The sequence below is a fragment of the Rhinoraja longicauda genome, chromosome 18, assembly GCF_053455715.1.
Source record: "Rhinoraja longicauda isolate Sanriku21f chromosome 18, sRhiLon1.1, whole genome shotgun sequence".
NCBI lineage: Eukaryota > Metazoa > Chordata > Chondrichthyes > Rajiformes > Arhynchobatidae > Rhinoraja > Rhinoraja longicauda.
In genome coordinates, this window is record NC_135970.1 from 36,811,390 (window position 1) to 36,874,122 (window position 62,733).

The window sequence follows — 62,733 nt, forward strand, 5'->3', positions numbered from 1 at the left end:
GGTGAACCTCTTCTGCACCCTCTCCAAAGCCTCCACAGTCTTCTTGTAATCTGGCGACCGGAACTGCACACAATACTGCAAATGTGGCCTAACCAAAGTTTTATATAAAGCAATTAACTTTCTGACTTTTATATCAATGCTTCAACCGATGAAGACAAGTATACTATATGCCTTCATTACCACTTTTTCTACATCTGTTGCCAACTTCAGGAAGCCTTGGCATTTGGATCAACTATGTTTGACTTGCACATCTATTTTTCGCTATAATAAATACTACTTTCTACCAATAAGAATACATTATACCAAAGTATCCATAATGTGTTACACCTCGCCTATTCATCTTACAAAATTGCACTTAACAAAATATTTTTCAGGAACGCATGCATCTCTATTGTAAACTGAGGAATTACTGTAATTATATAAGCTATTTGTTCATCATCAGTGTTAGACAACTATCTTCTGGTTGAGAGCATTAAGTGATAAAATGACTGCAATTCAAATCATCTATCCGTGACAACTTGAGTTTATTCACCATTTTTAACAAGGCAAAACATCCCCAAATGCTTCACGAGGTGGTGATGGGGGGTGAATACAAAGCAGGAAGCGGGTGAACTGAGATTCAAGTAGTTGATTTTGATAGCTCACTGTGAATAAGCAAAGCAATTAAAAATAATAAAGGGAATTGGTGGGAAATTAACAACTTTCCCACCTTAATCTGCTAACTGCAACTTCTAATATCCAATGAAGTAATTGAAGCTGACTCCTAATTTTAAATCAGGAGTTAAGTGTATTACTAAAACTGCCAGGATCTAAATTTATATCTTGAGACGTACATTCATAGGTCAGATACCATTTTTTAAGATTGTTTGTAGATCAACCAGCAGGTTAACACAAAAATATATACTTGAATTTCTGAGAGTGTTGAGGTGACAATAGGTAAAGATTATGCTGGAGTAACTCAGCAGGTCAGGCAGCATCTCGGGAGAGAAGGAATGGGCAACGTTTCGGGCCGAGACCCTTCTTCAGACTGAGTTCTTCAGTTCAGTCTGAAGAAGGGTCTCGACCCGAAACGTCGCCCATTCCTTCTCTCCCGGGATGCTGCCTGACCTGCTGAGTTACTCCAGCATTTTTCTGAATAAATACCTTCGATTTGTACCAGCATCTGCAGTTATTTTCTTATAGGTAAAGATTATGGTCAGTTGAGATGTGGCATAAGCCAACAATATTGAAAAGTGTAAAGAAGGCAGTATTTACAATGGACTAGGTGTGGGTTTTGAAACTCATTATTGGTGCAGTCCTGATAGGGCATTGGAATTGCTGTTTGTTAGATTTAAATTGGACAAGCAGCAGCAAAGAAATTGAATTGATGAGATAAATTGCATCATTTCTGGCCATACCCATAAACATAGAACAGTACAACCAGGGACAGGTCCTTCAGCCATAATGTCTGTGCCGAACATGATGCCAAGTTAAAATAATCTCCTCTGCCAGTACATGATTCATAACCCTTCTTTTCCAGCATACACATCTGCTGATCCAAAAGCCTCTGAAATGCCACTATCATATCTGATTCCACTACCATCCCTGGCAGCACGCTCCAGACACTCACCACCCTCTAAAATCTTGACTTCCATATCTCCTTTAAACTTTGCCCCCCACATCTTAAAGCTGTGCCCTCTAGTCTTTGACATTTCCACCCTGGTAATAAGGTTCTGACGATCTACTCTATCTATCCCTCTCATCATTTTATACACTTCTAGCAGGTCTCCCCTCAAGCTTCCGACTCCCCAGAGAAAATAATCCAAGTTTGAAAGCCATCTTGAACTGTATTGTTTTCACAGACATTAGTTTAGTTGCCACCATCCTCTGCTAGTTTTTGAATACTGCCCTGCTGTCATATGAGGAATAGTAAAGCCATCTCTATTTGAGCCAAGAATCTATTTGACGCCATAGCCAAGGTATGTAGAAGGAGAGGCACAAAGCATGTTTGGGTTAATGTTTAGCTAAATTAGGATAAATAGATCTAAAAAGATAATTGGTATTGGGTTATTATTGTTATTTGGTATAATACCAAATATCATAGTATAATACCAAGAAACAATGAAATATGAACTGTTTTGCAGACAATCCAGGCAAATCACACATCAGTACCATGAAACCAAACAAGTTCCACAGGAAGTGCATTGAAAAAGATGCAGAATTTTGAACAAATTGCAGAGTATAGTGTAACAGCTACAGAGAAAATGTTGATAAAAAAAGTGCACGAGCCACAATGAGGTAGATTGGGAGATCAGGAATATATCCTGGCATTTGGGAGGTCCGTTCCAGTCTGGTATATGCTGGGTTGAAACTGTTCTTGAATCTGGTGGTACACGCTATCAAGGTTTGTATCTTCTGTCCAACAATGAAGAGATGCTTTAGGATGTTTTCTATGGTGCATCTGTAGAAAGGTTATGGGAAAGGTTGTTGTCTTGACACCTTGTTATTTTGCTCTTACGAGTAAATTTATTATTGGAGTAAAGGTTCTTAAAAATGTCATTCATCGCAGCTGGGTCATAAAACACTTTGTTTTCAAGCCAACTGATAATTTCAACGTATACTTGTGTGATTCACGCTAACAATAAGAGAGGGAAGAGTGAAAGGAAAGAAAGAAAAGAGATAAAGGAATTGGGGAAAAAGAGAAACTAGGAATTAATGATAGAGTGGAACTTCTTGGGTATTATTGTGTGAATTATATACCGTGGAACTTGAATCAGGAAATAGACCCAACAATTGCATAGCTTACACAAAATACTGGAGTAATCCAGTAGTTCAGGCAGCATTGCTGGAGAACATGGATAAGTGTTCTGATTCTGGTCGGGATCCTTTGAGTTCTGAGTTGATCCACCTCTGAGTTGCAGCCATCACTCTTTTGTCCAGTGATGTCCGAAAATAATGCCAGTTGATATGGCAGTGCTACAGAAATCTTTGATATATTTGACAATGTATCCCACATTAAATTGAGATTACAATGCATTCAATGATACAAAGTGTGAACACATGCAATTCAATTTTTTTTAAAGATTAAAAAAATAATCAGTTCAATTTTCAGTTGATGTTAAAATAATGGGCACCAGCTTGAAGGCATAGATAAGCAGACAATATTAATATTGTTCCAGGATACCTTGGGCGTGGTCTCATCTGGATTCACTCTAGCGACAGTACAATTCCTCCCACATGCTACAGCAGGCCAGCATTGCTTCAACAATTAACACAGGATAATGCAACATTACTGGCATCTCACAACCATTTAGCTGGTCAATATTTAGTCCTATTTACTGGTTTACATACACTTGACATGTGCTGAAAACTGAAAGTGCATACAGGAATATATTATCTCCATTTATATGGCACTACAATGCAGTGAAAGACCCTAAATCATCTCATAGAGTGGCAGTTCAAAGATGAAGGATTCCCTTAGTAGTTAGCAGCAAGAAATGGAAAAGTTATCTTGAAGATAATGTATTGCAGAACTCCTGGATTTATCTATATATCACCAATGTAATGCAGTCTATTAACAGCCCATATTTTGCTCAGAAGACACTTTTTCAAAAATGCTATCATTTCCATGCCTGTCTTGGCAGTGTGCATGTCAGTTTGTTTCACTATCAGGCAGATACTAATGTGTTCAGTCAACATGCAGACTTTGAATCTATGATATTGAATAATAATAGTGAAGAGAATATTGTAATGGTTAAGTTGTTGGATCTATGATCAAGAGTTGTGAGTTTGAATCCCACCATGATATCTGGTGTATATTGGCCTCCAGACTCACCAATGTGCTTGACTCCTAACTGCCTATTCAGTTCAGCAGCAATCAGGGATGGTCAATGAAGTTTTAGAATAAGCGAGATCGGTATCTCGGTAAATGCAAGGAATCATGGGATTTGTCAAAGGTCATTCGGGATAAACAAAGAGCGTTGCTAGTGAACTTAATGGCTAATGTACACTGAAGCAACGTTGATAAATGATTAAATGAAATGAAAGAAATTAAGAGTTGTATGAACTTCTGTATATTTACTACTTGAGTTCTGGATTTCCGTTCATATCAAATCTGGTTGAACATAAAGTTGAACTTCTGATCAAAATGATCTGCAAGTGCAACAACATCTCATTTACACACCAATGGAGGCAGTAAATTACATAATGCTGCACAGATGGTGAAAATATCATCAATATGCAGAACTAAAGTGATGGGTAAGGTGTTTCTCAGGATGTTAAACCATTTTAGATGACCTGTGGCCCGTTCAACATGAATGCGAACATTGGCAACCTTCTTGGTTTTGTGTACTTTTTCTCTGGTCATTTGCTGATAACCACCGCTGGGAGGGAGGGGGAATCTCTAAATAGGCTTGGCGAAACATCAAGTCTTCTTGAATGGGCAATCCTCTATCCGCCATTATGCAATCCCCAGGATCAACTAAGTTGAAAAATCCACTCTTCCTAACAATGTGTGTATCAGATGATCGCCCACCCCAAACTAAGAAAGTGATCATGCCATTTGGGGCAATTCCAACCAATAGTTTCAGTGTTGTGTTTCTTGTCAAAATCAATAAAAAAATTGTTATTAATCATCACAATCTCGCTCACTCACCAAAGCGGCTCTGCAAGTGACCAAGGGAAAGCCAATTAAACCATCAAAAACATCATAATTTTGTACAGATGAACCATAAATACACTTAGTTAATAGTTTTGAAAGCAGTATTTTCTTACCTCGAAGAAGCAAAACTGGAAAATACGTATGAAAGGCAGGTCTGTATATACACAGTATATACTCAGCTGGCGAAAATGTTTATCCTGAATGACCCATGTAATACGGAACTCGCTTATATAGAACAGTGCAATGCAAGAATAGGCTCTTTGGCCACAATACCTGTGCCGAACATGATGCCAGGACCAACTCTTATCTGCCTGCACATAATCCATATCCCTCCATATTCATATCTATCCAAAAGTCTCTCAAATGCCACTATCATATCTACCTCAACTACCACCCCTGGTAGCACATTCTGGACACTCACCACCCTCTGTGTAAAATAACTTGCCCTGTATATCTCCTTAAACTTTGGCCCTCCCAACTTAAAGCTATGACCTCTAGCATTTGATTTTTTCATCCTGGGAAAAAGGTTGTCTACCCAATCTATGCCTCTTATAATTGTATATATTTGATAGGTCTCCCTGCAACCTCACGTGTTCCAAAGAAAACAATCCAAGTCTGTCCAATCTGTCTCTGTAGCTAATACTCCCTAATCCAGGCATCATTCTGTCAACCTCCTCTGCACCCTTTCCAAATCCTGCACATCTTTTCTGTAATGGGGCAGCCACAACTGCACGCAATAATCCAAATACAGTTTTGGCAACATTCACATGCTGAAGTTTTTTTGAAAATCACAAATCGAAAAGTTGGCTGACTTATCCCTTCTCTTCAGCTTAAATAATTTATGTCCTCTCAATGAATAAATGCGTTGAGCATTTCATTGAGTCCTAAATTATGCAAATCCTTCTCTCTATCATATTCTGCAAATAACCTTTGACTTACATACCACCTTCTATTAAATACTGCCAGGAAAAGCTAATTACATTCATTAAAAAATGTCAAATCATTTATTCATAATTTTTCAAAGGTGGTAATTTTCCATGTGTTCTTATGGATAAATTAAATAACCAAACCCAGTAATTGACCTTGCTAAAATGGTGATGCTTGTTGTTCAGAGATAAATATCATAATGTGTTTATACTTACTGCAAAAATATAATGCAGTTGGAAAATAAACATAAGGAGGCAGCATAATTCATGTTTATTCTTTATGACATAATCAAGCTGAAATTATATGTTCATCTTGCTGGTAAAGCTGTGTGCACAACCATTTTAGTCTCAGCATATTACAGAATTCTTTCTACCTTTGGAGAATTATGAAAAATTGAAATACAATGAAAGGCCAATTCTTTTCATAATAACAGACAAGATGATAAAATCGCTAAACCTTTTTATTGTTCTCAAAGTGTACAAGGAAAAGCATGTTTATAAATATTATCCATTTTCAGTTGCCCAGCAGTGCTGAAGATTAGATAGAGAAAGACACAAAGTGCTGGAGTAACTCATCAGGAAGCATCGCTGGGGAACATGGATAGGTGATGTTTTGGGTCAACACCCTTCTTCGGGCTGAAAATCGGCTGCCATCTTGAGCAGTTGGCATTCAATTGCATTAGCTTTATTGAGTTCCCCAGCATTGCCATCCTGGGAATTGCCATTGATCAGAAACTCAAGTGGACCAGCTGGATAAGTATTATAGCTACACAGGCAGGTCAGAAACTGGGTATCCTGTGGCAACTGGCAAACACCTTACACCCAAAATTAGTCCACAAGACACAAGTCAGGACTGTGATGGATTATTGAACACTTGGCCGAAGGAGCACAGCTACAACAACACTTAAGACACGGCATCATCCAGAACAAAGCAGTCCTGCAACCACCCTAACAGCCAATGCCAAATTCTCTACCCAGAGTATATTCTGTGCCCCTGCTCCCCTTAGAGTTTCTTTCAGGTGTTGCTTAATATGGAGGAGCAATGATGATCAGTCCATTTCCTTGATTATTACTGACATGACGCAATGACTCTTCTATACGTGAAGACGACGTTACAAAAGAGGAAGTAGATAATAGTGGTGATAGTCATGAGCATACTATGGAACAGTTGATTTATAACTGTTTCACGAGAAAAAATTGCAGGGTCTGAGAATAAGGAAGTATAGCTTCGTCTTATGGTGCTTGAACAGAGCTAAACTAAACTGTCACACCACTATTTGTTATAGTTATTAACAATTTGGACGTAACTGTGGAAAATGTGATTAGTAAATTTGAAGATAACACAAAGGTTGTTGGTAGAGTTGATAGTGAACAGTCTTCGAATGCAGAGCAATACTGATCAGATGTTCAAAGAAATGGTAGACAAATTAAACGCTGAAAAATGAGAGGTTTCAAGAGGGCTCATGAAGTGAGAATATACAGACCGTGTGGTACTGAGGAAGTATTGAGGAACATAGGGACCTTGGCATATGTTCAAGGAATCTTGAAGACAGCAGCACAAATATGATGGTTAAGAAGTCATATGGATATATGCACAAAATGCTGGAGTAACTCAGCAGGTCAGGCAGCATCTCAGGAGAGAAGGAATGGGTGATGTTTCGGGTCGAGACCCTTTTTCAGACTGAAATGTCACCCATTCCTTCTCACCTGAGATGCTGCCTGACCTGCTGAGTTACTCCAGCATTTTGTGAATAAATACCTTCGATTTGTACCAGCATCTGCAGTTATTTTCCTACACTATATGGATATATGCCTTCATTAGCCAGGGCCTGGAAAGTAGGAGCAGGAGAATGAAACCAGACATAAATTGGAGGAACCGCACCTATTTCGTTTGGGCAGCTTACAAGTCATTTCAAGTAACCCTTGCATTTCCTCTCTCTCCGTCCCTCCTCCACCCAAGTCGCCGTGCCAGTTTCACTGTTTGTATCCCTTAATTATCGCGTCTTCCACAGCCAATAATAGACCATTGTGGGCTCCACCTTTGGTCATCGGTGCCGGCTCAGATTTGTTCTATACCTTTTCATACCTCTAGGTTCCCTCTCCCCTGACTCTGTAGAAAGGTCTCCATCCGAAACATCACCTATTCCTTTTCTCCAGAGATGCAGCCTGACCCGCTGAGTTACTCTAACATTTTGTATCTTTCTTCGAGGTTATTCTATAGTTATATAAAACGCGAGATAGATCACAGAGAAAGTACTGGATAATTTTGCTCTTTACGCTGTCAGAAGAACGTGATTACAATGGAGGGAGTGTAGAGGAGATTCACAGGGATGTTGCCAGGAATAGTTAATTTAGCTATTAGGAGGGACAGGTTGGGCTGAGTTTGAGGGGGAACCTGATAGAGTTGCACAAAATTAAGAGGGGCATAGACAATACAGAAAGAGAGAAACTTTTCCCTTTAGCAGGTGTCTGCAGCCAGAGGGCATGGATTTAATGGGTAGGAGATCTAAAGGGCATTTGAGGAAGTTTTATTTTTCAGCTGGAAACGCTAAGATATAGAAAGCCTTGCTGCAAGGCATAGTGAAGGCTGGTAGTGTCACAATATCTACAAAGGATTTAAAACAGCATTCGATATGCAATGGCATAGAACAGGAAGAACAGGCTGCTGGAATGTAGGTTTAATGTAGATAGGGACCTTTCGCCAGCACGGACCCAGTGGGATGAGGGGCCTGTTGACGTGCAGGAACATTTTCCAGCTAATGAGATGTGTCTGTCATGAAATGCACGTTGGCCATCTCAAATACCGGCACCCGTCATGCTGAGTGAATTATTACAGAAGTGAACCAAAGCCAAGGCTAACGAACAGGAATCAGCATTTGATTGCACAATTAAACGTCTTCCATTAAAGTTTACAGAGAACGAATCGGTGTCTGTTTAACTAACTTTAATACTCTCAACGGTATTTTGACAGGATGGTTGGTTAGCTGTGAAATTTAGAGAACAACGGTATGGTTTATTCACTTTTGCTAACATACACAGATGATTGACATTTGAAGAAGAATTATCGCTCCATCTCGAATCTTTTAATTACAGAGTAACAATTTGTCGTACTCAGATGTAAAGTGCACTGCTCCCGCTTTCTTACGACCCCGAAAATTATTTCTCATGCTTTTTATAGTTCCTATCTGTAAGCGGCTGGCCAAAATAATAAGAAAAATGAAAGCACCCACTTTAAATTGTTCCTTTCTGCTTTACGAACGAGACGAGTCCGATTGCACCTTAGTCACACTACTTAAATCAAGAAGGCACCTTCAAGAATCACAGCGCCATCCGTTTCCTTAATTTTAATTTAGTTAAAATTGAGCGGCACCGAAGAAAACAAGTTACTAAGCGCTACTAACATATTTAAAATACTATTTTCTCGATATTTTTCTCAAGGACAACTTTTCCGGGGGATCATCTGCTATTGACGTGTCTTGTCAGCGTTCACCAGGGACGTGTTACTTGAGCGATATGAAATGGAAGTGATGGAACTTAAATCTGTCCAAAATCTCCTTTTGCGGAATATTTATTTTGCAATTAAAACAAACGGGTCAACAGTCGCGCCCAAATTACATGCACATGGCAAAATATAAGTGAAAATATACACGAGTGAGCAATAGCAAGGATGTTGCAGGTTAACATGATTTTTAAACCGCAGGCAAATTTTTTTGCGCGCTCTTTCCCCCGCCAATTTTACTTTCGTGTCTGAAACTTGCCTGTGCTCTGGCATTGGCCAGGATGGGTTGTGTGGATGACCTGGTTGGCCGAGAAGTTTTGGAGGGGGCGGGATTGCGGCAAATGGCAGCGGCGGTACAAAGGACAAGTTCCCACTTCTCTCCAGAGCTGCAAATGAATGGAGCCCAGTGCCTGATTGTATTCTCTGCCTTAAAACGGGAAAACAGCTTACAGGGCCGTGTAATGACAACGGAAATCACAACAGTTCAATGGAGCTACTACAACTTGAGTAACTTGTATTCCTCATCCACGCAGCAGTGAGCGATTACAAGGAAAGCCTGCTCGGGTAAGTGTTTTTGCAAAAGTAAAAGAAAACCTACTTGCTGAATGTTGGGGGTTAGACTGTTATTAAGGGATGGATTGCTTCTGTGTCTATGGAGCAGGAATTGGTCTACAAGGTGAACATACGGATAGGGCGGTGTCGGTGTATGATCGCCGGCAGAGGAACAGGGAACTGCTGTGGCGCCCAAAACCATTGCTAATAGAGGTTTCAGCTTGAAAACTCAGTAAGCAAGGTTACAGAAGCAAATGAAGTGGGGTAGTCAGTGGATTCATGTAGAACAACCGGTGACTGTTCAGGGAAGAGCTCCTGGTGCGTTACCGGGTCAGGGTAAAGTTATCTCTACGGGGCCACCTTCCCCTGATCGGGAAGCATTTTTATTCACTAGCAGTAGATGCATAGATATGTCCCCAGGATTGGAGGAATGCCCATTCAAAGGAAGGGATTGGGGGTCCAAGCTGTGCTCCATTCCGCCCTCTGTTCAGAGCAAGCCTAGTGATCGGATACATCTCCCACCCCTACTACCGCGGGGTAGGGGAAAGTGTCACTGACGCTCTAGGTGGAGAGTCTTCCTCCCCCCTCCAACCAAAAAAAAAGCTTTCGCCAGAGTCCGATGTCCCCCAGGGTCAGGACCTACCCTTTCCAAACTCCCGCCACCCCATCCGAAATCTTCCTTTAGGGCAAGGATTCCCCCCACCCCCCCCCCAAGCTCAAGGACAGGGTCATTCCTTCCTTCTACCCTCCAGGGTCAGGATCTGTAACCCCCCCGCTCAATATCTCTCTACAGGATCAGGGCCTCCTCCACCGCTCTCCCCCAGGCCAGACCCTTTAACCCCCTCACCCTTCCTTCCCAATCTCTGACCTCCAGAACCAGACGCAACTCCTCAAAGTCAGACCTTGTACTCTAGATCAAGCCTGGGATCTGATCTTCTCCTCCCATTCCAACAAGGTTTCCCCCTACATCCAAGCATCTCACCTACACCCTCATCTCCTCCAATTTCCCCCAACAAAACCAGTTTCCTTACACCCCCATTTCCCCTCCTCCCATTCGCCCCACAGCAGCATCACCCAAACCCCCTTAACCATCAATGTTCCCACAAATCCTCTGGACCATCAATATTCCCCCTCTGCCCCAATGCCTGCAACATTCCCCCACCACCATTCATCACCCATTCACCCTGACCCGTATACCCCCTTCACTCCCTACCCTCCATCCTTATACCCCCACTCCCACCATCCTTATACCCCATTCCCCCCCGACACCCCTTATACCCCCTTCCATTCACCCTTATACCCCCTTCCCCCACCCATTCACCCTTATACCACCTTCCCCCCCACTCCCCGCCCATTCAGCCTGAAGGGTCTCGACTTGAAATGTCACCCATTCCTTCTCTCCAAAGATGCTGCGTGTCCTGCTAGGTTACTCCAGCTTTTTGTATCCACCCATGTAATCCCTTTCCCACACACCCCTCCCACTCCCCCTTATACCCCCTTCTCCCATCCCCTTCACTCCCCCGAGACCTCCTTCCCCCCACTCCCTTCCTATTCCCCCTGACCCCCTCCCCCCACTCCCACCCCCCCCAAGCCTCCCCTCCCATTCCCCCCACTCACCCTCCCCATCATTCCCCCGTCCCCTTTCCCTCCCCCCCCCACTCTCCTCCCATTCCCCTCACTCTCCCTCCCATCACTCTTCCTCCTCCCCTCTCATTCCCCCTTCCCCTACTCCCCCTTCCCCCCACTCCCTCCCATTCCCCCTTCACTCCCCTCCCATTCTCCCTGAGACCCCCTTCCCCCCTTCCTTCCACTCCCCTCCCATTCCCCCTCCACTCCCCTCCCATTCCCCCTCCATTCTCCCTGAGACCCCCTTCCTTCCACTCCCTCCTATCCCCCCACTCCCCTCCCATTCCCCTTTCCCACTCCCCCACTTTCCTTCCATTCCCCCCACTCCCCTCCCATTCCCCACTCCCCTCCCCCCTTCCCCCCACTCTCCTCCCATTCCCCCACTCTCCTCCCATTCCCCCCACTCCCCTCTCATTCCCCCTGAGACCCCCTTCCCCCCACTCCCCTCCCATTCCCCTTTCCCACTCCCCTCCCATTCCCCCACTCTCCTCCCATTCCCCCCACTCCCCTCTCATTCCCCCTGAGACCCCCTTCCCCCCACTCTCCTCCCATTCCCCCTGAGACCCCCTTCCCCCCACTCTCCTCCCATTCCCCGAGACCCTCCCCCCCGGGGGCAACCACCCCCCGCGCGCTCCGCCTTCAAACCCAACGGGCGCGGGGCTCGTGAGGTGGAGCCCGCGCGGGAAAAACCTTCCAACCGTCAGCCCGCCAACCGCTCGCCCGCCCGCCCGCCACCGGGACACTTCCTCCTCCCTCAGTACCGGGATACAACTGTTCACTCTCTTATCACCCGGAGAATAAAACAATAACCCACCATCGCTGCCCGAGACGGGACGGGACGAGAAGAGGAGACGACCCGACCAGACCAGGACTCGATCTCCATCTCCCCCCTCCCTCAAAACTATAAACCGACTGACCGGGCGTGCCATTTCCTCGCGGGTTAAAATCCTCGCAGGTACTTTGATGGCGAGACCGCCAACTCGGTGCGAGTTCCCCGAACGAGCGCGGGAGCTTTTCGTTTTACGCGCCAATTTTTTTTTTAAAAAGGGCCGGAGCTTTTATTTTCTTCTCCATCACCCTCCCACCTTCTTCCTCTGGGCCGCAACGCAACTTGCTGGACCGGGCGACAACGCAACTTGCTGGGCCGGGCGACAAGATCCCGCCTCCCCACCCCGCCGATTGGCTCCTGCCACTCACCGTTTGGCCCGTTGCCCGAGTGACAGGGTCGAGATTGGCTGACAGGTCTGCCTGTCACGCCCCTCCCTCTCGAGGGGCGGGGTCGAAGTCGGGTTTGCCCGCGGTTCACCTGCTCCGTCAGTCCGGCCCCAGCGGCCGGAGGAGGTGGAGGGGGAGTTATGTCGCCCTGCTCTCGCACTTGGGGGGTGAGACTGATCAGAGGATCTGAGAAATCTCCCCTAATCTTACCACGTTGTCACCTTCCACATCGCTAACATTGAACCATTCCACATTTTCTTAGCTCCATCTGCTTTGATCTGTCGTCTTCACACCTTACCCTTCCATATCTCTAGACCCTCTCCCCTGACTCTCAGTCTGAAGAAGGGTCTCGACCAGAAACGTCACCCATTCCTTCTATTCAGAGATGCTGCCTGTTTGGCTGAGTTATTCCAGCATTTTGGTCCCGTCCCCCCCTATTCTTTTTCTCCTCAACATTCTCCTCAACATGGAGATAGTTACCCACTTTACAGCGTATTTTAGAAATTGGCCTAATCCACCAGAATTTGGCTCTCCAAGCCATTGCTGCCCATGATTTAGCTTGATTGGGATTTCCCACCAGTTCAACTAGAACAACATTTCAAATGTACACAATTGTCTAAAAAAGAGTTCGGACTATCAAAACTTGATGTCTTCTCAAGCACCATACTGCAAGTCTTTTTATCTTTATATATTTCATAACAATACAAAATTTACCTGCATTTTTCTTCACAGTCATTTTTATTCAATCGTATCTTCTATTGGTCTTTTTAGATCTCTTTTTAAAATTTAAAATATATAGAATTTAGATATGTATTTGATATGGTAGGGGATGCTTGTCGATGCATTCTGCTTTCCCAATTCTATGTCCAGTGTTTGATTTTCAGGTAAGCAAGATGACAACCTATTGTTTAAAGATGCAAAATTTGAGTGAAAGTTTGAATACGGCTGACAGGAATGTAAAACGTGAAGACGATGTAGATTTTGACCAAAAAGTGAGTTTCTTGCAGTTGTTGTATAATGGTTCAATTCTTGTTTTGCAAAGGTATTCGGTCTTGCTGGTACTACGTGCACTTTAGCTGCCTTCTGTCATGGTGAGAGATGATGATCACACGAGGCAAGAGTTAAAGTGACAGATAGAAGAACTGGTTTATCTGAGTCTGACATTGCACAGTCGGCCAAGACTTGATCTGCGGAGCTGTATATACCTCGTAAAGTGACTCATTTTTTACCTGACCTCTCGTTCTATATTTGTAGAGTGTGAATACGATACGATAGAACTTTATTTATCCCAGGATGGAAATTGAACTGCCAACAGCCATATAACACAAAATACATGGAACATGAAATTAAAGTGATGAGTGGAAAGGATTGGGGATGTGCAAAGATTGGGGGGGGGGGGTCAGTCTATCCGACAATACACAATAGGTGCAGAAGTAGGGGTCACAGTTTAAGGATAAGGGGGAAGTCTTTTAGGACCGAGATGAGAACGTTTTTTTTCACATAGAGAGTGGTGAATCTGTGGAATTCTCTGCCACAGAAGGTAGTTGAGGCCAGTTCATTGGCTATATTTAAGAGGGAGTTAGATGTGGCCCTTGTGGCTAAAGGGATCAGGGGGTATGGAGAGAAGGCAGGTACGGGATACTGAGTTGGATGATCAGCCATGATCATATTGAATGGCGGTGCAGGCTCGAATGGCCTACTCCTGCACCTATTTATTTTTTTAAATTAAAAAGTAGGTCATTCGGCCCTTCGAGCAAGCACCACCATTCAATGTGATCATGGCTGATCATTCTCAATCAGTACCCCGTTCCTGCCTTCTCCCTATACCCCCTGACTCCGCTCTTAAGAGCTCTATCTAGCTCTCTCTTGAAAGCATTCAGAGAATTGGCCTCCACTGCCTTCTGAGGCAGGGAATTCCACAGATTTACAACTCTGACTGAAAAGGTTTTCCTCATCTCTGTTCTAAATGGCCTACCCCTTATTCTTAAACTGTGGCCCCTGGTTCTGGACTCCCCCAACATTGGGAACATGTTTCCTGCCTCTAACGTGTCCAACCCCTTAATAATCTTATATGTTTCAATATGATCCCCTTTCATCCTAAATTCCAGTGTATATAAGCCTAGTCGCTCCAGTCTTTCAACATATGACAGTCCCGCCATTCCGGGTATTAACCTAGTAAACCTACACTGCACGCCCTCAATAGCAAGAATATCCTTCCTCAAATTTGGAGACCAAAACTGCACACAGTACTCCAGGTGCGGTCTCACTAGGGCCATGTACAACTGCAGATGGACCTCTTTGCTCCTATACTCAACTCCTTTTGTTATGAAGGCCAAAATTCCATTGGCTTTCTTCACTGCCTGCTGTACCTGCATGCTTCCTTTCAGTGACTGATGCACTAGGACACCCAGATCTCGTTGAACGTCCCCTTTTCCTAACTTGACACCATTCAGATAATAATCTGCCTTCCTACTCTTACCACCAAAGTGGATAACTTCACACTTATCCACATTAAACTGCGTCTGCCATGCATCCGCCCACTCACGCAGCCTGTCCAAGTCACCCTGCAACCTCATAGCATCTTCCTCACAGTTCACACTGCCCCCCAGCTTTGTGTCATCTGCAAATTTGCTAATGTTACTTTTAATCCCTTCATCCAAGGCATTAATAGATAGACGGGGGAGGAGTTGTACATTTTGATCGCCACGGGGAAGAAGAATCTCCTGTGGCATTCTGTCCTGCATCTTGGTGGAACCAGTGTGTCGCTGAAGGTACTCCTCAGGTTGACCAGTGTGTCGTGGAAGGGCTGAGCTGTATTGTCCAAGATGCTCCACTGTTTGAGGAGCATTCTCTTCTCTAAGACCACCTCATATGAATCCAACTCCGCCCCCAGGACGGAGCCAGCCTTCTTGATGAGTTTGCTGATCCTATTGGCGTCCGCGGCCTTCGCCCTGCTGCCCCAGCACATGACAGTGAAGAAGATGGCACTGGCTACCACTGATTGGTAGAACATCTGCAGCATCTTACTGCAGATGTTGAAGGAGCGGAGCCTTCTCAAAAAGTACAGTTGGCTCTGTCCCTTCTTGTACAGGGCCTCAGCGTTCCTGGACCAATCCAGTTTACTGTCCAGGTATACTCCAAGGTATTTGTACTCCCTGGTAAACTGCACATCCACACCATTGATGGAAACGGGGGACAGGGGTGTTCCTCTCCTCCTAAAATCTACCACTAACTCCTTAGTCTTGGCTGTAACAGCATGGGTTTCCAATATATGCTCTGGTTTTCTCCCAAAGACTGGCACGTTGGTCAGTTAACTGGCTACTATAAATTGCCTTCAATGCAAATGTGAGTGTTGTAATTTGGGAGAAGTTGATGGGTGAATAAAATAAGATTAGTGTAAATGGTTACTTGATAGTCAGCACAGACTTGGTGTGCCTATGAATGAATCTGAATCTGAATTACCTTTATTGTCATTCAAAATGAATTGAACGAAAATCATTTGCCATGCAGCCACAACAGTACAGAGTAAAAGATACAAGACACACAATTTTAACACAAACATCCATCAGTGACTCCTCCAGACACCCCTTCACTGTGATGGAAGGCAAGAAAATTTCTTCTCTCTTCCCCCATGCTTCTCCCACGGACAGATAGTTCGTCTTCTGCCGAGGTGACCGAGGCTCCCGACTCGCGCAGCCCCCGCAAGGAGATGGAAGGCCCCGTGGCCGAGCCGCTCCGGGCGATGGAAAGTCCCGCGGCCGAGCCGCGCCGGGCGATGGAAAGTCCCGCGCCGGGCGATTGGAAAGTCCCGCGGCCGAGCCGCGGCGGGCGATGGAAGGCCCTGCGGTCGCGCCGGGCCACGGCCCTGCAAGCGGGTCGATCAAGCCCTCCGACGGGGTGGTGGAAGCCGCCACGGCTGGAGCCTGTCGCCAGCCAGGGACCTGCGAGTTCCCGATGTTGCAGTCCACAGGGCCCATGGCCGAGCCTCCGGAGGTAAAGCTGCAGCCTCCGAAAGTCGGCCAGCTCCGAGATGGTAAGTCCTGGCCCTGCGACTGGAGCCCTCAGGATCTATTCCAGCTGGAGGCCGCCCACTCCACGGTGTTAGACCACAGCGCCACGGAGATACGACTCGGAAAAGGGTCGCATCTCCGTCGAGGAAGAGATTTTTTAAAAAGAAAGGTTCCCCCCCCACATATACACAACTAAAAATAGACAACTACACACCTAACACTAACACATAGACAAAAAAAGACAAACAGACTGCCGGCGAGCCGCAGCCGCATGGCGGCGTAGCCATCTTCGTGCTCTTTGACAAATATCCCTATAACGTTGCATGGGTGAACCTGTGCCTTGGATTTGGTGGTGCCAAACGTACTAAACATTTTGTTTTAAAGGTTTTAAGATCGAACACTTTTTGGCAAATCTCATTTTGTTAAACATAGTAGATAGGTATGAATCAAGGCCACATTATGATACAATTAAATCAATGCAATGTAAAGAAACAACAAATGGCCCTGTATTTTGTCTTTCAAAACAGGAAAATACATTTTTGGAACCACATAAAAAAGCAACAAAAACTCCGCTGAAGCAACAATCCTCTACCTCGCATTCAGTATTGGGAGGCATCAGGCCAGACATGGGTGCCATGACCACTCCAACAAAGCTTCATGAAATCCCTGTTGGAGAGCCATGGACCCCCACTGCTAATTTGAAAATGTTAATCAGTGCTGCTAGTCCCGAGATTAGGAGCAGGGAAAAGGAGAGGGAATTGCTTGAGGACGAAGACCATACTTCAGAGGCAGTTGAGAATTTACAGGTACCATGACATAAAAAAATTTAAAGTACTATCATCACCAGATCTTAATGTGAACAAAATAAGGCAAAATATCTTGTGAATTTCAGAATCCGTTATCTGGAGAAGAATTTCATCCGAGTCGCAAAGAGAAGAGCCTCGGCTTGTTGTGCTATAGGTTCTTGGCACGGTATCCTGACTATCCAAATCCTGCAGTGAACAATGACATTTGCTTAGATGAAGTTGCAGCAGAACTGAGTAAGTTCACATGTGCATTAAAAAAAAGCATTCTTGTAGCACAGAGTACATGATCTTAAGAGGGGGGGACGGACTTTGATAAGAAAAAAAGATTGTTTGAATAAAATGCACTATCAAGTTTTTGATCAAGCCTGATGCAGGGTCTCAACCCAAAGTGTCAACTTTCCCATTGCCTCCACAGACACTGCTTGATCCACTGAGTTCTTCTAGCAGTTTGTTTCTGCTTCAAACTTACCATACTTCTGTTGCTGTGTTCGTGTTTTATTCAAGTTTCCTTTCTGCAGCATGATTATTTTGAGCCAGAAAATGGCATAGACTAACCATCAACCAGATCGTTTGGGTATTATGCAACACAATGACTTGATTAGATTCTTGATTAATGAATAACCAATACTCCTGGGAGTTGCTCAAAATAATATCACTTTGGTATTGTAACAGAATCATGTGTCTTGAGAGGAGGGACGGGGGGAGAAATATTACCAAAAAACTCATCAGAGGGGAGTTCAGAAGCTGAGAAAATTGAGTCAAACTGAACAGTAAGAAATAATTGTTTGTGAACCATTTTAATGTAAACCCGTAATGTAGATGGATCAAAATATAAATTGTCTCAAAATGATACACCTATTTTATTAACAGAATTTAACTTCCACCTTCAATAGATGTTGAACGTCGGCGTATTTATGATATTGTAAATGTTCTGGAAAGCTTGCATATGGTCAGTCGCCTTGCCAAGAACCGATACACATGGCATGGTCGTCATAACCTCGCTCACACGCTGGGAACTTTGAAAAATGTTGGCGAAGATCAAAAATATGCAGAACAAATGTTGCACATTAAGAAGAAAGGATATGAACTGCATGAGGCTTATGTAAAAGAGCCACTTCGTGAACAAAATTCAGATAGCACAAGTGAAATGAAGCAGAAAGAGATGTACTTTGTGGAACTACCTGGAATGGAGTTTAGAGCAGGTATTTATGTATTCTGGATTATTAATCTGTTTGCAACAAAATAATTAAGTTAGAATTATACAGCATGGTAACAAGCCATTTGGCCCAACTTATCCATGTCGACCAAGATGGCTATTTCCTGAGTTTGACCCATATCCCAATGAACATTTTCTATCCATGTATCTGTTCCAATGTCTTTTAAATATTGCTATTGTACCTTCCTCGTTACAAATGATTGTATATATTATTCCTCTGAAACCCCTCCAGTAACTTTCCCATCGCAGATGTTGGGTTTACTGCTCTATGGTTCCCAGGCTTTTCTTTGCAGTCCTCCTTAAACGAGCATAATGTCAGCCACCCTCCAGTTTTCCAGCTCCTCGCCTCTTGCTAACGATGATACATGGACCGATGAGCCAAAACATTATGACCACTGACAGGTGAAGTGAATAACATTGATTATCTTGTTACCATGGCACCTGTCAAGGGGTGGAATGTATTAGGCAGCAAGTGAACAGTCAGTTCTTGAAGTTGATATGTTGGATGCAGGAGAAAAGACCTCACCAACTTTGACAAGGGCCAAATTGTTATGGCCAGACAACTGGGTCAGAGCAACTCTGTGGGGTGTTCCCGGTCAGCAGTGGTGAGTACCTACCGACAGTGGTCCGAGGAGGGACAAACCACAAACCAACGACAGGGTGTTGGGCGCCCAAGGCTCATCGATGTGTGAGAGCAACGAAGGCTATCCCGTCTGGTCCGGACCGACTAGGTCTACTGTGGCACAAATCACAGAAAATTTTAATGGTGGTCACAGGAGGAATGTGTCACAATACACAGTGCATCACACCCTGCTGCATATGGGGCTGCGTAGCCGCAGATTGGTCAGAGTGCCCATGATGACCCCTGTCCACCGTCAAAAGCGCCTACATTGGGCACGCGAGCGTCACAACTGGACCTTGGAGCAGTGGAAGAAGGTCACCTGGTCCGATGAGTCCCGTTTTCTTTTAGATCACGTGGATGGCCATGTACGTGTGTGCCGTTTACCTGGGGAAGTGATGGCACCAGGATGCACTGTGGGAAGACGACAAGCCAGTGGAGGGAGTGATGCTCTGGGCAATGTTCTGCTGGGAAACCCTGGGTCTGGCCATTCATGTGGATGTCAATTTGACACGTGTCACCTACCTAAACATCGTTGCAGACCAGGTTCACTCCTTCATGGCAATGGTATTCCCTGATGGCAGTGGCCTCTTTCAGCAGAATAACGCGCCCTGCCACACTGCACACATTGTTCGGAAATGGTTTGAGGAATGGTGTTGCCCTGGCCTCTAAATTCTCCAGATCTCAATCCGATTGAGCACCTGTGGGATATGCTGGATCGACAAGTCTGATCAACGGCGGCTCCACCTCGCAACTTACAGGACTTGAAGGGTCTGCTGCTGATGTTTTGGTGCCAGATATCACAGGACACCTTCAGGGGTCTTGTAGAGTCCATGCGTCGGTGCAGTTTTGGCGGCACACGGAGGACCAACAGCATATTAGGCAGGTGGTCATAATGTTTTGGCTCATCGGTGTATCTCTCAAGCAGGGAGAAATATCCCCAATATCCTCTCTAGCTTCCCACAGTGCACTTGGATATATCTAACCAGGCTCTAGAGATTTGTCTATCTTCACACGTTTTAAGACATCTGGCACACCTCTGACTGTGATGCGTTCTATCACCAAGACATCCCCATTAACTTTTCTGGGTTCCCTAGTTTTCATGTTGTTATCCATAGTAAAAACAGGAGAAACATTGAGGGCCTTGTCCATGTCCTGCCGTTCCACGCATAGACATCCATTTTGATCTATGAGGGTCCCTACTCTTTCCCAAGTTACTTTTTTCCCCTTAATATATTTATAAAATCTCTGGCCTCTCCTTGATTTTCTCTGTCAAAACTATATCATGTTCCCTTCTGTCCACCTGATTTTATTCTTAAGTATACTCCTCCATCTACTATACTCTGAGAATCCATTTTGATCCCGATAGTCTGTACCCGACCCATGCCTCATCACTTCTGACCAAATTCTTGTCATCCAGGATTCCTTGCTCCTGCCAGCCTTGCCCCTCATTCTAATGAACTCTTGCGATCTCATTTTAACCCCCCACCCCAGACACACACACAATGGCAGACATCCCTTTGCTCGCAACTAACCTATTCCAAGCAAAATCCTGTCTAATACTGTCAAAATTTGCCTCGCCCCAATTTAGAACTTGTTGACCGGGTCTGTGCTTTCCCATAACTATCTTAAAACTACCGCAAATTCAGCACTGCGCCACTATGCCAACCAAATGTATTGACCTAGAATATGGGTGCCAATCTTGAAGTGTAACTTGCATTCTACAATATAATGGCTTTTTCAAAGCAAAGCCCCTTTTTTCAACCTTTTGGAAACGTTGTTTTCCTACAGTTGTTATCTCCTTTCTAAGATGTATTTTGTAATGTTCTTTTGCAACATGGTTGTTGTGGCAAGTTCTAATCTAGAAACTGGCCTATGTGGCATTATTAAGAGTAGTTCAAATAAAGATCCTTTTTGCACTTATTTTAGTACAGGACTTTTCACTGGCAGGGGAGTGAGTAACCACAGGACAACAATTGGAGATAATTGGACAAAGGAGCGATAAGAATTTATGTGGTATCAGAGATTGATTTAGAATACTTTGCCTCAGATGGTGGAAAATCTTGATGCAATGTTCAAAAGAGTAGTGGATATTGCAAGGCTTCAGGGGAGCAGCAGTAATTAGATAACTCGGGCAAAGTGGCCTTGCCTATGTAATTAAACTTTTGCATTGTAATGGGGATTACATGAAAAATTACGAAATGGTATCATAGATGACTAGAATCTGCTTACAATGATTCAGAAATGAGATACCAAGTCAAGATTGTAGAATTATGGGATATATGCATTTATGCAGAATAAGGTTTTATCAATTTTGCCATTTTTAATTATTATTGTTCCATTTGCAGCCTCAGTAAATGGTTGGAAGGACAAATCCCTGAGAGTGATGAGTCAGAAATTTGTCATGTTGTTCCTGGTATCAAAACCCCGAGTGGTCAGTCTTGACACTGCTGCAAAAATCCTAATTGGTGATGACCAGAAGGTGGATTTGGATCATAGCAAATTTAAGAGTAAGTATATAATCAATAATTTAAAAGATTATGCAGTTACTATAACAAATTAGCAAAAGCTAACCATTAAAACCTTTACAAATATAAGTATAAATTCTTCACCTGTTGGTCTTTTAATTTCCGTGTTTAAATTTTAGAGAATATACAGGACCAAAACAAACCATTCAGTCCAACCAGTCCATGCTGGTATTTATCTTCCATCTATCTCCAGATCTAACTCAGCATAATATTGTATTCCATTTCTAATTACCTTTTGAATGTTATAAGATATGAGACTATTTATATGACTGATTGTTGTGCAGTGTTCTGACATTTAGGCTAATGGTTTCTTGATGTATATCTGTGTTGTAAATTTTCTCTCACTCGGAAACTTGGAAAAAGTGTTTGAGAGGGAATGTATGATAATATACTAAGGATATTCTTTTGCATATGAGTAGCTGCCTTCAGAGGCAAAATTGCCACATCCTTGAGTGGCTGAAGAGACCATTATTTCAGCTCAACTAACTGCAATTTTTTCCTTAGAAAGGGCTCCTTTTTCCTGGATCCACAGATGATGCTTAGGTGTTATTTATAATCCACATGCATAACCATTGCTGTTCTTTCTAAATGCCACTGTTTCCTCTCCAAGGCCTTACAATTTTGATTGATGCTATTATTTGACTACTGTTTTCCCTATTCGCTGTTTAAATTACTTGGCCTGTTTATTCTCTTCCCTAACAAGAATATGATTAAACGAGTCAACAACATATCTTGTAATTTAACAATGCGACAATGTTGCTCATTACAAAGTGAGATAAATTGTTTATTCATTGTTTTGTTTTTACAGACCAAATCACAATGAACAGATTTTTATGTACTTCATGGTCCATGACCCATTATTATCGTTTCAATGCTTGCGATAGCTTTGTGATCACATCTCCTATCTATGTATAGGTCTTTCCTTTGTTCTGAGATCTTTCAAATAATCTCCTGCTTAATGTTGGGAGGCAGGTATTGAATGCTTTGTATTCATTGATTATGTGGATAAAAGCCAAAGACAATAAGTGTAGATAGAATCAGGGTTCCATCCTTGAAACTTTTAGGAATTTCTGAAATAAACAGTTTCACCATATGGTAATGAGTTCATCTTTTACCTCACAGCTAAAATAAGACGACTCTATGATATAGCCAATGTCCTCACCAGCCTTGAACTGATAAAGAAAGTGCACATAACAGAGGTGAGAGGACGGAAGCCAGCGTTTAAATGGATAGGACCAGAGGCATTTCCAGATCTAAATGGTACTCGGATGTTTTGATAACGATTGTGCATTTTTCTCATTCTTGAAACTTTCGGAAAAAAAATTCTGCATAAAATCAGTTGATTTCACAATTAAGGAATTAGCCTTTGATTAATATTGAAACTACTATTGCAGATGTAAAGCCTGTTACACTGACTACCTCAGCTGAAAACAATACTTCATTACCTAAGATTTCAAAAGAAACCTTTGCCAAGAATCTTTTCCCTGCCTCTACCACCAAGCAAAGTTTCACTCGACATGCTTCTTTAAACCACTTAATGCCAAACATGGATAATGATCAGAGGAGGATCAACTCTGCACCCAGCAGTCCCACTGGAAAAGTCTACGGTACATATTTCAGAATAACTAATTTAATCCATAATTGTACAGGAATATATTTTTAAATTCTTAAATGTGATTCCGATTAGGAGTCAATAGGTTTGTCACTACCGGCTCTGTCGGTTTGCTAACAATCATTATTGTAAAATGATTAAGCAAGACCAAATTAAAACTAGCTAACTTCATGAAAAAAGCCACTGCAGCTCAATTACTGATTATTCGCAACCAAATTTGTTTCTAAAATTTTACTGAATACTAACATTCATGTTTTGATGAATCAGCATTGGTTTGCTTTCTCTGAAAATAATTATATATGTGGATAGATGGTTCATCTAATTGAACTAAGTTTGTGACTTGCATTTTTGAGAACCATGTTTTCCCATTTTTCATGTTTAAAGTACAGCACAATTGCATTATTCTACTTAGCAAAAATATTGGTTATTAATATTTAGATGCATAGTGCTCAGGATTTCTTGTCCAAGTACCAATCTTTTTTGTGTGTGACTGTTAATGGTGCTTTTTTTAACAGTGGAAGATTAGTTTAAGTAAAATATTTTTTGTTGACAGAAAAGCAACCTTTCCGATAATGTTATAATGGGTCACTTTCTCTTATTCCACAACATTGTTTCTAGCAAAACCATGATGTTAAGCATATTGTCATTGTACTGTACCTTAAAAGAATTTGCAAATTGCTAAATATTTTTTTCTTACTTAAAGGTAATTGGGAAAAACCTGGAATATATCCCAGTAAAATGGACCAACTTGCCACAATCTGTAAACTACAGTTGGAGGCACAATCCAAGTGAGTTCATTATCCCCAAATAGATATTCAAATTCTCCATACAAAGAACATTGTACTCAGTTTTAAATGTCTCACATAAATTTGTAAACAATTTTAATTTAAATTGTGGACATTTTTAAATCACTAAAGGTGTTTTCAGTGAAACAGAATTAAGTTTTTATTTTTCTTCCCCCTCAGCAAGAACGCCGCTCAATCCACGACCTCGCCAACAAAACCATCATCATCGCAAGAGAAGACAAAACCTGATAAGCCCCCTGGACTAGTAGATCTAACTCTATGTTCTGGAGTTAATTCTGCATTCCCTCAGGTTAAACCTACATTTCAGCCTCTCGGAGCCTTTCCTTTGATGCACAGACAGTATTCTTCGGTCTTACCCGTGATGATACCTCAATGCCACTCTGGTGGATCTTACACAATTTATTTCCAACCTCCACCGCCAAGGAACATGACCACATCTTCTGGCTTCACGGTATCCCTTGCCACTGACAATCAAATTTCAAGTCCAAATGATTCAAAGCCAAGAATGCATGCCAGTAAAAGGACTGCTGAGATGTGTACAACTGCATCAGCCACAGATTACAAGGACCAAAGTAGCAAAGCAGCCAAACATGATACTGTCCCTGACCAGTGCCTGAAACAACCTACCACACACGACCTTAGCGAAGTTTGGAATTTAAAACATTTCAAGGAAGCACCTATTAAAGAGAGCCAGCCGGCAAAGGAAACTGTTTCATTGACGGTAAATGAATGAAAATCTCATAAATATCATTATCTCGAATGGTATAAAAACAGAAAACACAGCTTACTCAGCCGATCAGGCACTATAGAGAGAAACAAGATTAACGCTTGGGTCAATCACACTTGGTCTGAACTTTGAAAAATGAGACAAGAAGTTTGTTTTTAGTTGCAGAGGGGAAGCTGGATAGAAACTACAAATAGATTGCTGGAAACCAAGCTTGTTAGGGCTGACACAATTGCTTTCAATGCATTGTCCACAGATCTTAACTGCCCTGCTGAGAATGCCCAGTATTTACTGTTTTCATCTCAAATTTCTCGCATTTTTGTGTGTGTTTCAACAATTCTAATGGATTGTTTGTGCTTTGTTTTGAAGTTACTGAAAATAATGGTGATCGTTTAACTGTTTGGTTCTATCTGTTGTATGGTATTTCTCCAAAAACATACTATTACATGACGTAACTAAATTACAGCATCCATTCTCTGCCTGTGCTGCGATTTCTAGGTAGTATTGAGACATGTAAAATAATCTCAAGATATGTAGGATGGGTGACTTAGTATGAGTTTAGTTTACTGCCACTTGTACCGAGGTACAGTGAAAAGTTTTTGTTGCGTGCTAACCAGTCAGTAGAAAGACAATACGTGATTACAATCGAGCCGTCCAGTGTACAGATACACGATGAAGGGAATAGCGTGAATAATGTTTAGTGCAATATAAAGTCCGATCAAAGATAGTCCAGGGATTCCCGATGAGGTAGATAGTTGCTCAGGAATGCTCTCTAGTTGTTGGTTGGATGATTCAGTTGCCTGATAACATTTGTAATTGTTCTGCATAATTGGTCACAAGTATGCCTGAGTGAACAGTTAAAAATGTAACAGTATTTGGCAGAGGATATCCCTCCACATCAACCAAAGAGTTTGTGTGAATAATGGTCATTTGTATATGGTATCAGAGGCATTATGCAATCACCATAACCAAGCCCAGTTCTTTTTCTTACTTTCCCATCACACATTCCATGATTATGACCTGTACATGATTTTAATTTGAATCAAATATAACTCTTCATTTATATATTAGAAATAATGAACTGATTTGGTTTGGTTGTTCCAGGGACTTGGTTCCTGCCAATTATGAAAATCTTCTCTGTACCAGACAATGTGAGTTATTTGGCATCCCGTAAAAGGCAAACGAAGACTATTATCTGTAGTTTAGAGGATTAAGCTTCCCATATACAGAAGCTTGCTGACCATACGAAGGCGGTTGGTGTCGCAAATGTCATATTCCTATAAAATTGTTTGATTTGGTTTTATTTTTCAATAAGTTTAACTTAGATTTTTGCTTTGCAGAATCTTGGATTGTCATTTGGTAGGCAGATAAAAGTAAAACAAGATGAAATTTGCTATAAATAATGACCACGTGCTATTTTAAGACATTTGATCTCTCAATAGTTCGGCCAAACTATTATGTAATTAAAAGTTATTGTAGTAAAACAGTACAGAAGCAGACCATTCAGCAAACCAAGTCTTCGCCAGCTCTCAAGTACTTATCTACACCAATCCCATTTACAAGCATTTACTTCATGGCCTGCTGCACCTTGGTGATTCAACTGCTTGTCCACATCAGAATACTAAAACTCTCATTTGTTTGTTTGTTCCTGAGCTACAGCCAAAACGGTACACGATAGTGCGACAATTTTAGGCCCACCTTACTCACCGTCGTCCTTTTGGTGTTAATGGAAGAAGTTTCATTGAAATTGGTGTTATATTTTTTAAGTTATTCACATTTTTAAGTTTAAATCTATCTCCTAGGGAGGGAGGGGAGGGAGGATAAGGGGGGTTGAGGGGTATGGATTGGGGGAAGGGGGGGGAGGGGATGGGGGGAGGAGAGGGCTGCACCAATGCAGGAGAGGTTTGGGCCAACAGGTCCACTTGATCCAGTGTTTCTTAAATGTTGTAAGAGTACCTGCTTCCACTCTCTTCTTGGGCAATATGTTCCAGATTGGAACCAATCTCATGTATTCACCCCTAAACTGTTTATCCCTTATCCTAAACCTATGCCTCTAGTATCTGAGGGAAGTTGGCAAATTCTGGGTCTAAAATTAGCTTGGTGAAGGAGACAGAAGGGGGGGGGGGGGAAGCTAAAGGATTGTTTTTGTGATTGGAAACGTGTGATCAATGGTGTGCCACTGATATTAGTCCAGGTACCCTTTGTCATGTATATTAATCATTTGGGTATGAATGTAGGAGGTATGATTTGTACGTTTATAGGTGAAACAAAAATTGTTGGTGTCATTGAGAAGTGTCTTGGGTTGCAGGAAGATATTGATCAGTTGGTAAAAATGGGCTGAATGATGACAGATGGAATGTAATTCTTATAAGAGCAAGATGATGTACTTTGGGAGAACTAATAAGCTGAGGACATTGTGGTAGGTCCCAAGGCCCTATTGGGGAACTGGAGGGACCTGGTGATACAAGTCCAAGTATCCCAGAACAGGTAGATAGGGCTGGGAAAGATGCAAAGTGTTGGATTAACTCAGCGGGTCAGTCTGCATTGCTGGGGAATGTGGATGGGTGACATTTTGGGTTGAGACCCTCCTGACAAATGTCACCTATCTATGTCCTCCAGAGATACTACCTGACCCAGCACTCTGTTTTTTGTTTGTAAACTAGCGTCTGCAGTTCCTTGTGTCTAAATCAGGCCATGAGGAAGCCCTGCAGAAAACAAGCTTTAATTAGTCTGGGGATCAATTATAAGGACAGGGAAGTGGTGGTACAGCTTGATCACAAATGTGTGCAGTTCTGGTCACCACTCTGGGAAGGACATGATTGTACTGGAGAGAGTGCAGAGGAAATTCATCAGGAGGTTGCCTGGAGTGAACCACTTTTAGTGTGAGAAGAGACTGGATGGGCTGTGTCTCCCCCATCTCCACCTCCTGAAGCGGAGGAGGCTGAGAGGGGCAGCTAACAGAAGTATACAATAGTATATGGACACAGATGGGCTGGAGGTAGGAAGCTTTTCCACATAACAGGTGTCAAAAACTTGAGGACCGAGTTTTAAGGGAAAATAAATTTAGAGATCTGGGGCTGATTTTTATTTTCACCAGATTGTGGTTGGAATCTGAAACACACTGGTGGTTGGGTTTATGTAGAAGCAGGTACTTGCTACATTCCAAAATTATCTGAAGGGGCACTTGACATAGAAGGCCACAGACTAAGTACTGGTTCTGGGATTTGTGTAGATGGGTAATTAATGGTTGGCATATACATGGGTGGTTGAAGGGTGTGTTGTATAACTCCAGGCCCTGATGACTACATTCTGCCTTTTAATCTGCTTCCTCTGTTATTATTTTGGCTGTGATCAGATTTCTACGAATATTGTGGTAGATGACCTTTATTAATGTATTTAGCAGTTTATATGATAACCTAACAGCAGATTTGTTATTCACACATGATTAATTTATGCTCTTCTGTTATCCAGTGCCATAAAATTAAAAGCTTGTCTCAAAGAACACCTCCTTCGTTCTGGTATTAACTGCAAACACAAATTGCCTCATTTGGAGTAAACGGTTCCTGTTCTGATTACAACAACAAATTACAACAACATTGTAAATTATTCATTACAATGAGATCCAATGTGATTTGCAAAACAACACATTGTTAAATTCAATACTAAGTCTGGAAGATGGTAATCTCGGGTAACACACTTTCTCTGTTTATATTAGAACTGATCTCCTCTGATAATGATAAAGATTGACATATTCCCCTTTATTTTTCCTTAAAGGATCATTCAGCTAATAAAGATAATCTTTTTGAGATTCATCAAGCAAGGCTGAAGGCTTGCAGAGCTTTGATGGCAACCAGGGCATCACCAAGGGCCCTCCATCTTGACCCAGAGTTCATCAATGCCCCAGAGGACAAGACTCTTGGTTTGGAAAAACTCGAACACAGTCTTGAATGTTTCCTTGCGAATGAAGAGCAGTGTCGGATTGTTTTATCAGAAGGACAAACCACGGTCAAAAGTGTTCCAGTGGCTATTGCGTTTCCTACCCATCTTCGTTCAGTGCCTGAGGTAGGTTCTGGGCTTTGTAATATGGTCAATGTGATTAACAGAATAAGCCGAGAGCCTACAACTGAAATTGCTGCTTTTTGTTGCTGCTTCTGGGATTAATTCTAACGTCAAAAGAATCTGTTCCTTTTAGCACATAATATGCCTTTTCATTTGTCTTGATTGTCATAGTTGATTTTGTTTTATTTTGCCTCAGACTGTAATGTCATCAGGATATCTCATCCCATTGCCACAGCAATCATCTTACAGTAATTCAAGTGACAGATCTCCTGAAATGAAAGACAATTCTGTGGCCTCACCAGAACATCAGCTTTATCATTCTCCATTATCAGGTATCCACAGAAAACCACTCTTCTCGAATCTGTATAACATCTTCCTTTGAGGGAAGAGATGCTATAGCAGTCCTTGCAATTTAAAAACTTCAACTAATTTCTGAAATCCTCATCACATCTCTTGCTCTTCAGGTCTGATAATTCTGTTTGATTTTGTGGCTTTAATCCTTTCTCACTTTGATTATCATCGTTCACTCAATTTTGTTTTGCTCTCTTCACATCTACTCTCTTGAATGTCTGCTTAGTGTCACTTCTTTGACACTGTCTAAAGATGAAAATGCATATGCTGCATAGTGCAGTGTTTGCTAATTCCAGTATCGTCGATATCTGTCAGATTAAATTGCATTGCATGGTCTAAGAAAAATGTACAGGGTACATTCTTTTGCTGCTGCTTGGGCCTTTAAAGTGCAGTTATTATCTGGTTAAAATCTTGACTATATTACAATGGCTTAAAACATATTAATTCTAGCTTTGGCAATAAGCATTTAAAATGCTCTTTTTCTTCTCTAGGCATTACACCAATAATGACTTCGGATTTCTCTCCAGCTAATTTACCTGCCACTCATATCACCCCTTTGAAAGTGCCTTATGCCGTGGCTGTTCCTTCTTCAGTAGCCTCCCTTCCTGTCGTGAGCCAAGCTAACATATCGTCATTTGCTTCTTCAAGTCATCGTTTCCAGAGTCACAGCCCCAGCCCGGGAATCTTGAATTTCACTCTGCAGAATCTCGGTTTAATCAATCCAGGAATGCACTTTTCAGTGAGTCAGGGACCGCCAATGATGACTGCCTCGCCAGAGCAAGCTGGTTCCCTCGCATCACGCACAAATCTTCAACAAGGAAAGATGATCTTTGTTAAACCTCATCACCAGCCTATAGCATTGTTTAGTTTACCACAGGTGAGCTGTCATTCCAATGCACAAAGCTACAGCTAATATATTAAAATAAATTTAACGTTTCTTTTGATTCAAGTGGTAGCCTGCCAAAGCGTTCAGATTTTCTTAAGAAAACCTTATTAAAACACCATTTATCGATAAATAATTATTCAATTTCTTACTTATGAGGTAAGGCTTCACTTGAAATTGTCAGTAGGGTGACAATAGATCCATTGTATGAATAGAGATGGGTTGATGATGGAATCGGAAAAGAGATAAGCAGAATGCTTTGTGCTTGAGAAATTGTGTTCAACAAGTTTGAGTTTTTTTAAGAAATGACCAAGAATATTGGCGGAGGCAGTGCAGTAGACATTATCTACATGCACTTTAGCAAGGTGTTTGACAAGGGACAGCACAGTGACCTGGTCTGGAAGGTTAGATCACATGGATCCAGGTCGAGCTGACCAACTGGAAAATTGGCTTGAAGAGAGGAGATGTTGGTATAGTGTTGAAGAGGACATGGGGTGCCACAGGGTTCGATGCTGGGCCTTTTATTTTGGGTCCTTTCGAGGTTACGGACACCCAACATCTGTATAGCTTGCCCATCCATCAGAATTTACTGGCTGCTGTGGAGATGCAGGCATCTTTTGCAAGTGGAAACTCAATGTTGCAATATCATTGCATCTTGCAGTGAAATCTGGGCGAGTAGAAAGCCCCGGTTTAACTACACTTTGCTCTTGGTTGGTCTATGTTTTTACTTTAATATATTGATGGGCTGCCGCATTTCTGACTTACAAACTGTTCAGTTTATGAGCAGTTCTCGAGAGCAGAACCCTGTCAACCTGGGGAGAAGCATTGGCTGTGTTAACGATTTGGATGTGAAGGGAACTGGCAAGGTTAGTAGATTTGTGAATCACACTAAGTGCTGGTATGGTAGACAGTGAAGAGGGTTAGCTCAGATTATAATGGGATCTTGATCAACTGGCTCGTTTGTCTGAGGAATGGCAGATTGTGTTCAATTTGGATAAATGTGAGGTATTGCATTTGGTAAGACAAACTAGGGCAGAATGTACAGTAATTGGTAAGGCTCTGGGGAGTGTTGTAAATCAGAGGTAGGCAGGTTCCCTAAAATTGGTGACATCGATACAGAATGGTGAAGAAAGTATTTTGCAAACTTACCTTCATTGGCAAGGGTATTGAGTGCAGAGGTTGGGATATCATGCTACAGCTGTGCAAGACGTTGGTGAGACCACACTTGAGTATTTTGCGCAGTTGACTACCCTGCTGGAGGCTTGATGTTGTTAAACAAAAGGATGCAAAAAAGGATTTGAAGATGTTACTGAATTAGGAAGGTTTGAATTACAAGGAGTGGCTGGGTAGACTGTCAATAGACAATAGACAATCGTTTTACCCACGGGTGTAGGATACTGAGGTGTGACCTTAGAGGTTTATAAAAGCATGCATGGCAGAGATGGGGTGAATAGTCACTTACCCATGGTAGGGAAGTCTAAAACTAGAGGGCATCATTTACAAATTCAATGTTAGCATTTATGTCAAGAGGACTGGAATACATAAACAGAGATGTAATGCTGAGACTATGTCTGGTCAGGCCACATTTGGAGTACTGTGAGCAAATCTGAGGAAGGATGTGCTGGCTCTGGAGAGGATCCAGAGGAGGTTTACAAGAATGATTCCAGGAATGAGTGGGTTAGTATAAGGTGAGCATTTGATAGCACTGAGCCTGTACTCACTGGAGTTTAGAAGGGGGGACCTAATTGAAACTTACAGAATAATGAAAGGCATAGATAACGTGGATGTGGAAAGGATGTTGTAAACCGACATCTGCAGTTGCTTGTTTGTACATGAATAGGAAAGATTTGGAAGTACATGAGCCAGGCACAGACATGTGATCAACTTGGTTGGGAGACTGCTGTAATTTAATTAATAAAGCAATTCCAAACTCTTTAATAAAACTTAATAATAAAGAATCTCTCGATTCTGCAGCCTGGTGTGCCAGCCACTGCTGAAGATGCTCAATCCATCAGTCGGGAGAACTTTTTCCGTACTCCAGGGCGTCCATCATCAGCTTCTATCCTGTCGTCATTATCTACTGTTGTCTCTAATGGCAGCAGCAATAGCCCTCAAGGAAGTGTGCATCTTCCTCAACGGAAGCTCAAAGTCTGCACTGAAGATTTCCAATGACTTTGAAGCATTTGCCATATTCAAAACGGTCTGAAATTCTCACTGCATTACTAGGTTCAGAAAAAAATCTGAGTAGATTCTAAATGTGTAACGCATAATTTGCGTTTAATTCTTTTTTTATACATGTGTTACCTGGCAGTGCATATTGCTCTAAAAAATTGTATTTGAAGAAAAGTTTACATTGTACCAATGTGACTGTTAACAATGGCCATAGTTAACAAAACTGGTCTTCTGCCTAAGCAGAATAAAACCACAGTGATAGAGTAATATGTTTAAACATGGCATAACAATTACAAGGAACATTCACTTTGCACACAAGACATGAAAGACATACTAGGATGAATACTATCCTACCTTGAAATTGGCCGATTGTGCCAGTATCTAAGTGGCATAACCATTTGCACACATGAGCTGCAAACTTAGTGGATTCCATGAACGTCAACCATTGGGCATGTTATTTGGTAGAGGTGTATAAATAGTACTGAACCTCCTCCATTGAGAACACTAGCCGTTCATTGTTACTACACAACGCTGTCAGTAGAAAACAAGACGACACAGAACATCTATTTGGAGGAGAAAAAATTGTATGGCTGTATTTGACAAAATGTGATCATAGGAGAAAAGACACAAGTACTGTAACCTGTACATAGCGCTATATTTATATTACATTGAAGCATTAATTTTAAATGGAATTAAATTTCAAATTGGTATACTTATTCAATTGTCTCTTGTAAAACCAGTCTAAGCAGGTACTGTGAACTGTAGTTTGTAATGATTTCTTGTCGCTAAAACAATTAAATCTTAAAATGTAGAACTCCAAGAAGATGGCAAGTAATCTTTGTGTTAGTTCAATCAAGATTCTGTCTTAATTATTTGAAATTTATTTATATTCATGTATGCTGTTCTGTATTGTGGCAGTTTCAGAATAAATCTGTACAGTTTTTAATAACTTCTACACAATAAGTGATTCTTGCTATTGGTCTAATTTTAACAAGAATTTAAAGGATGAAGCATGTGCCAATTTTTTTTAAATTGCCAGCAAAACTATGCGGCAAATGTTTTTTGAGACTGCAGTTCAACGTAATTGCTATCAAATGGTAAAGAATCACAAAACAAACCTGACCTTTTTGTCAAATCAAGAGATGTGTTAATAATGATATTTAAATGGAGTTATATGAATTCCAAGCCGTGTTATCCTTTGCATCACAAACTTCCTCATTTATTCTCAGCTGAAGAAGTGTCTTTACATGGTTTGAATCTCACACAGAAGTGATAAATAGATTTGAATCAGATCACATAATTATTAATCAAGGCAGGTCCCCCATGAAGGGACTGGATTATAAACAGTCTCATTGTCTACTCACCCAGCAAACAGGCCTGCTTCCTTTATTGTCATTACTTTTTTGCATATCTTTCATTTGTTCTATATCTCTCTACATCACCATCTATCTCTTGTTTCCCTTTCCCGTGACTCTCAGCCTGAAGAAGGGTCTCGACCTGAAACGTCATCTATTCCTTTTCTCCAGAGACGCTGCCTGACCTGCTGAAACTAGACATATGATCCTCTCCCCTGACTCTCAGTCTGAAGAAACACTGTACAGACTGTGCCCATAATCTGGATGGAACCCGGGTCTCTGGCACTGTAAGGCAGCAACTCTACTGCTGTACCACTGTACCGTCATAATTTCTCTGTTTGATTTCAGTGCCATCGGACAGTAGTCATTAAGGCACGCTCCCTTGTTTTTCTTTGGTGCCAGCATAGTGTTCATTTTGAAGCAGGTGACGACCTCAGAACGGAGTCGGGAGGTTAAAGATGTCCACAAATACTCATGTTCGCTGGCCCACACAGTTTTCTGAGGACACAACTGGGGACTCGATCTGTTCCAATTGCCTTCGTCAGCTTCACTCTCAGAAAGGCCGATCTGACACTTGCAACAGTGACTGTTGTTAGTTGCTGCGGTTTTACAGCAATACATTGAAACTTCAACACACAAAAAAAATCACTCTGGACAATTCATGTCAGAACAACTCGATGGACCCTGAAACTTAAAATAGATTTAACAATGTCCCTCAATGAATCCTAAGGGAAATGGAGGACTTCACAAATCACTTTCCAAAAATAACCATGCCCTCAGCCTGCACTTATTTTCTGTTTGTAGGTCACTTCTATCTTTTACTTGGCTCATTTATAATTTCTGACACATGGATTCATCCTGGGCTTTGTCAGGGGCTATTTTAAATTCAAAGTTTGTCACATCACAGGATGTCTGACCCAGAGACCTCCCAGTCAGTCCGAGCGAAGATATTTAAAGTGGACCGTGTCACCTACGTGGGAAAACGCCAGACGATACAATTACTCCAGCAGTGCTCACGGGGACTAGATCCTGTTCCGATTCCGGTAAGGTAAATCAATGCTATTGCTGGGTCAATTTTCTCAAGAGTTAATGGTAATGACTAATTTGATCTAAACTTCTTTTTATCATAGTTTGGTTTAGTTTATTATTGTCAAGTGTACCGAAGTAAGAATTTCAGTGTTTTATCGGGGACATATGACAATAAAACACTCTTGACTCTTGAGAAGCTTTTTTTGTTGCTATCCAGTCAGTGGAAAGACCATACAATCACATTTTACAATCAAGCCGTGTACAGATGCAGGATAGTTATAACGTCTAGTGCAAGATAAAGTCCAGTAAAGAATGATTAATGATAGTCCCGAGAGTCTCCAATGAGGTAGGTGGTAGGTCAGAACCGCTCTTTAGTTGGTGATAGGATGGTTCAGTTGTCTGATAACAGCTGGGAAGAAATTGTCCCAGAATTGAATCTGGAGGTCTGTGTTTTCAAACTTCTGTACCTCGCTTGATGGGAGAAGGGAGAGCGATCGGGGTGAGACTGGTCCTTGATTATACAGGTGGTCTTGCCAAGGCAGCCTGAAGTGTACCGCTTTACCTCCTGTGGAATGAACGAGCTCCTAGTTCTACAACTTGGAGTCCAATGCTTTAATTACCTATTGTTCTGTTGCGCAAAACTTTTTTTTAATTGAAAATCAGTCACAGCAACTCATTGTTCATTCTGAACTTTGACTAATCACTGGTTGTTGACATACATTAACTTTGACAGCGTGTAATTCAAAACCAGATTGTTCTGAAATTGGCAGTAGCTGCCAGTCAAGAATTATGCTGCCAATTTGCGCCCAGATCTCAAATACCTTCCCTCAATTAGCACTTTTTACTCTTGTTTTTTTTCTTTGGTATTGTGTGACCCTGGGAGAGAACGGAGATTGCAAACAGTTTCATTTTGTGGGACAATTTTGTGTGCTTTCTCTGAGGACGTGGAAGTAGTTGATGCGTTAAAGTGCAATGACAACATTTAAAAGACATTTGGACAGGTGCATGGATAAGAAAGGTTTATTGGGATATGGGACAAACGCAGGCAGCTGGGACTAGCTTAGTCGCATGGTATCTTGGTCGGCATGGATGAGTTGGGCCAAAGGGCCTGTTTCCATAATGTAAGACTCCATAACTCTGACGTACAGAGAGACTTTAACATGCACACCCCCTAGCAAGGAGAAGTAGACTTTGCCCACCAAGTGCACGCCGACAAGCAATTACTCCATACACTATCCTACACACACTCGGGACAATTTTACCACTTAGCAATACCAATGAACCTACAAACTTGTGCATCTGGGATGTGGGAGGAAACCGGAGAAAACCCACGTGGTCACAGAGAGAACATACAGACTCTGTAAAGACAGCTCCCGTAGTCCGGATCAAACCCGGGTCTCTGATGCTGTTGGGCAGCAACTCTACTGTTGTGCTGCCCATAAGCTAAAGCAAACGGTGAACTTAATTGGGAAAAGCCATTCAATGGCTTTGTTGGTGAATATTTCTTTACATGGCTGAAACTTAGCCAGTGTTCCTCCTCCTCTAGATTATATTAAAGCAATGCCTGATGAAGGAAGTTGTTTGTAATTGGAAACGTAAACGAATCAAGTTTTGTTGTGATGCCTCCGATCCTGGATAGTTTTCCAACAGTCACCATCGGTACTTGCATGAATAAAAATAATTTCAGCGGGGTTCTAAAAGGCACACAGTACCGCTCGAGTTGCAAACAAAGGGACGTTTTAAGAGGGGAGAGTTGAGAAACTATTATTACTGAAACGTGAGTGGAATTTTTAAAGGAAAGAAGAAAAAAATTAACTAGTCAAATTTTTTTTCTTTCCTTTAAAAATTCTCGCGTTTCAGGAATAATAGTTTCTCACCTCTCCCCTAAGTTTCAAGTATTATGATGCTGACTACTATAGAAGGGTGGAGGACAAATGGCAGAGTTATATGGTGCCCATTAGAAAAAGCTACTTATAATCTGAGAGATAAATATGATTTCTTTTTGAAACTTTGGAACCCATTCACTTTAAAACTAGGATTAAGAATTGGAAATATTTAATTTCAGGATTGTTTTGATACCCCTAAAAAGAATTTAATAAGAAATTAGCCAGAAGTGTTTCCTTCTTGTCTCCAGGTTCCCTCTTTCTTCTTTCTTTCTTTCTTTCCTTTTTAAATTTTTTTATTTCTTTATCTTTCTTCTTCTTTCTTCTTCTCCTTTTTTAATTTTTTTCTAATTGGGGGAGGGGGGTTGTGGGTGGGGAGATAATACAGAACAATACAGGTATAATCGAATTTAAATGTATAATCGAATTTATAATGTAGGTACCATCGCGTACTATGAGTTCATACATGTATTTGTTTTGTTAAAATTTAAATTAAATTTAAATTTAAAAAAAAGTATTATGATGCTGACTACTATAGAAGGGTGGAGGACAAATGGCAGAGTTATATGGTGCCCTTTTGCAATGTCCATTTTTGTCCACATTAAGGCACCTTCAAACGGTATAAAGTAACCAAATCCACATGGTGCTGGTGAGTTGAACAAGAAGATCAGACCCTGAATCTGAGTATAAAATTATGAGGCACAGATAGGATAGATAGTCTGAACCTTTTTTTCCCTAAGGCAGCACAGTGGCACGACCACAGAGTTGCTGCCTTACAGCACCAGAGACCCGGGTTCGATCCTGACTATGGATGCTGTGTACGGAGTTTGAAATATTCTCCCTGTGACATCGTGGGTATTCCCCAGGTGCTCTGGTTTCCTCCTACATTCCAAAGACACGCAGGTTTGTAGGTTAAGTGGCTTCTGTAAATTGCCCCGAGTGTGTACGATGCAAAGCTGGGATAACGTACAACTAGTGTAATGGTGATCGTTGGTCGGCATGGACTGTGGCCGAAGGGCCTGTTTCCACACTGCATCTTGAAACTAAACTAAATATCAAAGACTCGAGGGCATAGCTTTAAGGTGAAGTGGGGCAAGGTTTAAAGGGGATGTGCTGGGCGAGTATTTTTACTCAGAGGCTGGCGAGTGGCGAGTGCCGAGAACGCACTGCGGCGGGTGGTGGTGGAAGCAGATACGATAGTGGCATTCAATAGACAATAGGTGCAGGAGGAGGCCATTCGGCCCTTCGAGCCAGCGCCGCCATTCAATGTGATCATGGCTGATCATTCAGGAGGCTTCGAGCTAGACACATGAGTATGCAGGGAATGGAGAGATATGTATCATGTGTAGGCAGAGGAGATTAGTTGAACTTGGCTTCGTGTTCGACACCGACATTGTGGGCCAAACAACCTGTACCTGGGCTGCACTGTTCCATGTTCTACTGGGTCAACTAAGAACAAGATGCCCGGCTAGATTATGTATCCTGGCAACATCCACTAGTTATGCAAAGGGGATCATTGGAGCCAAGTAAGACTGGCAAAGCCGTAGGACTGCAGTTCAACAATGTCTCTCGTGAGTGAGACATAAATTTGATTTTCGCCAAGATGTAATTAGCTGCAGAGGATATACGACTAGGTGTAGTTCAGTTGATCTCACTAATTTGTTTGCATCAAGTTGCACTGCAGGCTCAGTGTTATTACACTGAAGCTCCGAGCTATGTACGAACCTTGGGTCAATCCACGCGAGTGACCCCACATGTAGGAAGGAACTGCAGATGCTGGTTTACACTGAAGATAGAAACAAAAAGCTGGAGTAACGCAGCGGGTCTGGCAGCATCTCTGGAGAAGAAGAATAGGTGACGTTTCGGGTCGAGACCTTTCTTCAAACCACATATGTACAGTTCCAATAAGTGTTACAAATTAAAGGAACTTTGATTATTTGATTTTGTTGCCTGGGTTACCTTAACCCTTGCAGCCTCACAGCCATAAGACATAGGAGTAGAATTAGGCCATTCGGCCCATTGAGTCTGCTCCACCATTCAATCATGCCCGATCTATTTTTTTTTATTCTCAACCCCATTCTCCTGCCTTCTCCCTGTAACCTTTGACACCCTTACTAATCAAGAACCCATCAATCTTCACTATAAATATACCCAATGACTTGGCCTCCACAGCTGTCTGTGGCAAAGAATTCCACAGATTCACCACCTTCTGACTAATGAAATTCCTACTCATCTCCATTCTAATGGTACTTCATTTTATTCTGAGGCTGAGGCCGCTGATCCTAGACTCTCCCACCAGTGGAAACATCCTCTCCACATCCACTCTATCCAGGCCATTCATTATAAGGTAGGTTTCAATGAGATCCCTCCCTCATCCTTCTAAACTCCAGTGAGAACAGGGCCACAGCTTTCAAACGCTCCTCATACGTTAACCCAATCGTCCCTGGACAACCTTCTCTGGACACTCCTCTCCAATGCCAGCACATCAGATGTGGGGCCCAAAGCAACGTTAAATCATTCCTGTGCAAGATTGACTGCTTGGATAACGTGTAGAGGTGCTAGAAATGGGTGATATTTTAAATATTACTTATCGACTCTGAGCGTTTTAAGAAAGTGTAAATGGTTGGCAACTTTCTCAACCCCCATCTGAATCCGACAACGCGCTAACAAAATTTAGAAATGAGGAACGGCAGAAGCTGTTTTACAAAAAAAGACACAGATGAGACTGACAGAGGGCCCCGACCCAAAATGTCACCTTTTCATGTCCTCTTGAGATGCTTCCTGACCTGCTGAGTTACTCCTGCACGCTGCGTCTTTTTACTTCACTTACTTCCATTCTTGCTATGGAGGGCGTGCAGCGTAGGTTCACTAGGTTAATTCCCGGAATGGCGGGACTGTCGTATGTTGAAAGGCTGGAGCGATTGGGCTTGTATACACTGGAATTTAGAAGGATGAGGGGGGATCTTATTGAAACATATAAGGTAATTAGGGGATTGGACACATTAGAGGCAGGAAACATGTTCCCAATGTTGGGGGAGTCCAGAACAAGGGGCCACAGTTTAAGAATAAGGGGTAGGCCATTTAGAACGGAGATGAGGAAGAACTTTTTCAGTCAGAGAGTGGTGAAGGTGTGGAATTCTCTGCCTCAGAAGGCAGTGGAGGCCAGTTCGTTGGATGCTTTCAAGAGAGAGCTGGATAGAGCTCTTAAGGATAGCGGAGTGAGGGGGTATGGGGAGAAGGCAGGAACGGGGTACTGATTGAGAGTGATCAGCCATGATCGCATTGAATGGCGGTGCTGGCTCGAAGGGCTGAATGGCCTACTCCTGCACCTATTGTCTATTGTCTATTGTATTGTAAAATCCGCTCCAAAGTTGTACAGGTGTGGAGCTTAATTGGCTTCGGTAAAATTGTAAATCGTCCTTCGTGTGTGTAGGATAGTGTATTGTGCGGGGATCGCTGGTCGGCGCGGACTCAGTGGCCTGAAGGGTCTGTTTCTGCGCTGTATCTCTAAACTAAACTAAACTAATAATTTCTGTTTCAGAAGTTGTACATCTCATGTTCTTATTTCCCTTTGATTTTTTGTTCTTGTAAATGATCCATCCCTCTGTACTCAATCAAGAAAAAAAATCTTTTTATTCAACTTAAATTAAAGCTCATTTTATTGCAGCAGTTTCAGACTTTGAAAATGTTTCTGGAAATTGACTGCAACATTTAAGAGGCATTCGGACAGATACTTAAATAGAGGCACAACAAACTGCAGATGCTGGTTTACAAAAAAACGACCAAAAGTGCTGGAGTAACTGCAGGTCAGGCAGCACCTCTGGAGAACATGAATAGGTGACGTTTTGGGTCGGGACACTTCTTTAGACTTAAATAGGGCAAGGCATGGAGGAATTACAGTCCTAATGTGGATTACAGTCCTAGTATAGATGGGCTGAAAGGTCTGTCTGGACATGGTGGGCCTGATTCTTTATCGTACAACTCTATGACTCCATGGAGACCCAAGCCTGTAGTTAAAACCTCAATAGGTCATGGCCTCAGAATTAAAGGACGTTCCTGTTGGAAGGAGATGAGGACAAATTTGTTTGGTCAGAGGGTGGTGAATCTGTGGAATTCATTGCCACAAAAGGCTGTGGAGGCCAAATCAATGCATATGTATAAGGCAGAGATAATAGACAATAGACAATAGGTGCAGGAGTAGGCCATTCAGCCATTCGAGCCAGCACCGCCATTTAATGCGATCATGGCTGATCACTCTCAATCAGTACCCCGTTCCTGCCTTCTCCCCATACCCCCTCACTCCGCTATCCTTAAGAGCTCTATCCAGCTCTCTCTTGAAAGCATCCAACGAACTGGCCTCCACTGCCTTCTGAGGCAGAGAATTCCACACCTTCACCACTCTCTGACTGAAAAAGTTCTTCCTCATCTCCGTTCTAAATGGCCTACCCCTTATTCTTAAACTGTGGCCCCTTGTTCTGGACTCCCCCAACATTGAGAACATGTTTCCTGCCTCTAATGTGTCCAATCCCCTAATTATCTTATATGTTTCAATAGATAGATAGATTCTTGATTAGTACAGGTGTCAGGGGTTATGGGGACAAGGCAGGAGAATGGGGTTAGGAGCGAGGGAGAGATAGATCAGCCATGATTGAAAGGTGGAGTAGAATTGATGGGCCAAATGGCCTAATTCTACTCCTATCACTTATGAACTTATATATTCCTCTTTGCTGTATTCCTTCATTAACAGCTTGCAGCCAGCAAATGTTGAAACTCTATGCACAACATTGGTATTCAGGGAAAGTTCTTGAATCCTGAAGTGCCTTCCAGCTCTTTGAAGTTTGCACTTGGCACCTTGAATAAATTAAGAACTGCAGTTATTTCCTTGACAGAGCCAAATGGAAAAATACATTTGCAGAAGAAATATTTAGGGGATTGAAGTACCGCAATTAAATTTGAGAAGGCCAGATTATAAATAGGGAAAGGAACATATTTTTGCAGCCTGGTATATTTATAACGGGAGAATAATTTTGTCATCAGGGCTATTTATTACCCTCAGTGTACCTTTATTTACAATGTGTTTCATCATTTATCATCAGATTGTCTTCTTGTTAAGTCGGGGATGCTATTTTACATGTGTTGGAACTGGATAGACACAAAAAGCTGGAGTAACTCAGCGGGACAGGCGCCTATTTTGCATTCTTTTCTAAGCTACCAAGATCCAGTATTGTCATGAGCACTGCGGATAATGTATCTGGTTTGAGGTTTTAGGATGAAATTTATACTCCTGATGCGCTCCTCTTTACTGGAAAGAATGCTTGTCACATGAGCTGGAAATTATCTTAGCTGTTATATGCCTTGGGCCAAATCCTATTGAAGTGCTTGCTGTTTCGGTTTACCGGTTGGGGGGCGGGGGGGGGGGGGTCCTGTGCTGGGACAGTGCCTGTGCCTTTGGAAGCCGCTACATCCTTAGAAGGCTTAGGAAGTTCGGCATGTCCCCTCCACCTCTCATCAACTTCTACAGGTGCACCAAAGAAAGCTTTTTATCGGGATGCATCACAGCTTGGTTTGGGTACAGCTCCATCCAAGACCGCAAGAAATTGCAGCGAATTGTGGACGCAAACCAACCTGCCTCCCATTGACTCCACTTATACCTCGCACTACCTCGGCAAGGCCAGCAGCATAATCAAGGACCAGTCGCACCCTGGCCACTCCCTCTTCTCCCCTCTCCCATCAAAAGGCAAAGAAGTGTGAAAACACTCACCTCCAGATTCAGGGACAGTTTCTTCCCAGCTGTTATCAGGCAACTGAATCATCCTACCACAACCAGAGAGCAGTGCTGTGCTGGTGACCCTCGGACTATCCTTGATCGGACTTTGCTGGCTTTAGCTGGCTATTCCCTTATCAACTCCGAACTTTTTAAGAAAATGTAAATGGCTGGCAGCTTTCTCAAAATCCACCTGAATCAAACAACTCACTAACAAACTAAACTCCATTGTAAACATGTACTGTCTTTCCGCTGAAGATGGACACAAAAAGCTGGAGTAACTCAGCGGGTCAGGCAGCATCTCTGGAGAGAAGGAATGGGCGACGTTTCAGGTCGAGACCCTTGTCTTTCCGTTGACTGGATAGCACACAAAAAGAGCTTTTCACTGTACCTCGGTACACGTGACAGTAAACTAAAGTGGAAGCATATATAAACATTTATATACAGAATGCTGCAGTAACTCAGAAGGGTTACTGAAGAACTGAAGAAGGGTCTCGACCCGAAACGTCACCCATTCCTTCTCTCCCGAGATGCTGCCTGACCTGCTGAGTTACTCCAGCATTTTGTGAATAAATACCTTCGATTTGTACCAGCATCTGCAGTTATTTTCTTATACTAAGCATTTATATAGGTGCATGGATAGAATAGGTTTAGAGGGATATGGGCCAAATGCAGGCAGGTGGGATGGGTTTCGATGGGGCGTGTTGGTCAGCATAGGCAGGTTGGGCTGAAGGGCCTGTTTCTGTAATGTGTGACTCTATGGAAGGAGTGACTCATTTATGTGTAACATAATCAGCATCAGTTCCACAGCAGCCTTCTGAGGCCGAGTGTTTTCGGGGGAAAAACGTCATTCGCACCGTGTCACTGGGGCTTTTGACCCAGCTATTCCTGATCCCTTATCAAGGTATTCCAGATATCGCCCTTTCTTCTTTCACTGATAGCGCAGGGGGATCGGGCATGATGACAGACTCAATCCCACCAGCCCGGCTGTCAATGCTATCTTATCGCCGCTATGAGATATCGACTTTCTTTTCTCCGTGAAAGAAAGCAGCAGCTGTGCCCCTGAAAATTAATGTTCCCTAAAGGATCGCAGCGTTTTAGAGGTAAAACAATCAAACCCATCGTACAAAATCCCAGACTGTGTTATTGGCTTAAAACAGATCTTTTGCTAAGGTTAACAATAGACAATAGGTGCAGGAGTAGGCCATTCGGCCCTTCGAGCCAGCACCGCCATTCAATGTGATCATGGCTGATCATTCTCAATCAGTACCCCGTTCCTGCCTTCTCCCCATACCCCCTGACTCCGCTATCATTAAGAGCTCTATCTAGCTCTCTCTTGAATGCATCCAGAGAATTGGCCTCCACAGGCAGAGAATTCCACAGATTTACAACTCTATGACTGAAAAGGTTTTCCCTCATCTCCGTTCTAAATGGCCCACCCTTTATTCTTAAACTGTGGCCCCTGGTTCTGGACTCCCCAACATTGGGAACATGTTTCCTGCCTCTAATGTGTCCAATCCCTTAATAATCTTATATGTTTCAATAAGATCTCCTCTCATCCTTCTAAATTCCAGTGTCTACAAGCCCAGTTGCTCCAGTCTTTCAACAGTCCCGCCATTCCGGGAATTAACTTAGTGAACCTTCGCTGCACTCCCTCAATAGCAAGAATGTCCTTCCTCAAATTTGGAGACCAAAGCTGCACACAGTTCTCCAGGTGTAGTCTCACTCGGGCCCTGTACAACTGCAGAAGGACCTCCTTGCTCCTATACTCAACTCCTCTTGTCATAAAGGCCAACATGCCATTAGCTTTTTTCACTGCCTGCTGTACCAGCATGCTAACTTTAAGAGTTAGCTAACAATGCTAACTCTAAGCTAACAGTTTAGCTTAGAGATACAGCACAAAAACAGTCTCTGCGATCCACCGAGACCGCATTGATCAGCGATCACCCCGTACACTAACACTATCCTACACACACTAGGGACAATTTACAATTTTCACCAAAGCCAAATTAACCTACAAACCTGTACGTCTTTGGAGTGTGGGAGGAAACCGGAGCACCCGGAGAAAACCCACACAGGTCACGGGGAGAACGTGCAAACTCCACACAGACAGCACCCATGGTCACGATTGATCCCGGGTCTCTGGCGTGGTAGGCTGCAACTCTACCGCTGCGCCACCGTGCCGCTCTGATGGCTTTTTATGGTTCACGACTTAATTCTCAACCAAATCCGTTTTGAAAATAAGCAATATGTTTAAGACGCAGATAGACACAAAGTGCTGGAGTAACTCAGCGGGTCAGACAGCATCTCTGGAGAAAAAAAAGATGGGTGACATTTCGGATCGGGACCCCCCTTTTGACTGAAAGTAGGAGGCCGGAGGGGGGAAGGTGAAGACCTGGAGGCCTGAAAGGCAAGTCTGACGATGGGTCCTGACCCAAAACATCACCCATCCTTTTTGCATCAGAGATGCTGCCTGACCCGCAGAGTGGGACGAAGAGCCTGTTTCTACGCTGTATCTCTAATGTCTAAAGTCTAAACTCAGTGGGTCAGGCAGCATCTCTGGAGGACATCCATAGCTCTTAGGGCTAACGGAATCAAGGGATATGGGGAGAAAGCAGGAACGGGGTACTGATTTTAGATGATCAGCCATGATATTGAATGGCGGTGCTGGCTCGATGGGCCGAATGGCCTACTCCTGCACCTATTTTCTATGTTTCTTATGACATGGATAGGTAACATTTTGGGTCAGGACCCTTCTTCAGACTGTTATATAAAACAACTTGCCATTGGATTAAAGTGTACGCGAATGCTCATCAAAAACTTTGAAAAAAGGATTAAATTACAACAGTAAACCCTTTTGTAAAGTTTTCCACATTTTCATAAAGATTCCCTTGATTGTATTTTAATGGAGAAAATTCTTGCGGCAAATTATAAAATATTCATTGGTTTATTTCTGGAACTCTTAACTAATCTTGAGCTCTCCTGAGCACATGATTTCTTTGTCCTTCCTTAACGCCCCCATTAATAAAACACATTAAAATAGCACAGTTATCCTAAGACACTGTATGAATTCTAATTATGGGCTATAATGGGATAGGAACTGTGAGAGTAAATTATAAAAGACTGTAGACAACAGCAATCTGACAATGAATTGTTGGACAATATCAGTTTGACAGACTGATTATTTACAGCATTCACAGACCCAGAGATAGAAAAAGGACTGAGAATGTGGGAAGAAAATATTTGTAATGTTGGCATTTTAAGTTGTGGCTATATGCAAAATAAAGTTGAATCAATTGTTCAGGGAATTGAACGATATAAATAATTGCCACAGGACTGAGTTTCTGAAGTTTTTTTTGCAGTAACGTATATTTATTTTACTAGTAAATTCAAATACTGTAGACGATGTTTGGATACAAATGGGCATGAAACGCAATACAATACTGGTAACCATCACACAAACCAAACTCCCTTCTATTGACTCCATTAACACCTCACGCTGCCTCGGCAAGGCCAGTAGCATAATCAAGGACCAGTCGCATCCTGGCCTCCTCCCCTCTCCCATCGGGCAAAAGGTATAGAAGTGTGAAAAGGCACACCTCCAGATTCAGGGAAAATTCTTCCCAGCTGATATCAGGCAACAGAACCATCCTACCACAACCAGAGAGCAGTCCAGAACTACAATCTACCTCATCGGGGACCCTTTTAATCAGACTTTACTGGCTTTACCTTGCACTAAACATTATCCATATATCTGTCTAATGTGAATAGCTCCCTAGAGGACAATCCCATCGCACCCATTCCCTCCCTCCTCGAATCCCAGAGATATTCCACCCCAAGTCTCCTTTATTCATAGTTCATAAGTTCATAACCCCCTCCATGACACCCTGGTCAAACTGAGGACCACCTTCAACAACAGACTGATTCCAGCAAGATGCAGCACAGAACGCCACAGAATCCTTTTTCCCTGTGGCTATCAAACTGTACAACTCCTCCCCCTTTCAGTGACTGATGCACTAGGACACCCAGATCTCGTTGTATGTCCCCTTTTCCTAACTTGACACCATTCAGATAATATCATATCATATCATATATATACAGCCGGAAACAGGCCTTTTCGGCCCTCCAAGTCCGTGCCGCCCAGCGATCCCCGCACATTAACACTATCCTACACCCACTAGGGACAATTTTTACATTTACCCAGCCAATTAACCTACATACCTGTACGTCTTTGGAGTGTGGGAGGAAACCGAAGATCTCGGAGAAAACCCACGCAGGTCACGGGGAGAACGTACAAACTCCTTACAGTGCAGCACCCTTAGTCAGGATCGAACCTGAGTCTCCGGCGCTGCATTCGCTGTAAAGCAGCAACTCTACCGCTGCGCTACTGTGCCGCCCTAATACTCTGCCTTCCTATTCTTACCACCAAAGTGGATAACCTCACACTTATCCACATTAAACTGCATCTGCCATGCATCCGCCCACTCACACAACCTGTCCAAGTCACCCTGCAACCTCATAGCATCTTCCTCACAGCTCACACTACCACCCAGCTTTGTATCATCTGCAAATTTGCTAATGGTACTTTTAATCCCTTATGTATCTTGTTGTGTTTTGTAACTGTTGGCAGACCAATTTCCCTCCTGGGATAAATAAAGTTCTATCGTATCGTATGGTATTAGTTCTTGGCGCAGGATTAGACCATTCCGCCCTTCAAGTCTACTCCGCCATTCAATCACGGCTGATCTATCTTTATTGGTAACTTTTAAAACAGCGCCCTCTACTGAAATTGGTGGAAAGTGCGTCAAGCATTTCTCCACACCTGAGAAATTTCGCTGAAGAATAACTTAAGACGAATGCTCCTGCGATTCTTCTTCAATTGCAGTTTGTCCTCGAGATCCTCGGTTTCCCTCGTTGACTGGTGCAATGCCACAGTGGGGTGGTGGAGTCAAGTGCGCAGCCTGTGACAAGACAGTCTACCATGCAGAGGAGATACAATGCAACGGCAGAAGCTTCCACAAAACCTGCTTCCTTTGCAGTAAGTTCATCGTTCAGGGTTTAGTTGGAGCTGTGACCAATGTGTGACCAGCTTGTTGCTTACCAAAGTATCGGGACCCCATCATTACTCCTGTGACTCCAGTACTAACTTGAAACTTCCCACTAAAATTAGAACTTCTTTACTAGAGATCTACTTTCTTTGTAATGCATAATGGAAACATAGAAAAATAGAAACACAGAAAATAGGTGCAGGAGTACGCCATTCAGCCCTTTGGGCCAGCACTGCCATTCAATATGATCATGGCTGATCATCCAGAATCAGTACCCCATTCCTGCTTTCTCCCCATATTTCTTGATTCCATTAGCCCTAAGAACTATATCTAACTCTCTCTTGAAAACATCCAGTGAATTGGCCTCCACTGCCTTCTGTGGCAGAGAATTCCACCGATTCACAACTCTCTGGGTGTGAAAGTCTTTCCTCATCTTTGTCCTAAATGGCCTACCCCTTATTCTTAAACTGTGACCCCTGGTTCTGGACTCCCCCGACATCGGGAACATTTTTCCTGCATCTCGCCTGTCCAATCCCTTAAGAATATTATATGTTTCCATAAGATCCCCTCTCATCATTCTAAACTTCAGTGACTACAAGCCCAGTCCATCTTCAATATCCTTCTGTGGAAATTTCAATTAACACTGACTAAATGATATTCTAGTTAGACTTCCTGCATTGTTTAACAATTGATCATATTTTTCACTGGGAGAAGCATTAAATGTTACTTTATGGGGAGCATGCACATACTGTTCATTTGAATGCTTTTTTTCTGATTAATGATTTCGAAATATAAACTGCTCTGACATGCTCCCTTATTGTCTGACAGATTAGTGAACGAGTAGATTAGCTCATATTTGTAGGGAGATGGGCATTATGCAAGTTAATACACAATACCTGGATAAGGATCAAAGTCTAGATCCATGAAACTGTGATCACTGTTCACACAGGAAAGGTTGTAGGGTGGGAGGGGGGAGGGAGGGGTCATAGAGCCGTAGAAAGTCATAGAGTGATACAGTGTGGAAACAGGCCCTTCGGCCCAACTTCCCCACACCGGTCACCATGTCCCAGCTACACTTGTCCCACCTGCCAGAGTTTTGTCCATATCCCTCCAAACCTGTCCTATCCATGTACCTTTCTAACTGTTTCTTAAACTTTGGGATAGTCCCAGCCTCAACCACCTCCTCTGGCAGCTTGTTCCATCCTCCTCTGGCAGCTTGTTCCATGCACCCACCACCCTTTGCGTGAAATGGCTCTTTGGGTCATGGCATGATTTGGCATGGCTGTGAGACTGGGAGAGAAGAGGCGAGAAGTGTGAAGTCAGAGGAAGGGGTATAGGTAGACGGGGAAGGGGAAAATGGGGGCGGGTAGTGGGAGAAATGGGTGAAGGGTCGGTCTAGTTTAATGGCAGGTGTACCGAGGTAGAGTGAAAAGCTTTTGGTGCGTGCTATCCAATCAGCGGAAAGCCAAACTACAATCGATCCCATTCATGTTATCCGCTTTATGCTGTACCTGTACACTGTGGATGGCTCGATTGTAATCATGTAGAGTCTTTCCGCTGACTGGTTAGCACGCAACAAAACGGCCTTTCACTGTACCTCGGTACACGTGACAATAAATTAAACTAAACTATTTTACCTTTGCTTACTGCTGATCTGATGGTTAGAATTTATTTGAACATTGATTTGTATCTATGCTGTTTTATACAATTTAAGATGTGGATATTGGTTTTTGCAAAAGTCTTGGTTTGCCAACCAGATTTCTCATTCAGTCGCAGCTGCTTCGATTTTAAAAAGATTTTTAGATTTAGAGATACAGCGTGGAAACAGGCCCTTCGGCCCACCGAGTCCGCGCTGCCCAGCGATCCCTGCACACTAACACTATCCTACACACACTGGGGACAATTTTTACATTTTTACCCAGTCAATTAACCTACAAACCTGTACGCCTTTGGAGTGTGGGAGGAAACCGAAGATGTCGGAGAAAACCCACGCAGGTCACGGGGAGAACGTACAAACTCCGTACAGACGGCGCCCGTAGTCAGGATCGAACCTGAGTCTCCGGCGCTGCATTCGCTGTAAGGCAGCAACTCTACCGCTGCGCCACCGTGCCGCAGTTCTAGGAACAGAATAAGGCCATTCGGCCCTTCAAGTCTACTCCGCCATTCAATGATGGCTGATCTATCTTTCCCTCTCAACCCCCTTTTCCTGCCTTCTCCCCGTAACCCCTTACTAATCAAGAATCTATCAATCTTAAAAACATCGATTGACGGCCTCCACAGCTGTAAGTGGCAATGAATTCCACAGATTCACCACCCTCTTTGACTAAAGAGGCTCCTTTCTCTCTCTCTCTCTCTCTCTTTTCTAGTGACCTGCAGGAAAGCCCTCGACAGCACCACTGTTGCTGCCCATGAGGCGGAGATCTACTGCAAGTCTTGCTACGGCAAGAAGTACGGCCCCAAGGGCTACGGCTACGGCCAAGGTGCAGGAACGCTCAGCTCAGAGGCCGGTGGTAATCAACCCACCCAGCACCTGGAGTAAGTGTCAAAGTATGTTTGTGAGTGTTGGGTATGTGCGTTTTTTCTTCTGCACAATGCTGATCAAATCTGCTGTGACTTCTTGCATCAGGGCGGTCACGGTGGCGCAGCGGTAGAGTTGCTGCCTTTAGAGACCCGGGTTCGATCCTGACTACGGGCGCTGTCTGTACGGAGTTTGTACGTTCTCCCCGTGACCTGCGTGGGTTTTCTCCGAGATCTACGGTTTCCTCCCACACTCCAACGACGTACAGGTTTGGAGGTTAATTGGCTTGGTAAATGTGGAAATTGTCCCCAGTGGGTGTAGGAGTGTTAGTGTGCGGGGATCGCTGGTCGGTGTGGACCCGGTGGGCCAAAGGGCCTGTTTCCGCGCTGTATCTCTAAAAAAAAGTAGCGGTAGAGTTGCTGCCTCACAGCGCCAGAGACCCAAATACGATCCTAACTAAAGGTGCTGCCTGTATGGGATTTGCACGTTCCCCCCGTGATCGCGTGGGTTTTCTCCGGGTGCTCCGAGTTCACTCCTCATTCCAAAGGCTTCTGTAAATTGCCCCTAATGTGTCGGAAGGAACTAGTATACAGGTGATCGTTGGTTGGCGTGGAATTGGTGGGCTGAAGGGCCTGTTTCTGTGCTGTATCTCTATACTAAACTAATCTAGAAGGGCCTGGGAATGTTGAGCGGCTCAACATTATTCACCATTGAGAACCCTTCAGTTGTAGGCAGGGACAGTGAGAACATAGTCATACAGCATGGAAACAGGCCCTTCAGTCCACGCTGGCCAAGATACTCCATCTACGTCCATGTTGCCCAATTTACAGTGGTCAAATAATCGGCCAACACACACATCTTTGGGATGTAGGATATAACTTCCAGGAGAACGTGCAAACTCCACATAGGCAGCATCCAAGGTCAAGATTGAACCAGTTTCTCTGCTCCTTGAGGCAGCGACTCTTTCAGTTGAGCCAAGGTGCAGCCTAAGGGACTGACATTTCAGGCCGGGACTCCGGAGAAGAGTCCCAACCCAAAATGTCATCATCAGTCTATTCACTCCACACATGCTGCTTGACCCAATGAGTTCCTCCTTTTATTCTGATCAAAATAATCTGTGTGTAAATGTTGAGTTGGATATTGGGAAATATTTTTTTAACAACCCAAGTAGCAAAACTCTTTCCACCTCATCATCCATTTTAATATCTATGTTTTAAGCTACAAAACACGCTCCATGGCATAGACAATAGACAATAGACAATAGGTGCAGGAGTAGGCCATTCAGCCCTTCGAGCCAGCACCGCCATTCAATGTGATCATGGCTGATCACTCTCAATCAGTACCCCGTTCCTGCCATATGATAGATAACACATATGTGTTGCCGCACTTGCACAACACTTTGATGAACCTCTACCCAATGTGTTTAACTTCTTGTTTCTTCTTCCAAGGGTTAAACCTCAACAGTCACCAAACCCCAGCTCCTCCAAACTTGCCCAGAGGTTTGGCGGCGCCGATAAGTGTCCGCGATGCAGTCAGTCAGTGTACGCGGCTGAGAAGGTGATCGGAGGAGGGAAGGTATGAAAAATATCACTAACTCATTACCCCTACCCTGCAAATACTCAAGCAATACATAACGTGAAACAGAGTGACTCGATGGAGGATGCCCAGATAGCTGGTATACTTCATTCAAATATTCAATGAGGGTGGGGGTTGGCACGGTGGCGTAGCGGTAGCTTTGCTCCCTTACAGCGACAGAGACCCGGGTTCGATCCTGACTAAGGGCGATGTCTGTACGTTGTTTGTACGTTCTCCCTCTGACCACTTGTGTTTTCTCCAGGTGCTCCAGTTTCTTCAAGCACCCCAAAGACATGCAGGTTTGTAGGTTGATTGGCTTCTGTAAATTGTCCCTCGTGTGTAGGATAGAGTTAGCCCACAGGGTGATCGCTGGTCGGCGTGGACATGGTGGGCCAAAGGCAGCAACTCCAGCGTTGCGCCACCATGCCCCCACTAAATGGCATGCAATGGTAACTCTGTTCTCCTTTCCACAGATGCTGTCTGACTTGCTGAGTGTTTCGGTCAGAGAGTTGTGAATCTGTGGAATTCTCTGCCTCAGAAGGCAGTGGAGGCCAATTCTCTGAATGCATTCAAGAGAGAGCTAGATAGAGCTCTTAAGGATAGCGGAGTCAGGCGGTATGGGGAGAAGGCAGGAACGGGGTACTGATTGAGAATGATCAGCCATGATCACATTGAATGGCGGTGCTGGCTCGAAGGGCCGAATGGCCTCCTCCTGCACCTATTGCCTATTGACACAAAATGCTGGAGTAACTCAGCGGAATGGGTGACGTTTCGGATAGACACCCTTCTTCTGAGAAGGGTCTCGACCCGAAACGTCACCCATTCCTTTGCTCCCAAGAAGCTGCCTGACCTGCTGAGTTCCTCCAGCATTTTGTGTCTATCCAGAATCTGCTGTTCTTTATTTCCATTTTCCTGCCACATCTGCATCTGCCGCCTTCTACATTTTCTCGTTGATTCACAGCGGCCTTGTACCTGTTGTCAAATTTGAAAATAATGTAACATTTATTCTACATGTCTGCCGCAGCGTGTGTCCATAGTGTTCGAGGATTTATTGAGCCACTTGTCACATGCTCAACATCTGTCTCGGTGCCTGATCCGAGCCAGGTGTTGTCTTAAGGGAAAAAAAAGTCAGACTGCCTCCCTCCTTCCTGACTTTGGAGGTCCTGGCTGGAACTGTTTGAGTGAGCGTTTATTGGACTGGGATTAGTCACCTGCAGTAGTGATGGTCTGAAGAAGGGTCTCGACCCGAAACGTCACCTACTTCTTTTCTCCAGAGATGCTGCCTGAGCCGTTGAGTTACCCCCAGCTTTTTGTGTCTATCTGCAGGAGAGATGAAGATGGGGTTGGCAAAAGAATGAAACGTGGGAGGATGAACAGGCCAGGCAGCCTGTGTAGGATGGAAATGCAGATGCTGGTTTGCACTGAAGATATAGACACACAATGCTGGAGTAATTCAGCGGGTCACGCAGTATATCTGGGGAAAAACGGGTGATGTTTTGGGTCGGGGCCCTTCATCAGACTGAGAGTAAGGGGAGAGGGAACTAGAGCTTTGAAAAGCCAGACTCTGTCTGAAATGTCTCAACCCGACCTGCTGAGTTACTCCAGCACATTGTGCCTAATCAGCTCACTTTACCTCTACTCCTGCAAATCCTTTCTTCACTATTAATCCAACTAAATTTGATTTCACATCCCTTTCAAGAAGTGTATTCATGTTCCTATATTTAAAAAACCTTTTCCTTGTGTTTTTGTTGATTCTTTTTCCAATTATGATTTACTGTCTGACATAGTGTTTAATATCCTGCGGAAATTCAACATATTTCCTCTTATAAGACCGTGCAAGCAGCAAAAATCACCCCAGCGCTAACCAACCCAGCCCCTGGGCTGGTGGTAAATTTCGAGTTTCGAGATATAGCTTGGAAACAGGCCATTCGACCATCCGAGTCCATGCCGACCAACGATCACCCGTACACTCGTTCTATGTTATCCCACTTTCTTATCCTAAACATTAGGGGCATTTTCTTTACTGAAGCCGATTAACCCGCAAACCTGCACATCTTTGGCGTGTGGGAGGAACCCTGAGCACCTCCACGATCACAGGGAGAACGTACAAACTCCGCACGGACAGCTCCCGCAATCAGAATTGAACCCGGGTCTCTGGCGCTGTGAGGCAGCAACTCTACTGCTGCGCCACTGTGCCGCCCATAAAGAAATCAGTTAATAAAGATAGACATAAAGTGCTGGAGTAACTCAGTGGGTCAGGCAGCATCTCTGGAGAGAAAGGACGGGTGACATTTCGGGTTGGGATCCTTCTTCAGACTGGCAGTCTGAAGAAGGGTCCCGACACAAATGTCACCTCTCCATGTTCTCCAGAGCTGCTGCCTGACCCTATGAATTACTCCAGCACTTTGTGTCTATCTTTGGCATAAAACATCATTGTGTCTATATTTGGTGGGAAACCATCATCTGCAGTTCTTTGTTTCTGCATAATGGAAGATCTCATGTCATGAAGGGCTGTGTGTCGTTGGATCCAACAAGCAACGATTGATAGCCACCACTTTGAGAGAAAAAGGAGAGAAAAGCAGGGCAATGTGGAGGATTGTTAAGAATTTACATCCAGATAAGAAGTTTACAGGGTCTGTAAAAAAAAAAAAAAAAGCTCCTTCAGTCTTATTGGAAAAAAATTCCAAGCCTTCTGGTTTATGTTAAGCACACTCACCAAACTTATTTAATTTGGTTTAGTTTAGTTTAGAGATACAGCGTGGAAACAGGCCCTTCGACCCACTAAGACCTCGCTGACCAGCGATCCCCACACACTAACACTATTGTACACACACTAGGGACAATTTACAATTTTACCAAAGCCAATTAACCTCCAAACCTGCAAGTCTTTGGAGTGCTGAAGCATGAAATGAAGAGGTCCCCCATTTAAATCTTCATCTGAGCCTCCGACATGTTGCTCTGCGCACATTGTTTCTGTTTGGCAAGTCTTTCTAATCTCATCCCAAGAGGTCTCTGAACTAGCATTGTTGGCTTATTTCTTTACTGGGGCTGCAAATTAACTTGCTGGACTCAACACGACCATCTCTTGGAAATCGTGGAACACAATTCCACCAGAATGGAAAGAGGCCATTCAGCCCTCCGAGCCTGTTCTGAGACTTTGCAAGAGCAACCCAATTCATAACGCTGCAGTCTTTTATCCTTTAATTTGATATTTTGAACAACCGTGCAGACAGCACCCATAGTCAGGATAGAACCGGGGTCTAGCGCTGTAAGGTCGTGCCGCCCTCTGTTCCCAAACTTGGGAAACCGAAACGTCACCTATTCCTTATCTCCAGAAATGCTGCCTGACCTGCTGAGTTACTCCAGCTTTTTGTGTCTATCCATGCAGGGTCTTTGACTTGTCACGGTAACTCTGTTTGTCTTTCCACAGATGCTGTCTGACTTGCTGAGTGTTTTCAGCATTTTCTGTCTTTATTTCAGACGGCCAGAATCTGCTGTTCATGATTTTCATTTGCTCAGCACAACCATTTTACCCCTTCGTTACATCAACTTCAGTGGATATTTTTAAGGCAGAGATAGATTCTTGATTAGTACAGGTGTCAGAGGTTATGGGGAGAAGGCAGGAAAATGGAGTTAGGAAGGAGAGATAGATCAGCCGTGATTGAATGGCGGAGTAGGTTTGATGGGCCGAATGGCCTAATTTTACTCCTATTCCTTATGACCTCATGAACTTTTAAAAACTCACACCTCAAAAGGGCTTCACCACATAGGGACTGCAAATGAACAGATTGGGTAATGTTAGGCAATTAACATCACCCATTTCTTCTCTCCAGAGATGCTTATCTGTCCCACTGATTTTACTCCAGCACTTTGTGTCTATCTTTGGTGTAAACCAGCTACTGCAGTTCCTTCCGACATGTCAATCACGCTTTGTTTTGAAGGCACTTTGTTAAACGTATCTCAACGTACCTAAAACATTAAACCCAGGGATAGAGGTGCACTTTATTTGACACAAACACTTTAGCCTTTTGAGAACCAAATGAACCGTATTTTCTTCCTCATAAAATAGGTAAGTTGTCCTGAGAGAGATGAGAAACTAATCTTGTGCCACTGTGATTTCTCAGTCAACAGACTATAAAATCAGCATGTGTTGAGTGCAATACAAAGAAAGATAAATGTTGCCTTCCCACTCGAATCTTGCATTGTAATTAAATTTCATTCATTCGGAATTTCACGCAGCCTGTAAATTAAATTGCTGTGCAACTGCAACAAGATTATCTGCAAAGTCAATTCCCAAAAGCCTTGGAGATACCATAGTCCTGGTGTGCCTGCCTGTGGCAAGGACACCGAACACATCACTTCACTTGTACTCTGCCTTTGGACCTACATTTACAGTGTCTGATCTGTCTGTCTGCTTCGATCAGTGTCCATCGACGTTTTGTGAACTGCTTTCATCCCCTGCCTGACATAGACTCCGAACATTCCCTCTTCTCCCCCACTGTCCCAACGGGCAGAAGGTACAAAGGCTTGAAAGCACGTGCCACCTAGGGTTGCCAACTGTATTTTGGGCTAAGTTAGTTTGTCCCGTACTGGGACCGCCCTTGTCCCGTGTTAGTAGGGTTACCAACTTCCTCACTCCCAAATACGGGACAAAGGGTGACATCGCCGGCCCGCGCCCCACGTGGCCTCACCCAGCCAGCGGCCACGTGCGCCCAGCCCGGGCAGCCACCATTGGTGGAGCGGGAGCACGTGGCCGCTGGCTGGGTGAGGTCACCCGGTGATGTCCCGTATTTGGGAGTGAGGAGGTTGGCAACCCTAGTACCACCAGACTCTAAAGGATAGATAGAGCTCTTAAGGATAGCGGAGTCAGGGGGTATGGGGAGAAGGCAGGAACGGGGTACTGATTGAGAATGATCAGCCATGATCACATTGAATGGAGGTGCTGGCTCGAAGGGCCGAATGGCCTACTCCTGCACCTATTGTCTATTGACTCAGGAACAGCTTCTCCCCCTCGGTTACCAGACTTCCGAACAGTAGTCCTTCCGTACGTTTGATCATGATGATGATACTTTATTGTCACATGTACCGAGGTGCAGTGAAATTCTTTGCTTTTGCGTACAAAGTACACAAGAGTCACCACAAAGGCACCAACATTACAAAAGGTATCATCAAGTAATGTTGATCCCTTCCCCTCACATTGTCCCTTTTGTTCTTGGCGGCCCCCCCCACACCGCCGCCCCCCACACCAGGTCTCCCTTTATTCTCAATGGCCCCCCCCCCCTCCGCGCCGGGACCCTCTATGTTCTATGTGACGCGACCTGTCCACGTCGGCCTGGCTAGGGTGCAGCCCCAATCTTCCAACCTACCCCATTGCAGACATTGCACTTTTCCCTCTGGAACTGTAACACCACGAGGCTGCAAACTAGATTCTGTTTTTCCTTCCTCTTTGCACTACATGATACTTGTGTTTGGCAAGATTGTACTCGTGCGTAGAAAGCTTTTGTCTGTGTGTTATCAAATTACATCTGATCATATGTATAATATGATGTATGTATGGTATGAGCTGACAATTGGATTAACATGCAAACAAGAGCATTTCACTGTGCCTTGGTATATGTGACAAGAATAAACCAATACCAATATTAATGTTGATTCATGGTTTGGCAGGGCTATCGATATCCTAACTTAGACCATATCACAGTCAGTTTGCTTGCTCTCCAGTCCTAGGCAGCATCTCTATTAAAATTCCCTACCTCTAAACCCGTGGTCCACAACTCATTGCCTTACAGCTCACTTCAGTCCCTTCTGCCCAGTCTGTCACTGTATAACACTGAGTTACAGTACTGATGGGGACGGGTCTGTCACTGTATAACACTGGGGTACAGTACTGATGGGGATGGGTCTGTCACTGTATAACACTGAGGTACAGTACTGATGGGGACGGGTCTGTCACTGTATAACACTGGGGTACAGTACTGATGGGGATGGGTCTGTCACTGTATAACACTGAGGTACACTAATAGTGGGGATGGGTTGGACACTGTATAACACTGGGGTACACTACTGGTGGGGACGGGTCTTTCACTGTATAACACTGGGGTACACTACTGGTGGGGATGGGTCTGTCACTGTAACACTGGGGTACAGTACCGGTGGGGCCGGTCTTTCACTGTATAACACTGGGGTACACTATTGGTGGGGATGGGTTGGACACTGTATAACACTGGGGTACAGTACCCATGGGATATATGTCACTGGGGATGGGTGAAGTTTGATGGTGTGGGAGACGTCTCATGGGAACACTCGTACCAGCCTAGACCCTGGTGAATGTTGAGCTTTGATGTAATTAACCCAATGTACCTCAACATGGAGCGACCAAAGAGCCCTTGAATCGCAAGCGTATCCCAACTAAAATAATTACTCGTTTGAGAGAGGTCAACAGCAAGTATATGCAACAACACACCACACAGAATGAAGAGCTTTGCACAAACCACTTGTGCCTGTCATACATCACTATGGAAACAACAGAATAGAGACAGGTCCTTTAACATGGGAAGGAGGTGCAAGTATAATTGTATGTTTCCATGAAGGAAACAAACTGCACAGCCGGTGATGAAACTCTGAAAGATGAGCAGAAATCACTGGAAATATTCAGCAGTATGGGCGGCAATATTTAAATCGATCTGTACCGAGAGTCATGAGTGTTTAATTGTGATACGTTCCAACAATGGAACGATGACGTTGTTACTTGCAGCAGGCATGAAAAATGCAATAGGCACAGATGCTATATAATAAATTATTTAAAAATCAACAAATTAATAACTACAATACTTGTGCAAAGAAAATTGTAATCCTTAGAGCAACAAAAGACAGTCGACAGGGGTTCATAGTAAAGGTTAGTGTTGTGTAAGTTCAAGAGCCTGATGGCTGTTGGGAAGAAACTATTCTTGAACCTGGTCAGACAAGATGCTGTAGTTGAGTGAATGTGCAATCAGTTTTTCTGGTTAAGTTGCTGGATCCTTCAGTGGCACAGCTGGTAGAGCCGCTGCCTCACAGCCAGAAACCCGAGTTCGATCCTGACTTCGGGTGAAGTCCCTGTGGAGTTTGCAGGTGAAATCTCCCTGTGACCGTGTGGGTTTCCTCTGGGCGCTCCGGTTTCCTCCCACATCCCAAAGGCCTGCGGGTTTGTAGATTAATTGGCTTCTGTAAATTGCAACTGGAAGTGTAGGGAGTGGATGAGAAAGTGGGATAGTATACACCTAGGTGATCGGCGTATGGCGTGGCCTCAGTCGGCCGAACGGTGTGTTTCCATGTTGTATGCCAGGGGTTATGGGGAGAAGGCAGGAGAATGGGGTTGAGAGAGAAAGATCGATCAGCCACGATTGAATGGCAGAGTAGACCTGATGGGCTGAATGGCCTAATTCGGCTCCGAGAACTCATGAACCTATCTCTAAACCTTCCACAGGCCTGGCACAAAACCTGCTTCCGCTGTGCGCTCTGTGGCAAGAGTCTGGAGTCTACCACCGTGACAGACAAGGACGGAGAGATCTACTGCAAGGGTAAGGCCCAACATTGCATTTGTGGTGCGGGTTTTAATGAAGAACAGTGCACAGTTTAATTCATTGTCACTTGATCCAGTGAGGTACAGTGAAAAGCTTTTGTTGCGTGCTATCCAGTAATCCACGATTACAATCAAGCCATTTACAGTGTATATATACATAAGGGAAGGGGATAATGTACATGACAAGATACATTTTTTTTTAGATTTAGAGATATAGCGCGGAAACAGGCCCTTCGGCCCACCGAGTCTGCGCCGCTCAGCGATCCCCGCACATTAACACTATCTTACACACACTAGGGACAATATTTACATATTACCCAGTCAATTAACCTACATACCTGTACGTGTTTGAGTGTGGGAGGAAACCAAAGATCTTGGAGGAAACCCACGCAGGTCACGGGGAGAACGTACAAACTCCGTACAGACGGCGCCTGTAGTCAGGATCGAACCTGAGTCTCCGGCGCTGCATTCGCTGTAAGGCAGCAACTCTACCGCTGCCCCACCGTGCAGGAGATTCCTGCATACAACAGCACCAATGGCATACAAAGATTCTTGCTGTAAGCTCACGTTAGCAGCCCTGCTGTCAGTGGTGAACTGGTAATCAGGGTGGCCTGTCACAAAACTGTAGTAATCCACAATCCCACCATTAGCAAATCCCACCATTCCGCATCGGGCTCACTAACCTTCTTCACTCACCCGACACTGGCTCCTCTGCTCCCTGCCCACCCAAATTACCGATGCACATGTCTTTGGCATGTGGGATGAAACTTATAGCACTCAGAGAAATCCCATGCAGTCACAGGGAGGACATGCAAACTCCACACAGACAGCACCCGAGGATCGGATTGAACATTGGTCTTTGGTGCTGCGAGGCAGCAGGTGCCCCACTCAAACATTCAGTTTTTAAGTAAAACTGGAGAATTTCGAGAATTGGAGAATGGACGTCAGCACGTTGGCACAGCGCCAGAGATCCGTGCTCGGTCCTGTCTGTATGGAGTTTGTACGTTCACCCCGTGACCTGCGTGGGTTTTCTCTGAGATCTTCAGTTTCCTCCCACGCTCCAAAGACATACAGGTTTGTAGGTTAATTGGCTTGGTATAATTGTAAATTGTCCCAAGTGTGTGTAGGATAGTGTTAGTGTGCGGGGATCACTGGTCAGTACGGACTCGGTGGGCCGAAGGGTCTGTTTGCGCACAGTATCTCTAAACTGAACTAATTCAACATTCACACCAATAGGTTGTAAGCTACCCAAGCGGAAAACGAGGCGCTGTTCCTCCAGTTAGCGTGCTTGTACCTCCTTCATAACGTATCAATTCTGTCACATCACCTCTCAATCAGCCGTTTCAAAAACCAAAATGATTACTTTTCTTACCGTTGCAGCTTGTTACGCAAGAAACTTTGGACCGAAAGGGATTGGCCATGGACAATCAGGTGGAGCATTACCCAGCACAGATTAAAAACTCTGCTCCCACAGTAGATGTCCAACCATCCTTTGGTGTACACCCAGTTGCATCACCTCCGACTGATTACATGAAGCTGCCCCCTCAACTGATTCAGTTCTTTGTTATGTGTAGGAAGGAACTGGTTTAAACTGTAGACACAAAAAGCTGGAGTAACTCAGCAGGACAGGCAGCATCTCTGGAGAGAAGGAATGGGCGATGTATCGGTTCAAGACCCTTCTTCTGACTCTGACGCTTCGGGTCGAGACCCTTCCCAAGAAGGGTCTCGACCTGAAACGTCACCCATTCCTTCTCTCCAGAGATCTGCCTGCCCGCCGAGTTACTCCAGCTTTATTGTTATGCTGGTTAGACATGTATAATGTGGCTATATTTCAAAACCATCTTCATCAGATGCATTTGTTATTAAGATTTTCAACTCTGACTATCCAAGATCTAAGGAATGCTATAAACAACTCATTCCAGGCTATTTTTAAAGGCACTATTAGAACTCAATGATAGATTGTTCAGGGGTTTATTTTGACACTGAATGGAATTGAGTTTTGTATGATGAAATGCCTTACCAAGTTTTATTCTGTTACCAGTGCCAGCTTACAAAGGTACCTATTAATCAATGCTCTGTGACTTTAAATAAAGAGTTATTGGCACCTGAATGAATTGGTGTTCAGGACACACCTTATGTGGAACAGCAACTCATCAACGTTTTCTGAGGATTCATTCTCTTCATGGGGTTCTTGAGACAAATGATTTGCCATCCAAAGCTGAGAGACAAATGGTGCATGTTTTTGGTGGAAGGGATATAGGTTTCTGTGGACTGGGTGGGGAACCGGTGTAGGGAAGAAGCTGCCAAGCCCAGCCCCTGCTCGTCCCCCAAAGACCAGAGAACCGAAGGGGACCGGAGATAATGGTCTCGAGGGGCATGTGAACTGGGGTCTTACCTTCCGCGCCATCAAGGCCCGCTGTGGGAGGCGCCCTGGGGCACCACGGTGGGCGGGCAAAGAGAGGGACGTCAGTTGGCTGAACGTTCCAGATGGCTGGAGGCCTTGCAGCAGCATCGGGCTCGCCCGGATCAGAAGACCCTCTAACTGATTACAGAGAGCTGCCCCCTCAACCGATAGTTCATTGTTGTGTGTAGGAAGCAGGCGGAGAGCACATTAGCACTGGCGCCAAATCTAACGATTTCAAAAAGAATTTCACTGCGATTTGCACATGCAATGATAAAGCACCATTGAAATCACCTGGGGCTGTAGATGGATGGCAGACAGGTGTTGGCAAGGCTTGTAGGATTGAGGGCATGTGGCCATCTTGGCAAGGATTAGAATCAAGTCGGAGGGATTGAAAAGAGAATGCGCCTTGATCGGGAGGATTAGTGGAGCAGATGGGAGTGCTGCTGCCTCACAACACCAGAGACTCGGGTTCGATCCTGACCTTGGGTGCCCTGTGTGGAGTTTGCACGTTCCCCCTCGTGGGTTTCCTCGAGGGTTTCCTCCCACATGCCAAAGACATGGAGTTTTGTCAGTTAATTGGCATCTGTAAAATCTCCAATAATATATAGGAAATGGATGCGAAATTGGGATAACGTAAAACTAGTGTGAACGGGTGATCGATGTGGGGATTCAGTGGCTTGAAGGGCCCGTTTTCATGCTATATATCTCTCTCTCAACGACATTAGGAATGTTGGAGGAGTAGGAAAAAAACTGCAGATGCTGGTATAAATCGAAGGGAGATAAAAAAATGCTGCAGAAACTCAAGCAGCATCTCTGGAGAGGAGGAATGGGTGGCGTTTCGGGTCGAGACCCTTCTTCAGACTGACCCGAAACTTCACCCATTCCTTCTCTCCAGAGATGCTGCCTGACCCGCTGAGTTACTCCAGCATTTTTTTGTCCACCTTAGGAATGTTGGTGTTGAAAACTGCTGCTGAAACAGGCAGCTTCAAGCATCAGGTATCTCTGAAATCAGGGCACAGTGACTTTATGCACTATTATCTAGCAGCATGGCTTCCAGTAATCTCTGTCAATGTTCTATACGCAAAACATTCACAATGGCTGACCTGTTCACTGGTCAAAAGGACGAGACATTTGTGGACATTTAAAGATGAGTTTTGTTTGTATTCCCCAATACAATCGTTTCAGGTCTTTTCGAATTAACCATGGGAGAAAATATTGGAGCACAATGGTTTTTTCTGATAGCATTCATCACTGTATCAGTAGATTCAGTGATTGATTTTCATTGGACTACCTCTTAAGCCCTCAGTATTTCAACATCAGATGCTCAGTCACACCAAGACACTGGTATCATTC

The 62,733-nt window shown here is 43.7% G+C and overlaps 2 protein-coding genes across 2 annotated transcripts; both read left to right on the top strand.

Moving 5' to 3' along the window:
• Positions 1–17,093: 17,093 nt before the first annotated feature.
• On the top strand, positions 17,094–33,065 carry e2f8 (E2F transcription factor 8). The gene is made up of 12 exons (XM_078414865.1): positions 17,094–17,273; positions 17,360–17,507; positions 18,167–18,475; positions 21,457–21,618; positions 22,759–22,896; positions 23,031–23,243; positions 23,952–24,036; positions 24,214–24,775; positions 28,553–28,840; positions 29,034–29,169; positions 29,680–30,065; positions 32,046–33,065. Exons 1-12 carry the CDS (start codon positions 17,094–17,096, stop codon positions 32,241–32,243), a joined length of 2,805 nt encoding a protein of 934 aa, XP_078270991.1. The 3' UTR covers positions 32,244–33,065.
• Positions 33,066–34,592: 1,527 nt separating this feature from the next.
• On the top strand, positions 34,593–60,623 carry csrp3 (cysteine and glycine-rich protein 3 (cardiac LIM protein)). The gene is made up of 6 exons (XM_078415518.1): positions 34,593–34,641; positions 47,160–47,312; positions 49,689–49,857; positions 51,289–51,415; positions 58,881–58,974; positions 60,357–60,623. The coding sequence occupies exons 2-6, from the start codon at positions 47,201–47,203 to the stop codon at positions 60,431–60,433; spliced, it is 579 nt and encodes a 192-aa protein (XP_078271644.1). The 5' UTR covers positions 34,593–34,641; positions 47,160–47,200; the 3' UTR covers positions 60,434–60,623.
• Positions 60,624–62,733: the final 2,110 nt, after the last annotated feature.

Excerpts from the sequence above, each read along its gene's own strand:
- e2f8 (XM_078414865.1), top strand. The coding sequence starts at position 17,094 with ATGGGTGCCATGACCACTCCAACAAAGCTTCATGAAATCCCTGTTGGA. Across the intron at positions 17,508-18,166 it reads TGAAGTTGCAGCAGAACTGA|ATGTTGAACGTCGGCGTATT; the intron begins GTAAGTTCACAT and ends CACCTTCAATAG. Across the intron at positions 22,897-23,030 it reads GGCATTTCCAGATCTAAATG|ATGTAAAGCCTGTTACACTG; the intron begins GTACTCGGATGT and ends CTACTATTGCAG.
- csrp3 (XM_078415518.1), top strand. The coding sequence starts at position 47,201 with ATGCCACAGTGGGGTGGTGGAGTCAAGTGCGCAGCCTGTGACAAGACA. Across the intron at positions 47,313-49,688 it reads CAAAACCTGCTTCCTTTGCA|TGACCTGCAGGAAAGCCCTC; the intron begins GTAAGTTCATCG and ends TCTCTTTTCTAG. Across the intron at positions 58,975-60,356 it reads CGGAGAGATCTACTGCAAGG|CTTGTTACGCAAGAAACTTT; the intron begins GTAAGGCCCAAC and ends TTACCGTTGCAG.